General features: G+C 43.0%; 2 protein-coding genes and 3 long non-coding RNA genes across 9 annotated transcripts; 2 read left to right on the top strand and 3 right to left on the bottom strand.

Moving 5' to 3' along the window:
* Window positions 1-789: 789 nt before the first annotated feature.
* Window positions 790-22,058, bottom strand: LOC110491761 (elongin-B). 5 transcript variants are annotated; one of them, XM_090202426.1, is made up of 7 exons: window positions 21,796-21,921; window positions 20,298-20,327; window positions 17,334-17,485; window positions 17,141-17,242; window positions 3,798-3,932; window positions 2,352-2,460; window positions 790-1,697 (listed from the first exon to the last, which is right to left on the bottom strand). In XM_090202426.1, the coding sequence occupies exons 5-7, from the start codon at window positions 3,918-3,920 to the stop codon at window positions 1,585-1,587; spliced, it is 345 nt and encodes a 114-aa protein (XP_090058552.1). In that variant the 5' UTR covers window positions 3,921-3,932; window positions 17,141-17,242; window positions 17,334-17,485; window positions 20,298-20,327; window positions 21,796-21,921; the 3' UTR covers window positions 790-1,584. The 5 variants fall into 5 exon arrangements, with proteins under 5 accessions (XP_090058552.1, XP_090058553.1, XP_021421148.1 ...); XM_090202427.1 differs by having other exon boundaries at window positions 17,409-17,485; XM_021565473.3 differs by lacking the exon at window positions 20,298-20,327 and having other exon boundaries at window positions 21,796-22,058.
* LOC149976629 (uncharacterized) lies at window positions 15,211-16,774 on the bottom strand. The gene is made up of 2 exons (XR_016487203.1): window positions 16,668-16,774; window positions 15,211-15,704 (listed from the first exon to the last, which is right to left on the bottom strand). It is a non-coding gene; the product is annotated as an uncharacterized LOC149976629 (long non-coding RNA).
* On the top strand, window positions 20,343-34,991 carry LOC110491762 (uncharacterized). Its single transcript, XR_002468891.3, has 3 exons — window positions 20,343-20,451; window positions 32,600-32,688; window positions 32,874-34,991. It is a non-coding gene; the product is annotated as an uncharacterized LOC110491762 (long non-coding RNA).
* On the bottom strand, window positions 22,598-25,600 carry LOC149976628 (uncharacterized). Its single transcript, XR_016487204.1, has 2 exons — window positions 25,538-25,600; window positions 22,598-25,307 (listed from the first exon to the last, which is right to left on the bottom strand). It is a non-coding gene; the product is annotated as an uncharacterized LOC149976628 (long non-coding RNA).
* Window positions 34,992-47,377: 12,386 nt separating the features above from the next.
* Window positions 47,378-57,586, top strand: pkmyt1 (protein kinase, membrane associated tyrosine/threonine 1). Its single transcript, XM_021565465.3, has 8 exons — window positions 47,378-47,678; window positions 48,035-48,521; window positions 48,669-48,906; window positions 49,197-49,488; window positions 49,637-49,743; window positions 50,396-50,568; window positions 52,420-52,640; window positions 56,803-57,586. The coding sequence occupies exons 2-8, from the start codon at window positions 48,150-48,152 to the stop codon at window positions 57,206-57,208; spliced, it is 1,809 nt and encodes a 602-aa protein (XP_021421140.3). The 5' UTR covers window positions 47,378-47,678; window positions 48,035-48,149; the 3' UTR covers window positions 57,209-57,586.
* Window positions 57,587-59,050: the final 1,464 nt, after the last annotated feature.

Genomic DNA, 59,050 nt, shown 5'->3' with positions numbered 1-59,050 from the left:
ATAACATCTTTTGCCAAGTTTTGCTTTAAATGTCACAAAAAGATGTCCTCAACCAACCGGTTCTCCTGCTTAGTCCAGGAGTTCCAAGCATTTGGTCTCAGTGCAAACAAACAAGAGTGAAGGGGCTGAAAATGTAAGAATTTCCACATTACATCAAATAAACTATAACGATGCTATAATGAAGTAGAACAGCATTTACCTTACAGTGTAAATGAGTTTTCCTTCCAGGTCTAAGTGTGAAAATAAATCTATTCAGAAAAGCACACTGGAACTGTGTGTTCAGATAAGAATATATGATGTGGAACAAACATGGTGCGAAAACATCTATCATACGTCAGATTTCAATACTTCCCGATGTCATAACACAAGGGGTAGTCTTCTCTTAAATTAACCACTGATAAAAAATTAGCAAAAATCCTACCTCGAGAAATGTGTAATTTCAGAGGGTCCAGCACATTTCTCATATTTGTCTGCCTCTTCAGTCCAGGGAGTATTGCATGGTGCCGTTGCGAATGTCAGACCTCTGTGAGGCACATCGATCTGCATGTTGAACATGGTGATATTGTAGACTCCTAAGTTGATAGTGCAGTTTCTTTAGGCGAATTTACAGATAACTAACTAGCCAGCCCATAGAGACCATTCCATTGGGGGTTTTGTAGTCGACTTGAGCTGCAACAGATTTCCACAACGATTTCCACCTCTTGCTACCAACCTTATTATAACGACAACATTTAAAATATTGTTCTCACATAGTGTTCTTTTAACACTGTAAATTATAAGAATTAGCGGTTTTGGGTAGATTTTTCCTTTAAGAACAGTAATAGTAAGAACAATAATTATCTAACACTTATACAGGGTGGTAAATTAACACCAACCACATGCTGGTAGTTTGGCATTGCCTGGAATAATGTCTATTCTTACCAGACACATTGGCGGGTGGTCATACAGAGCATTTGAGTGCATTTTTCTTTTCTAAATCCAAAGCCCACATGTAAAAAAAAACATTTAAGTGTGAATATGCGTGTCAACTCTGGAAAATAGAATCTCAACGCTACAGTGGTGAAAGCATGATGGGGTACAGTCTTTTCTGTGATTTACATTTTTTCAGGGGGAAATGTGGCTGGTGAAAAATGTGAGTGACTGGTAAAATTCGGGCATCCACCAACCACTACGTCTGGTGGACCAAAAAGTTAATTTCACACCCTGCACACACACACACAGAGTCACACTCAAAACCAACACAGAGTTATTCATTCAAATGAGAGCATTTGAGCCTGACACCCATGTGTCAGACTCATTCCCAAAGTGTTTGAACAGAATGGTACACCTGACAAGAAGGCTGGGGAGCAAGGAAGGGGGGGTTCTTATCATAAAGTAACTGCTGTTTGCAAAGCATTCACAGGGATCCAGGAGTGTTCGGTTAAGGTGAAGGTGGTTGGTAGTAACCTGGTTTGGTTACACATGCCCCATCCCATCTTAACCCAAAATGATGGTACATATCCTCTACCCTGCCACCTATATACCTCCTTGGCTGTTTTTGTAGACAGCCCTCTCCCATCCCCGATCCCTCCATGCCTCCCTCCATCACTGCACAGTCTGTTCGTTGGCAGTGCTGCCAGAGTCTTGGGGTTTCATGACGTCAGGGAGCTCTGGAGGGCTGGAGAATGCCCCCACCTGCAGCTGCTCAAACATCTCATCTGAAGAGGGGAGAAAGAAAGGGGGCTCAATAACACAGCGTACTAACATTACAGCCTACTGAGGACAACAGAGGACAACAGACTGAAACGGTGGTCAGTAGTAGCTGGGCGACAGGGTAGCCTGTGTTGGACTAGCGTTGGACTAGTAACCGGAAGGTTGCAAGTTCAAACCCCCGAGCTGACAAGGTACAAATTTGTTGTTCTGCCCCTGAACAGGCAGTTAACCCACTGTTCCTAGGCCGTCATTGAAAATAAGAATTTGTTCTTAACTGACTTGCCTGGTTAAATAAAGGTTAAAAAAAAAAAAAGTTCATTCACTGGTCAACTGACTAATCAAACAGTCAAAGCACACCTGTCTATATCTAATCTTAGTTTTCAATTGGAAGATCCTTAACGTCCCCAACTTTCCTGAAGGACAGCACAACAAAATCCTAGCCCCTCCCCAAACGTACTGCTCTCATTATAAACAATCGAGTTGCTGTTTTTTAAACGCACCCTGTAAGCCTGTACCTTATTAGATAAGAATATTTAAAAATTAGAGGAGCCTGAAGCTCTCAAATCTTGTATAACTAATCCAAATCCAATAGAGGGGGACTACACTGGGACTGGTGACAGTAAAGTAGCTGGAGGAGTAGTTAGTGTAAATGAATGTACCACCCATTCGGAAAGCCAGTCCAACAGTGCCTGGGGCCTGAGGTCTTGCAGTCTGGTTGGTGAAGCCGCAATCGCCAAGAGTTTTACTGTCTTCTAGCAACTGGTCATCCTGGGGAAAGAAAGAGATGATTATATTTGCTAATGTTACTGAAATTCATGAGACACTAAATTATGTTGTAAAGTGACGACTAAATCTGACACTGTTGGTGGCGGACCCAAAAGCAGATTTTTTTTATTTTTTTTACATTTACTTGACTGTTTAAACTGAGGCTAGCTCACATTTGATATAAGTTAAAGAAGTTAACTTTCTGGTGAGATGGAGATCCCTCTTGAAAAATAATATAGCTAACAAAAACACATTACATGGCCAAAATTTGTGGATTCGACTATTTCAGCCACACCCATTGCTGACATGTGTATAAAATCAAGCACACAGCCATGCAATCTCCATAGACAAACATTGGCAGTAGAATGGACCATACTAAAGAGCTCAGTGACTTTCAACATAGCACCATCATAGGATGCCACCTTTCCAACAAGTCAGTTCGTCAAATTTCTGCCCTGCTGGAGCTGCCCTTGTCAAATGTAAGTGCTGTTATTGTGAAGTGGAAACGTCTAGGAGCAACAACGGCTCAGCCAATAAGTGGTAGGCCACACAAGCTCACAGAACGGTACCGCCGAGTGCTGTAACGTGTAGAGCATAAAAATCGTCTTTCCTTGGTTGCAACACTGACTACCGTGTTCCAAACTGCCTCTGGAAGCAACGTCAGTACAATCATTTTTGCCGGGAGCTTCATGAAATGAAAATGCTTTTCATGAAGCTCCCGACAAACAATTTGTGCGCAATGCCAGATCAGATGCAATAGGGATGACCAGGGATGTTCTCTTGATAAGTATATGAATATGACAATTTTCTTGTCCTGCTAGCCATTCAAAATGGAATGAGTACTTTTGGGTGTCAGGGAAAATGTGTGGAGTATAAAGTACATTATTTTCTTTCAGAATGTAGTGAAGTAAAAGTAGTCAAAAATATAAATAGTGAAGTAAAGTACAGATACCCAAAAAAACTACTTGAGTAGTATTTTAAATAACTTTTACTGAAATACTTTACACCACTGCCTACAGAGCCCTGACCTAAACCCCATTGTACACCTTTGGGATAAATTGGAATGCCAACTGCGAGCCTGGCCTAATCGCCCAACATCAGTGTCCGACCTCACTAATGTTCAAGAGGCTCAATTGAAGCAAGTCCCTGCAGCAATGTTCCAACATCTAGTGGAAAGCCTTCCCAGAAGAGTGGAGGCTGTTATAGCAGTAAAGGGGGGACCAACTCCATATTAATGTCCATGATTTTGGAATGAGATGTTGGACGAGCAGGTGTAGTGTATTAATAATCGCGTAACTCCACCTCAACCCAACTCACTACTAAGGTAGAACCTGTGATACCTTGAAGAGCCTCTGTTCCTCAGGCTCTCTCTTGAGAATTCCCTCTACAATGCGCTTCAGCTCGTAGACGGTGGTGGACTCTTTGGCATCTGTGAAAATGGTGGTCTTCTGACGCCGGATCATAAGGAACACATCCTGAGAGAGAGGAAATAATAGGGGTGTATTAATTAATTATTAATTACATCTTGCAATGCAAACCGTTTACCGTTTACCGTTTACGAGACAAACGGAAGCAAACAGAGCAAACGGAATGAAACTGTGAGGGACCTACCTGAATTTGTCCAATTAAAAAAGAAATGTTTGGAGTAAACGGTTTCTGTTGCAAAACGTTTTGCAACAGACAGCATGTTTTGCAACAGACTCTGAGTAATGAATACACCACAGGAGAAGGTGTTGGTTAAGTATACACACAAATACAGTGCACATCAACAGGTTAGCATTTAGTAAGCCTGGAGAGAGTTATTTCAGCATTATGAGTGACCCAATTATGACTCATGATACATGATACAGCCCATAAAATACATTTTAGGCTGACAAATTAAGTGTTAAGTAGAAAATAGATAAGTAAAAAAAGTGTTAAATCAAAATATATTTTAGATTTTAGATTCTCCAAAGTAGCCACCCTTTGCCTTGACAGCTTTGCACACTCTTTGCATTCTCTCAACAAGCTTCACCTGGAATGTTTTTCCAACAGTCTTGAAGGAGTTCCCACATATGCTGAGCACTTGTTGGCTGCTTTTCCTTCACTTTGAGGTCCCTTGAATGAGTAGGTGTGTCCAAACTTTTGAATGGTACTGTATATACACTACGGTTAAAAGATTTGGGTCACTTAGATATTTCCATGTTTTTGATTAAAAAAAATAATAAATTGTCCATTAAAATAACATAAAATTGGTCAGAAATACAGTGTAGGCATTGTTAATGTTGTAAATGACTATTGTAGCTGGGAACTGATACTTTTTTTATGGAATATCTACATAGGTGTACAGTGGCCCACATCAGCAACCATCACTCTTGTGTTCCAATGGCACGTTGTGTTAGCTAATCCAAGTTTATCATTTTAAAAGGCTAATTGATCATTAGAAAAGCCTTTTGTAATTATGTTAGCACAGCTGAGAACTGTTGTCCTGATTAAAGAAGCAATAAAACTGGTCTTCCTTAGACTAGTTGAGTATCTGGAGCATTAGCATTGGCTGACTGGCGGCACTGGCGGCCCCTGGCTGACTGGCGGCCCCTGGCTGACGGGCGGCACTGGCGGCCCCTGGCTGACGGGCGGCACTGGCGGCCCCTGGCAGACGGGCGGCACTGGCGGCCCCTGGCAGACGGGCGGCACTGGCGGCTCCTGGCAGACGGGCGGCACTGGCGGCTCCTGGCAGACGGGCGGCACTGGCGGCTCCTGGCAGACGGGCGGCACTGGCGGCGCTGGGCAGACGGGCGGCACTGGCGGCGCTGGAGAGGAGGAAGGCTCTGGAAGCGCCGGACTGAGTAGCTCTCGTAGCGCCGAACAGGCGGGAGACTCCGGCAGCGCTGGACAGGAGGAAGGCTCTGGTAGCGCCGGAGAGGCGGGAGACTCCGGCAGCGCTGGAGAGGAGGGAGCCCCTGTAAGGATGGGCCGGAGAGACAGCCTGGTACGGGGGGCTGCCACCGGAGGGCTGGTGCGTGGAGGTGGTGACGGATAGACCGGGCCGTGCAGGCGCACTGGAGCTCTTGAGCACCGAGCCTGCCCAACCTTACCCGGTTGAATGGTCCCGGTCGCCCTGCCAGTGCGGCGAGGTGGAATAGCCCGCACTGGGCTATGCAGGCGAACCGGGGACACCGTGCGCAAGGCTGGTGCCATGTAAGCCGGCCCAAGGAGACGCACTGGAGACCAGATGCGTAGAGCCGGCTTCATGGCACTTGGCTCGATGCCCACTCTAGCCCGGCCGATACGCGGAGCTGGAATGTACTGCACCGGGCTGTGCACCCGCACTGGGGACACCGTGCGCTCCACAGCATAACACAGTGCCTGCCCGGTCTCTCTAGCCCCCCGGTAACCACAGGAAGTTGGCTCAGGTCTCCTACCTGGCGTAGCCATACTCCCTGTTAGCCCCCCCCCAAGAAATTTTTGGGGCTGACTCTCAGGCTTCCATCCACGACGCCGCGCTGCCTCCTCATACCGGCGCCTTTCCGCTTTCGCCGCCTCCCGTTCTTCCTTGGGGCGGCGATATTCTCCTGGCTGAGCCCAGGGTCCTTTACCATCCAAATCTTCCTCCCATGTCCATTTCTCCAAATAGTGCAGCCTCTCCCACTGCTGCTGCTGCTGCTCCTGTTGCTGCTGCCTCTGTTGCTTCTCCTGCTGCTCCTCTTGCCGTTGCCCGTTACCACGCCGCTTGGTCCTGTTGGGGTGGGTGATTCTGTAATGGTTTTCTTCATCTGAACGAGAGGCGGACCAAAGCGCAGCGTGGTGGTTATTCATGTTTTAATAAATCACTTCACATGAACAAACTAACAAAAACAAGAAATGTGAAAACGCAAAACAGTCCTATCTGGTGCAAACACAGAGACAGGAACAATCACCCACAAACACACAGTGACACCCAGGCTACCTAAGTATGATTCTCAATCAGAGACAACTAATGACACCTGCCTCTGATTGAGAACCATACTAGGCCGAAACATAGACATACCCAAATCATAGAAAAACAAACATAGACTGCCCACCCAACTCACGCCCTGACCATACTAACTACATACAAAACAAAGAAAATAGAGGTCAGAACGTGACAACCACACTCCACAGAGCTGGGCTTTACGGAAGAGTGGCCAGGAAAAAGCCACTGCTTAAAGACAAAAATAATCAAACATGTTTGGTGTTCGCCAAAAGGCATGTGAGAGACTCCACAAACACATGGAAGAAGGTACTCTGGTCAGATGAGACTAAAATTGAGCTTTTTGGCCATCAAGGAAAACGCTGTCTGGCACAAACCCAACACCTCTCATCACCCTGAGAACACCATCCCCACAGTGAAGCATGGTGGTGGCAGCATCATGCTGTGGGGGTGTTTTTCATCAAAAGGGACTGGGAAACTGGTCAGAATTGAGGGAGTGATGGATGGTGTTAAATACAGAGAAATTATTGAGGGAAACCTGTTTCAGTCTTCCAGAGATTTGAGACTGGGACAGAGGTTAATCTTCCAACAGGACAATGACCCTAAGCATACTGCTAAAGCAACATTCGAGTGGTTTAAGGGGAAACATTTAAATGTCTTGGAATGGCCTAGTCAAAGCCCAGACCTTAATCCAATTGAGAATCTGTGGTATGACTTAAAGATTGCTGTTACACAAGTGGAACCCATCCAACTTGAAGGAGCTGGAGCAGTTTTGCCTTGAAGAATGGGCAAAAATCCCAATGGCTAGATGTGCCAAGCTTATAGAGACATACCCCAAGAGACTTGCAGCTGTAATTGCTGAAAAAGGTGGCTCTACAAAATATTGACTTTGGGGGGGGGGGGGGTATGCAAATAGTCCGGGTGGCCATTTGATTAGCTGTTCAGCAGTCTTATGGCTTGGGGGGTAGAAGCTGTTAAGGAGCCTTTTGGACCTAGACTTGGCGCTCTGGTACCGCTTGCCATGTGATAGCAGATAGAACAGTTTATGACTTGGGTGACTGGAGTCTTTGACAATTTTTTGGGCCTTCCTCTGACACCGCCTAATAAATAAGCTTGGCCCGAGTGATGTACTGGGCTGTACGCACTTCCCTCTGTTGCGCCTTACGGTCGGATGCTGAGCAGTTGCCATTTCCTTTGTTTACGATGCTCTCATGTCAGGATTACCACTGGCTGAGCTAGATAAACATCTTAGATGGGAAAAGATATGGGTCTTAATCTTGAAGAGGGACTATGGAGTGACCTATGCAGGGAAGGTGTTACATCCACATTGAACTCCAGATACAGACAGATCCAGTTTAATTTCCTCCATCCGCTCTATGTCACCCCATCTAGATTGCACAAGTTCAATCCTGGTATCTCCTCCCTATGTTTTAGATGTGGCTCAGATGAAGGAACATTCCTCCATTCCACTTGGCAGTGTTCAAAACTACACAATTTCTGGCAAGGGGTATGTGATACCATATACTCAATTCATGGGGCTGCATTCCCTTCAGACCCTGAAGTCTGTCTACTGGGTAACTTTACTAATTCCAATCTTAGGCAAAGTCATACTATAAAGCTAACAGAAATTTAGCAAGTGATTGCTGCTAAGAAATGTATTGCCTTGAAATGGATATCAGATACCCCCCTGCCAGTTGCAATGTGCTATCTGAAGTTAATAGTTGTATCCCACTGGAGAAATGTACTTAGTGCTTGAAGAATAAGTCAGAGGCATTTTACAGAATTTGACAACGACCTTTATGGATTTTATGGAGAGCTTCCCTTTACATCACATTGATTGCATCTCTGTATAATCCTCATGTAATGTTTCACACTTAATGTATAATATGTAGCCTACTAAAGGTGAACATGTCTCTTCTTTTAATATATATTTTTTGCATTTAAATTTGTGTTTGTTGTCTTTAATGCTATTATAACGTTGTTATATTGTTGTCTGTCTTCTCATTTTAGTTTTGAATGTTCTTAATTGGAAATTGCAAAAATGTAATATTCAACAACAACAAAAAGAAGCTGATTAAACAGTATGATCATTAAACAGGTGCACCTTGTGCTGGGGACAATAAAAAAGGCTACTATAAAATGTGCAGTTTTGTGACACAACACAATACCACAAATGTCTCAAGTTTTAAGGGTGCGTGCAATTGGCATGCTGACTGCAGAAATGTCCACCAGAGCTGTTGCCAGAGAATTGAATGTTCATTTCTCTACCATAAGCCGCCTCCAACGTCATTTTAGAGAATTTGGCAGTAGGTCCAACCGGCCTCACAACCGCAAACCACATGTAACCATGCCAGCCCAGGACCTCCAAATCTAGCTTCTTCACCTGCGTGAACGTCTGAGACCAGCCACCCGGACTGCTGATGAAACTGTGTGTTTATCGATGGCAATGGAGCTCTGTTTTCCCCCAGTAATTTAATCCTCCCTTGTATGATAGTTTTTGCCTTCCTCACTAACGATGCCTTTTCCCTATTCCCTGCCTGTACATTAGCCTATCAGATTTTCTGTTATCAACCTATTGCCTGATCTCCCGGATGACGTTACTAGCCTTTTCCCTGCCTGTACTGTCGTCTTTTTTGGACCCCTGTGTATGACCTTCTGCCTGCCCCTGGACCCAACTACCTGCCTCCTCCTGTGGTCCTTTACAAATAAACACCTTCTGCGCCCTGCGCTTGAAACCAGCTCTCTGTATACCATCGTGTTCATTACAGTCACCAACCTTTTCTGAGTCAAGATTACTTTAGCAGTCAAAAAGCAAGCCGAGATCTACCAATCAAATAATTTTTTTAACATGACTTAAAAAGATTTATGCCATGCAACATTAACCAAATAAGAACAGTTCTGTAGGAATGAGGTTAGTGCAGTAGGTCTAGGGATGTAATGGATCGCCGAACCCATGGTTCAGTATGTATTGTTGTTTTGGGGTCACGGTTCGGTTTCAGTACAGTGGGAAAAATGAAATGCCAGCAGTTACTGTAGTTCATTTTTATTTTGGCAAAATATATAAACTAACCCAGGAACATATAAAATGGGTTTCATTTTTGGCCTAATTCCATTATAGGTTTCAGATTTGGATTGATTTTCAAGTTTCACACTTTTTTAAATAGAGAAACAACAAAATTGGTTCTAAGTCCACAACAATGCTTAAACCACAGGACGTGTGTAATTCCCCTCCATATAATACAGTATGATACAATACAGTACAGTAATACAGTTCACACTCAAAAAGATTAGCATACTAGAGCAAGTGTAATTTATTTACCCAAGAGATCATACAGCTGGCTACATCTATGGGCTTTTATGTTTTTCTGTCTTGCATAATGTGCAGTAGCAACAAATATTATATATGTAGCCTATTGGATAACGGCACAATCATTTGGGCTTTTTTGGACTTGGGCTCATTAAATGTATTTAATGTATGACTCATCAGGCTCAGGTAGCATCAGGCTTTAATTTTCGATTAAAGCGCTAATCAAATCCAGACATAGGCCTATTTAGATTGCTTTTGAATGACACTTCCGGTTTAGGCCAGAAATACCGGGTTACCAAGGAGAAAAGTGATGTTTTCTACAGATGGAACATTTGTAAAATAGCGGGCACATACTCAACCCTAGTAGGCCTATAGGCCGAGTGTTAGGCTATAGGCCTAGAATATACACTGCTCAAAAAAATAAAGGGAACACTAAAATAACACATCCTAGATCTGAATGAATGAAATATTCTTATTAAATACTTTTTTCTTTACATAGTTGAATGTGCTGACAACAAAACCACACAAAAATTATCAATGGAAATCAAATTTATCAACCCATGGAGGTCTGGATTTGGAGTCACACTCAAAATTAAAGTGGAAAACCACACTACAGGCTGATCTTACTTTGAAGTAATGTCCTTAAAACAATTCAAAATGAGGCTCAGTAGTGTGTGTGGCCTGCACGTCCCTGTATGACCTCCCTACAACGCCTGGGCATGCTCCTGATGAGGTGGCCTGGACTAAAGCATCCGCCAACTCCTGGACAGTCTGTGGTGCAACGTGGCGTTGGTGGATGGAGCGAGACATGATGTCCTAGATGTGCTCAATTGGATTCAGGTCTGGGGAACGGGCGGGCCAGTCCATAGCATCAATGCCTTCCTCTTGAAGGAACTGCTGACACACTCCAGCCACATGAGGTCTAGCATTGTCTTGCATTAGGAGGAACCCAGGGCCAACCGCACCAGCATATGGTCTCACAAGGGGTCTGAGGATCTCATCTCGGTACCTAATGGCAGTCAGGCTACTTCTGGCGAGCACATGGAGGGCTGTGCGGCCCCCCAAAGAAATGCCACCCCACACCATGACTGACCCACCGCCAAACCGGTCATGCTGGAGGATGTTGCAGGCAGCAGAACGTTCTCCACGGCGTCTCCAGACTCTGTCACGTCTGTCACATGTGCTCAGTGTGAACCTGCTTTCATCTGTGAAGAGCACAGGGCGCCAGTGGCGAATTTGCCAATCTTGGTGTTCTCTGGCAAATGCCAAACGTCCTGCACGGTGTTGGGCACAACCCCCACCTGTGGACGTCGGGCCCTCATACCACCCTCATGGAGTCTGTTTCTGACCGTTTGAGCAGACACATGCACATTTGTGGCTGCAGGAGGTCATTTTGCAGGGCTCTGGCAGTGCTCCTCCTTGCACAAAGGTGGAGTTAGCGGTCCTGCTGCTGGGTTGTTGCCCTCCTACGGCCTCCTCCACGTCTCCTGATGTACTGGCCTGTCTCCTGGTAGCGCCTCCATGCTCTGGACACTACACTGACAGACACAGCAAACCTTCTTGCCACAGCTCGCACTGATGTGCCATCCTGGATGAGCTGCACTACCTGAGCCACTTGTGTGGGTTGTAGACTCCGTCTCATGCTACCACTAGAGTGAAAGCACTGCCAGCATTCAAAAGTGACCAAAACATCAGCCAGGAAGCATAGGAACTGAGAAGTGGTCTGTGGTCACCACCTGCAGAACCATTCCTTTATTGGGGGTGTCTTGCTGATTGCCTATAATTTCTACCTGTTGTCTATTCCATTTGCACAACAGCATGTGAAATGTATTGTCAATCAGTGTTGCTTCCTAAGTGGACAGTTTGATTTCACAGAAGTGTGATTGACTTGGAGTTACATTGTGTTGTTTAAGTGTTCCCTTTATTTTTTTGAGCAGTGTATATACACTACCGTTGAAAGGTTTGGGGTCACTTAGAAATGTCCTTGTTTTTTAAAGAAAAGCACATTTTTTTCCCGTTTAAATAACATAAAATTTATCAGAAACACAGTTTAGATATTGTCAATGTTGCAAATGACTATTGTAGCTGGAAACAGTTGATTATTTATGGAATATCTAAATAGACATACAGAGGCCCATTATCAGCAACCATCACTCTTGTGTTCCAGTGGCACTTTGTGTTAGTTAATCCAAGTTCATCATTTTAAAAGGCTAATTGATCATTAGAAAACCCTTTTGCAATTATGTTAGCACAGCTGAAACCGGTTCTGATAGAAAAAGCAATAAAACTGTCCTTCTTTAGACTAGTTGAGTATGTGGAGCATCAGCATTTGTGGGTTCGATTACAGGCTCGAAATGGCCAGAAACAAAGAACTTTGTTCTGAAATTTGTCAGTCTATTCTTGTTCTGAGAAATTAAGGCTATTCCATGCGGGAAATTGCCAAGAAACTGAAGATCTCGTACAACGCTGTGTACTACCCCCTTCACAGAACAGCACAAACTGTCCCTAACCAGAATAGAAAGAGGAGTGTAAGGCCCCGGTGCACAACTGAGCAAGAGGACAAGTACATTAGAGTGTCTAGTTTGAGAAACAAACGTCTCACAAGTCCTCAACTGGCAGCTTCATTAAATGGTACCCGCAAAACACCAGTCTCAAAGTCAACAGTGAAGAGGCGACTCCGGGATGCACACACACAGTGCATTCGGAAAGTATTCATACCCCTTGACTTTTTCCACATTTTGTTACGTTACAACCGTACTCTAAAATGGATTTAATAAAAAATACTCAATCTCCCATAATGACAAAGAGAAAACAGGGTTTTAGATTTGTTTTGCTAAAAACATATATACAAACGTATTCAAAGCCTTTGCTATGAGACTCGAAATTTAGTTCAGGTGCATCCTGTTTTCATTGATCATCCTAGAGTTATTTCTACAACGTGATTGGAGTCCACCTGTGGTAAATTCAATTGATTGGACATGATACAGAAAGGCACACACTTGTCTTTCTAATTGTCCATAGAGCTCCGAAGGTCCCCCACTGTTGTGTTGGGCACCTTCAATGCTGCAGAAATGTTTTGGTACCCTTCCCCAGATATGTGCCTCGACACAATCCTGTCTCGGCGCTCTACAGACAATTCCTTTGATCTCATGGCTTGGTTTTTGCTCTGATATGCACTGTCAGCTGTGGGACCTTACAAAGTGGGACCTTTTATAGACAGGTGTGTGCATTTCCAAATATTTTTTAAATAGGGTTGTAACGTAACAAAATGTGGAAAAGGTCAAGGGGTCTGAATACTTTCAGAATGCACTATCTGTGTAGATACATATTAGTTAATGATTTGGACACTTTAAAACTGTGTTTTGACATTGGGCTATTTTTCAAAATGTCTTGTCAACAGGAAGTAGAAACAGCATCATTTTCAGTTTTTGAAATATAAATTTAACTTTCAACATTAATTTCCAATGGTATAGTAAATCACTTAAATCAGGTGAAAACAGCTGCATCAGTCCAAAAACATGCTGTGATTGATATATTGATATATTTGAATATACCAGAAATCACCAAAACGAGTTTGCTCTGCCTACACTGAAGATGTTTGATCATTCTTTAATAATTGGCAATACTAGCCAAGTGTCAAGTCTATCACGCTGGCTAGCTTGCCACTTAACTCTGTAAAAAATATGGAGGAAGCCATTGATGTCATCACCCCATTGTTTCATGACAATTCTCAGTGGCCCGTTTGAAGATCAGGAAGTGTCATTTCAGCGTGTCACTATCTTGCTACATGGCAGAGCTTTCAAGTATGGGTAGCTGTAGCCCAATATGGCGACCAGAGTATTGGCGTGTCGAACGGAGTGGGTGTATGGAAAGCTTATCAGCTAACTGGGCAGATTTGTTGCCACTCAATGTTTTGCGAGGCTGATTGGTTGCACGACGAGTAGATACGCAGGCGACTTGAGGTGCTTCCTTACCTGTCGGGAAGTCTGCGGCATTTCCCGTATGATCGGTGAGAATTTACATATGGCAAATGGACAGTCCTTTACTACTTGGTATCACGGTCGTGTCGCCGGCAGTAGCTAATGTGGCGATTTTGTTCTCTCACACAATTTTATTTCAAGTAGGAATACCTACACAAGAAATAACTAATAACTAATATTGATTACTATCTAGATGTCACCTTGATAAATAGCCAACATACAGTCCACTACTCAATGGGGAGGTCATGAATACCAACACCGGGACAGTGCCCTTCACTCCCACTTGACAAGCACTACTGTCCTGCAATGGTGTGATCCCAAGAAACCAATATCAGGGTTACAGTCACAGTAAGCACACAAACGGATGAAACAAGAGTACACCAAACATAAATAAAAAATAAAACAATCGTCAGTTTTATAACTATTTACAAATTAGTGTAAAACAGTGAAATATGACTCAAGACATCCTCTGGTTTAAAAGGCCAAACTCTCGTGGTACGGTAGCTCCATGTACTGTAGTTGCGCGCTAAGAAATTGATGATTTAAAAACTTTAAATGAAAACCGTCCTAACCTATTGCAGCAAAGTGCTTCGACACACCCACTTTCAACACGCCAAATACTTTCCTGGACACCCATTCGCCCATACTCGGGTTGCAATATAGTCCAACACACACATAAAACCTAGCGGTAAAACTCGGTAATGGTTCCAATCGTTTATGCGTTTGGGATTTTAGAACTACTTCATATTAAAAAAAAGGTCTATTTCGTGTAGGCTTACCCAAGTGGGACATTTTGATAACCATTAAAATCTCTGACAAGGTGAGTTGTATCAATATATTCGCCTCTTAATTTTTGTAATATGTGTAACGCTAATTACCAAAAGAGAAGACCTGAGCAAGACCACAAATTCCTGCACGTCATCTCTAGCCGACACGTTCAGCTACCGTTCACCAGCAAGATCAGAGACCTGTGTCCAATCCATTAATTTGTCCCCCTTCTGTTTTAGCTAGCCACGGACTACACTTTAGCTAACTAGTTAGCACAGCAGTAGATTACAGGATTATTTTACTTAGCCTAGATAATTGTTTATACAGTATGTCGACTTGTCTATTTCAGCCCTTATAGCATTTTTAAGGATAAGCATAAGAGCATTAAAAGGGGAGAAGACCAATATAAAGGCTTGCCATGTGGAGAAGTGCATTTTAGCCATACAATTTGTTCTATACAGCTTTTAACATAAGGACAGAGCCATTTAATTATATAATCATTAACCAGATTTACCCCAGATACCAGACGAAGTAATAACTCAATATAAATATTTAAAAATCATATTGACATTCAAAATGGGCTGTTTAGACATTAGCCTCTATTTTCATGACCAGAGACAAATCTACAAACGGGCACACTATTGATCTATTAGTAGTGGTACATGCATTAACAATCTTGATTTATAGGATCCTTCCCACTATATGACATGTCAAGTGATAAAATCCCAAGTTATCAATTTTAAAAAATTATCGATAAACTTAACTTGTCCTCATGTGAAAGCTAGTTTATTAAATATTCTACAGCTGTAATGTCAATCAAATCATACTTTATTTATAAAGCACATTCCTTACAACGAATGCATTTCAAGGTGTTCAGTCATTGGATGGGGTGTCGTCTACAATGGGCCACAGATAACGAAGAGCACATCAATGCATTAAAAATGGCCACAGGGATGGATGTGCAGGAGTCAGGGCTATGGGTCACAGGGTCTGGGATCCTCACCGGATGGTCTGGTGGGCACCACAGTAGTGGTATAGGTAAAGTGTCCCAATGGTGCAAGGGACCTTACCATTGAGGCAGTGAAGTTGAAGTATTTCTATATCAAGGAGGATATTTCAGCCTCTGAACACCATCCTTACTAGCATCAGGTCCAAGGTCAAGCTCCACATCACTGGAAGGGACACCTGCTTCATTGTGTGGACCACCAAAGCCTCCATAACATGACAAACTCTGGCAGACTCATATTGCTCCTCCTGCCAGTACCTGTTTTCAGCAAAAATATTTCACATAGTTCATACACACACGGCTCACAAAACAAGTTCCATTACAAGTTTTGCTCAAAGCAGCCAATGAAAGTAATGTAAAATAAAATGTTATTGGTCACATACACATGGTTAGCAGATGTTATTGCGAGTGTAGAGAAATGCTTATGCTTCTTGAGCCGACAGTACAGCAGTATCTAACAGGTTATATCTAACAATTCCACAACAAAACCTAATACAAACAATCTAGTAAAAGAATGGGATGAGAATATGTAAGTATAAAATATGGATGAGCAGTGAGAGCAGCTAAGATGCTGAAAGATACAGTATATACATATGAGATGAGTAATGCGAGATATGTAAACATTTATTTATTTTTAACCTTTATCTAGGCAGGTCAGTTAAGAACAAATTCTTACTTTCAATGACGGCCTAGGAACAGTGGGTTAACTGCCTTGTTCAGGGGCAGAACGGCAGATTTGTACCCTGTCAGCTCGGGGATTTGAACTTGCAACCTTCCGGTTACTAGTCCAACACTAACCACTAGGCTACCCTGCCACATGCTTAAAGTAGCATTATTAAAGTGACTAGTGTTCTATTTATTAAAGCCAATGATATCAAGTCTGAAGGTAGGCAGCCGACCCCCTCTGTGATAGTGGTGGCTGTTGAACAATCTGATGGCCTTGAGATTGAAAAACAGCTTCTATCGCTCTGTCCCAGCTCCTATCGCTCTGTCCCAGCTCCTATCGCTCTGTCCCAGCTCCGATGCACCTGTACTGACCTCGCCTTCTGGATGGAAGCAGGGTGAACAGGTCATGGCCCGGGTGGTTATTGTCCTTGGATCTTTTTTACCTTCCTGTGACATCAGGTGTTGTAGGTGTCTTGGAGGGCAAGTAGTGGTCAACTTTATCATGGGCACAGTGGGAATTTATACTGTTTCTGTGATGTTCAAATGATTTCTTACCCCGTGTCTTACTTGCTGAAGGCCCCGGTCATCCCTGACTATCTGATATTGTTGAAAAAGAAGTGAACAATGAATAAAGATCATTCACAAACTAGAATAGTTTATATTACATTCAAGTTTTCCTCAAAGCAGCCAACTAAAGTAATGTAGTTATCATAAGTTCAAATCACAACGGATGGTCTGAATGCATCTCCATAGTTTCACAACTCGCATTACATTTTATCATGGGCACAGTCGGAATTTTTATCTATGACGTTTAAATTATGTATTACACCCAGAGTGAGAGAGTACATCACTCCCAGCAGATCCCCTTGCAGAGGGTGGCGTTGATCATGCACTGCTTCTCGTGGGGTGAGTCTGACATTCTGCATGCCACGCCTTATGTTTAAAAATGGGTACAAAGTCAACATTCTGATGCATCTACAAATTCAATGTTTCACACAATATTGTATCATATTTGATGCGTTACGGACCTGTCCGGCCACAGGCTCGATTTACTGGAGTCTCCACAACTGGATCACACTGGCACAGGATGTCCATGCACCGGATGGCCTGAGGGATGCACTCCTGTTGGACTGAAAAACAAAGACATTTGTTCAGTGGTAGGTCTTTTTCAATGCTGTATCACCATCTTTATCTGGACAGAAAACATATAGTTTATAATACTCATTCATCATCGTTTGTTCTCGTTTCCCAATCAACAGTCTGAATCTTCCTCTTCTGCCATGGTGGATGTGCTACCTTTTCTGGTAATTACAGGGCCATTTCTTTTTCCCACCAGAAAATGACAGCTGTCACTGGGTTTCCAGTCCATCCATCTGAAAAACACCACAGGTTAAGTTACTTTTACTAGCTAGGTTGATTACTAAAATCATATCTACAGTATATATATACACAAAAGTATGTGGACACCCCTTCAAATGAGTGGATTCCGCTATTTCAGCCAAACCTGTTGCTGACAGGTGTATAAAATCGAGCACACAGCCATGCAATCACCATAGACAACATTGGCAGTAGAATGGCCTTACTGAAGAGCTCAGTGACGTTCAATGTATGCCATTTCTCCAACAGGTCAGTTCACCACATTTCTGCCCTGCTAGAGCTGCCCCAGTTAACTGTAAGTGCTGTTATTTTGAAGTGGAAACCCCTAGGAGCAACCGCTAAGCAGCAAAGTGGTAGGCCACACAAGCTCACAGAACAGGACTGCCGAGTGCTGAAGCGCGTAACAATCTGTCCTTGGTTGCAACACTCACTACCAAGTTCCAAACTGCCTCTGAAAGCAACCTTGAGAGCTTCATGAAATGTGTTTCCATGGCCGAACAGCAGCACACAAGCCTAAGATCACCATGTGCAATGCCAAGTATCAGCTGGGGTGCTGTAAAGCCTTCTCTGAAGTGATGAATCACGCTTCTCCATCTGGCAGTCTGACGGACGAATCTGGAGAACACTACCTGCCCAAATTCATAATCCCAACTGTAAAGTTTAGTGGAGGGAGAATAAAGGCCTGGGACTGTTTATCATGGTTCGGGCTTGGCCCCTTAGTTCCAGTGAAGGGAAATATTAACGCTAGAGCATACAATGACATTCTATACAATTATGTGCTTCCAACTTTATGGCAACAGTTTAAAAAAGGATCTGACCCACCCGCCCTCAACCCTATCAAAGGCCTTTGGAATGAATTGGAACGCTGACTGCGAGCCAGGCCTAATCGCCTAACTAACATCAGTGCAGGACTGCACTAATGCTCATGGCTGAACAGAAGCAAGTCCCTGCAGCAATGTTCCAACATCTAGGGGGAAGCCTTCACAGAAGAGTGGGGGCTGTTATAGTAGCATATTAATGCTGATGACTTTGGAATGAGATGTTCGACGAGTAGGTGTCCACATACTTTTGGTGATGTAGTGTATATTAAAATACCATAACCAAGACTTGACTATAGTTACAGTAAAATAGACTGGGCTTTTGACTATCTGAACATCTAAAATCCTACTATGTGGATGGGACATTTCTACTGGGATGGAGGAATCTGGAATGCTCAACTAGATGATCAGGACAGTCGATGGTATTATTTGCCCAAAGAGGTGAAGTATTGCGATGCGTTATACAGTTGTATGTCTGAGTAATTCTCAAGAGGCAAGTTAAAAAACCTCAGCCATACAGTCACTAAGGAGGACTAAGAGTGATAGGGGGATCATCTGAAAGGGACTGACATTCAGGGATGGAAGATAAGGATTTTGTGCACTGGCCAGCTGGCCGTGATTTCTACATTCAGATCCTAAATCTGTGGCATGTGATGTTTATAAAGGAAAAATGTCACTGCTGTGTCAGGCTAGTTTGGCACATTGTCTATTGCCCAGTCTGAAAAGTAATAGCATCGGGCTAGCTTAAATTCCATCCCTGCTGACATTTCTAACTGACTTCACAGGTACTATGATTAGTCATGTACAGCAGATGCACTCGTTGAACAAAACCGTTTGTGTTTCGTATGGGGAAAACATTGAGGTCACAAGTAATTTGTGAGCCAGCCAGCCAACGTTAGCTAATGGAGCCAACTTGCCTACTAGAGCATAAAATTTAAACTGGCCACCCACCAAATGTGGGTAAAGTTAAGTATTGGCAGGTAAGAATATCTATTTCACCATCCACGTTAGCGGGTGATCAATTTGCAGGTCTCTACAGTGAAAACTTTACATCAGCTGAACCTTTTTTTTTGTCAAGTATGAGCACGTGTGAGTTTTAGGGTTAGAAAAACGCTGAGGTATATGTTTAAATATTTCTGCTGTTTTCTTTAATAGCTAGCTAGCAAGTCGACAAAGTGAGACTTCGTCATGTTTCTTGGTCAATTACATTATTTTTTTGTTCACAAGCCTGGTTGATTGTCAACATTAGTTTGAATCTGTTGCTTCAACAGAGTGAAGAACCCAAAACTCACACGTGACAGGTTGAGTGGCCACGTTACCACGGTGACCCCCCGCCCTTAAGGGTAGCATAACATATTGTCCCATTTTGATTCGTGACAAAATACCACATTAATTCTTACTAATATATATTTTTTAGAAATATTAAATAGCATGGTCATCCTTTTTTAAATGTAATTATGGCAACAAAAATCATTTTTAATCTACCTGCCACAGTGGCTGATGGACCCAAAAGTTACTTTACCCTGTAGCCAACCAATGTGCCTAACTAGCTAGCCCACCAGGCGATATTTAGCTAGATAACTAACAGTTTACTTACTGTTCATGTAGTCAGTGTTTTAAGTGGTGACATGCTAGCTAAGCAACTATTCTTGCCACGGTGCCGGCCTAACATTAACTAGAAAGTCTGACTCCATGAACGGTGAGTTAAACGACTCAGCTAGCTAAATATCCCTTCCCTTGTGGGCTAACGCTAGCTAGCATGTCACCACATGAGAAAAAGTAGCTGGCTAGCTCACTAAAGACATGTCAATAAAAAGGTCACAACAGTCATTATGCTAGCTTTATTTTTAACTTGTAATTAAGGTAACGTGCATTGTACAAGTAACTAACACTAATCGGTGGTTATCTAGCAAATTTTCATAAGCACCTAGCTAAACAGATCTTTGATCTAACCAAAATTGCTTGTTAGCAGCTAGCAAACAGGGCTTACCTTATCACATGGCTCCAGCGACGCCTTTCACTTAGAGGTCGGAAAACGATTTTAAAAAATGCACGTATGCTTATTGGAGTTGTGGTTACAATCGGGTACATAGCACAGATGCTTCTGATCAACGGAGAGACCAAAGGTTCGCTACAAAAAGAGGGTAATTAATAAATTATAGTAATTTTAAAATGCTACGGTAGTTAGCTAGATCATTAAAAAAATACGCACAATAACAATTATTTACACGAGAAACTAAAAATGCTACGATATGTACGTTATTTGTTAGGTTACTTGCTACTTAATGAGTATGTATGGAGAAATGTTCCTTGGGGCTGATGTCAAAGCTTGCGACAAGATTGTGTAGTATGATAACAAAATGCTTGTGGCTTTTTGGGGGGGGTAATTACAGGCGAATATTTGTTTTAATGACCTTGTCTGAGAGATTTGCACGGTTATCAGAGTCACGCCAGGGTAGGCTTACACGAAACACACCGTATATTAACTAGTTCTAAAAACACTTAACGAAAAAAAACTATTGGAACCATTTCCAGGTTTTATGACTCATACTGTGGTATTCAATTAGGATGCACCCTCTTCTCAAGTTCTTGGTCACATCATGCAATTTTGTAAACTATTATAGGAAGTGATGTTGCAAGCTAGCCCAGTGCTGCCCCCTCATTGAGTCACTTTACCCCTACCTACATGTACAAATTACCTCGACTAACCTGCACATTGACTCGGTACCCCCTGTATATAAACTTTATTTTATTTAGTAAATATTTTCTTAACTGCATTGTCGGTTAAGGGTTTGTAAGTAAATATTTAACGGTAAGGTATTCGGAGCATGTGACATAACATTGATTTGATCTCGTTGAAGGCCGAACAAGGTACTACAGGCTGCAATTAGCAACTAAATTATAATTTTAAATCACACAGATAAAGTTAATGAAATACATCTGGTGAAATCCAAGCGATTTTTGGAAAAATGATCATGTTAGATGTTTTTGTATATATCCACGAATACTGACCACGAAGATCGTCATTTCTCCATTCACTATAATGGGGATTCTGTTTTAGGAAAGAATGCGATTAGTTCAACCGTCGGCCTTCAATTTGAAATCCTCAAGGCGAGGGGGCAGTCGTTCTCTAGATGGTTTGTTTGGTCAACAAGCCTGGCAAAAGCCTTGTTTCCCGTCATTTAAAAGCCTGAGCCTGATGCAACTAGCTGGTTAGCATCTCGCCTAGCCACAGACTTGCCATAACCAAGACCACGTATAGTTAACTACGCATTTGTAATATTATTTTCTGTTTGCCACAATACTGACTTAATTTTGGCTAGCTTTAACTAAAAGCGTTAGCTAGCTTTTGCTAGGCTATCAAGTTATTCGGTAAACTAAACCAAAAATAAGGCTGCTGATTCAATAATACCACATTCCCAAAAACGTTACTCCTTAAATACAAAAATGTTCCTAGAAACTACAGGCAAGCTTTCTTGAAAACTCACCATTTCAAGTAGATTGTTGCGACAGCCGCCTCACGGTCAGTTCTATGCAGAATGCTTGAGTCGTCCCTAGCCTTACATTAACCATTTGAAATGTCAACATCAATTAGGTAGGGACGTCCCGAGGATCCCTGATAACACCGCCCGTAGTCCCAGACTGCACTGCGCGGCCGGGGGGTATTCAAACATTAAGGTATAAACAAAGATTTTTTATATACTGACAAGATACTTCTCTCTCCGCCCTAACAATGGGAGTCATTGTCCACAAAGAGGCATGTTGGGCTCCGCCCATTTCTCTCTTTGGATTGGTGGTTGTCTAATTATTTTAATAATATTTAATGAGGGTTGGTGACGTCAACCCCCTGTATAAAATGGCGAGAGACGCTATGCTACCTGCTTTCATATGCATAGCCATCTCGAGACAACTCCGATATTAACCCATTTAATCCCGATTTTTCCCATACATTAAAATATCAAAATCCTGTGTCATTAGTAATCCTTTGAAATAATCTATCATATTTTTATTTTTTTACATTTTCATGGAAAAGTAGGTGAAAAAGTGTGTTTTATGGTCGGTCATGGGATAATGTAATGTATAATGAATTAACATATTTATCCTATGCAGTCATCAAAATTCTTAAATAACCCAGCCCAGTTAACACATGTAAAACTCTCTCACTGGCAGTCCCCAGCATTGCTACTAGAATGCCCCATCACATTCCCCTGTGACTATTTTACATATCAAAAACCCTTATGCAACACCGATAGGAATACTGAGAACAAAGACAAAAAACAACCATCAACATATTTTAACATTGTTACTTTATTGTAACATTGTTACTTTAGTACAACATGTACTGAAACATTAATATTGTAACTTTATCGTAACTTTTGAAGTTGTACTTTAGTGCAATATTCATTATAACATTGTCATTGTGACGTTTTAGTGCAACATTCACTAACAACTGTATAGCAGTCGTGTGATTCATTCACATTGAACATACAGGTAACATTTAGGATCGAGGTAGCCTGTAGAATATGCATTCAAGTAGAGGCCTACACTGAACAAAATAAAATAATATATCAAAGGTAGGCTTCAGAACCAAGTGCATGATTAGTTTGTGCATCACTATTTTGAACTACGATCATTCAGACCTACTGTCAATACAGTACGTCTTGAATCAATTGACCTTTTTTTCCAAAAACATTTCAGTCATTCTGATTTTTTTTTTTTAAACTTTTCTTTTTTTCCTAGAGTCCGTTGTACTGCTTATCCTCACCCTTTGACTTTTCCATTCTTCTTTTATTGGCTTTTTCATTCACTCTTATTTTCTTTTCCACTGTCCGTGGTATATCTTGAAGCACTCAATGTGCAGTGGCGCTTTGCATTTCTGACATGCATAGGTAGTGCGTTTGTCACCATTTGTCACATCTCTGGAACCGGTGCATCGTGTTGATTTGCCAGTGAGAAGCTTTGTCATATCTTGCCTAATCTTCAACACTAGCAGCCAGTAGAGATCTCCTTCCGTGACTCAGTGGTTTTGGACCAAACTTTTGCATAAGAGAATGTGCCCCTATCCGTGAGAAGGTGAGCAGGTCAATGGTCTCTCCCATAATGTGTCTTTAAAATAAATGGCTGTTTATGAGTGCACTGTTGAGAGACCATGCAAAGATGGGCCACCACCACTTCTTAGACCTGATGGAGATATGGTATCTTGAAACCTATAGGTCGTGAAGGTCAACACCACCTATGTGCTCATTGTATCAGTTATTGCATTTTGGTTGTGGGACTTTGTCAAAGGCACGTCGCTCCTTGTTCCATCTCTTGACAGAGGTCTCACTATATTTCTCCTCCATGTTTGTTGCCACTGTGTGACGATCCTCCCACTCTGTCTGCCGTATTCTTTCTCTTTGCTCTTGTATTCCTTATTAGGATGCAGGTGGGTGGAGCTGGGAGGGTCATCAGCGACATGGGACACACCTGGGCCCGGGTGTGTCCCAGGATAGATACACCACTTCCCCATTCATGGAGGAGACTCTCTCCATGCAGACACCTTTATATAGTTTGTTTTGGTGTTTATGTGGCTGTTTGTTTGCTTTGGCACCTTTCAACACCCTGCATCATCACATTTATGCATGCAAACACTGACTTACACAACAGTTAATTGTATTTAGTTTGCTTTATTTAATAAATATATTTTGTTGTTCCTTGTCTCCACGTTGTCTCCCCTTTGTTACAAACTTTGAGCCATTTCGTGACAACTGTGACAATGTTATTGTCTTTCCAACGGACCAGCAACTTGTCTCCTCGGGTTAGAACCTCAGGTTCCCCGGGGTAACTTCATGAAGTCCTTCTGTGGTTTAAATGGGACATCAAACAGACAATTTGGCCTCATCGATCCAGAGCTCCCATATCCTCTTTTTGTAATTTCATCGAGGAGTGCAAGCAAAGTGAAGAGGTTATCATGAAGGAACTTGCAACCTTGAGGCGCCTGAGATTGCTCTGCAAGACCGAGAACAACACTGGATCCCTGAACCAACCCAGTCTCAGGGAGGAGTGTGTGGGATCCATCATATATATGTATATGTGATACATGTAACCACTGGGTGAGGCAAGGCTCCATAGCTTGTAACCAAAACGGATTGGTTTAGTTCTAATGAATTGCTTACATCCATAGTATAGGATCATGCTCATCCACTGACAGCCATTCCTGAAATGGCATGACTTTGTATGACTGATTGAGCTCGGAAAGATGGGCCTAACCTTAAAAAATTGGTCGTCAGTGTTCTTTGTGTTGTCAACCACACGAACTGAGGCCATTATTTAATCAAAGTGATTTATCTGCATTGCATCTGAAATACTTTCATTATGTACATCACTGTCAAGTGACCAGTACATGTGTCATCTTGGAACTGAGCTGTACCCAGATGGTACAAGGATCCCATAGAATGTAAGGAGCTCATCCATACTCAGTTGCTTGTCCTTGGTCTTGGTGGAGTAGAGATTGGACATTTCAATGGTGATCTCTCTTAGGGTGGATGGATACATTAGTAGGAAAACATCCATTGGGTTGGGGCAGCTTTGTTTTACACATTCTGCAGCATTTGGACTGTATACTATGTGTTTTGGAATCACAGCGGTGGTAGGCCTCTTCGATCGTTTGAACACTCAATCTTTATTGTTGGCCACTTGCAGCTTTGCCCTTAGCTCTTCTGACTGGACCCTCTGGCGAGTAGAGGCCGTTGGCTCTTCATTATCAACGGTGGTGAGGGGTAGGTCATCATCACTGATAACGTTGTTCCTGTCATGATCTGTTTGCATACGGTCAGCATATGCATTTAACAGCCTGGCTGGCAAATGGCATGTCTCCCCCTCATAGTCCATATCTGACCCATCGCTATCACAATCACGGAGGACAGCATCTTTCTCATTTTGAGGGATACCTGCAATGTTGCACGCCTTGTCTGGGCGGTCACCTAGATCCAACATATCCAGAACTTGACTCAAAGTCAAACTAAAAGAAAGAACAGGGTAGAAGAACAAGAGCTGTGTATGAGTATGTGTTTACCTAGATGCACTGTTATCTCGCCGGTCACTATTGTTGCCATCAACATGTTTACTCATTCTATGACCACACCGAACAAAGTCGAGTCATTTCAAATGCATATATCAATACTAGACACCTTAAAGATGATTTGTACCAAACATCTTTGTCCTATCTTTATGTTAACATACTTTACTAACCTTTTGTTTGGGAGCTTTGATGCAGCCATCCTCTTCTCATGGTGCAACCAGGAAGTAAACAGCTCTGGTCATGTGACAATTTACACTTAACATGTGACATTGCACATATTTCATTGAGACCCTCTTTTATTTCAATATTTGCTGGAAATGCATTGCTATATCATTCAGTAACATTTTTAGAGCCTTATAACTGAAAACGTTTTTTACGGTCACTATTGTGACTGATGGGATTAAATAGGTTAAGCGTTCTTTCAAAGTTGCCGGAATGTCACGTGTCCTACTTAAGTATTACGAAACGTCTATTATATCAAATAAACCTCACTGGCAAATAAGCCATTACATTTTTTGTTGACCAAATTTGACACTCTCTCAATGACCTCCATACAAAAACTCCTCCTTTGGTGAGTCAAAAAACAACGCTACCAGCTGGAGGGCCTCTCTCTTTGCCTCTTCCTCTCTGGGTATAATAAGAACTGGAGACTGTGTCCAACATCTCCGCCTGTTGTTTTAAAGGTATTTTACTCGCGTTCGCATACGCCAATTATGAACCGTCTAAAAGCCAATTTATGCTTCATCCAAAAATGTGGTCTGAGGCGCCGTATGGATGGTGTGATGCAATTGCGGTGCCTCCAGAGGCATGCAGAGGCCAAATTGAGCTCTGTACCGCATCGCCGTATCCAGAGGGCTCCATATTTATTTTATTTTTTTCCCACCTTTATTTAACCAGGTAGGCTAGTTGAGAACAAGTTCTCATTTACAACTGCGACCTGGCCAAGATAAAGCATAGCAGTGTGAACAGACAACACAGAGTTACACATGGAGTAAACAATTAACAAGTCAATAAGACAGTAGAAAAAAAAAGAAAAAAAAGAGAGTCTATATACATTGTGTGCAAAAGGCATGAGGAGGTAGGCGAATAATTGCAATTTTGCAGATTAACACTGGAGTGATAAATGATCAGATGGTCATGTACAGGTAGAGATACTGGTGTGCAAAAGAGCAGAAAAGTAAGTAAATATAAACAGTATGGGGATGAGGTAGGTAAATTGGGTGGGCTATTTACCGATAGACTATGTACAGCTGCAGCGATCGGTTAGCTGCTCAGATAGCAGATGTATGAAGTTGGTGAGGGAGATAAAAGTCTCCAACTTCAGCGATTTTTGCAATTCATTCCAGTCACAGGCAGCAGAGAACTGGAACGAAAGGCGACCAAATGAGGTGTTGGCTTTAGGGATGATCAGTGAGATACACCTGCTGGAGCGCGTGCTACGGATGGGTGTTGCCATCGTGACCAGTGAACTGAGATAAGGCGGAGCTTTACCTAGCATGGACTTGTAGATGACCTGGAGCCAGTGGGTCTGGCGACGAATATGTAGCGAGGGCCAGCCGAGTAGAGCATACAGGTCGCAGTGGTGGTTGGTATAAGGTGCTTTAGTAACAAAACGGATGGCACTGTGATAAACTGCATCCAGTTTGCTGAGTAGAGTATTGGAAGCTATTTTGTAGATGACATCGCCGAAGTCGAGGATCGGTAGGATAGTCAGTTTTACTAGGGTAAGTTTGGCGGCGTGAGTGAAGGAGGCTTTGTTGCGGAATAGAAAGCTGACTCTAGATTTGATTTTAGATCGGAGATGTTTGATATGAGTCTGGAAGGAGAGTTTACAGTCTAGCCAGACACCTAGGTACTTATAGATGTCCACATATTCTAGGTCGGAACCATCCAGCTCCTCATTGACATGATTGGTTAACGGTAGGTGAGGGCGGGAGGTTCTGTATACAGCTCTGCACTGCTCCACGAAGCGCAAGAAGTATGAATGCCCTGATTTGTGCTGAGGCCATTCTTGCCCGACTTCTACTGAGGCCATACCACCGTAAATGCTGCATGCACATCTCACTTCCTTCACAACAGTTTTGCACTGCACCGTTTGCTCAGACTTCTGCGAAGGCCGCATGGCCATGTAGCGCCTTTAAGGGGCAAGGGTTCTAGTCTAGAAGCACAGTTTCAACTGCTCTTACAGTTTTGCTCCGGTATTGCAGTTTAACTGACGCTTGGCCCAGAAAGACAACTTCCAAAGTCATCAAATTCTCAATGTGACTCCTTTATTCATCACCTTTGTGCACACAACATCCATTGAATTCTTAAAATAATTGTCGCTGAGGACGATTTCTTTTTCATCACTCACAGCCGAAGATATTAACATTTTATATTCAGCCAATGTTTTTGGATGATATGATGACTTCGCTGCTGCTACTGAGTGCTAGTGCGCATGTGATGTTGGTCGCTATAAACCAGATGCAACTTGGATATAGACGGTCCATGAATCGGCGTATATGAACATTCGTTTTTTTGTTTGTTAATTCTTGTTGCTGTTATTGTATTTTATTTTTTTATTGAACTTTTGAAATTGCACAAACATATACGAAACTTGAATTACACATTCAAAATGCATATTTAGCAAAGAACACAACCAAGCACACAGGTTTAAAAAAAGGAAAGGGAAAAAAAGAAAGACAAATAATTATAAAACATAAATATAGTGTATTTTTTAATAGAACACTTAAATGTCAGAGGTTTTATACTGTACATTTAATTATACATATCATATCAGCTTGTATGTATCAAAGGCAACAATGCAATGAGTTTCGGGGCACATTTGTTTTTAACAAATCTTAATGATTGCACAAAAATATCAAGCTCTCTTTCAAAAAAATTGTAATGTTGAGGTAGTTTTCAAAAATCTACATTTGTATATAAAGAATTTGGCTAATACAATTACATTATTGATCATGAAATTGAAATTATTATAATCTTGGAATAAACCAAATTTGATGACATTGTATGTGAAATTGGCAATATTAATATTCTTTGAAAGTACTAAATCATGTAACTCCACTCAGGAAGTGGTAATATAATCACAGCAAAATAGAATATGTTCAATGTCATTCTGACAAAATGTACAGTAATTACGCTCTACACTGAATTTCAATCTTAAAAATTAATTTGACGAATAAATATTATTTATAATTTTTAAATGGTACTCTTTGGCCTTGGGTGGTATAGGGAAAGACAAATATTTTTTTCTTATTTTCTTGGTTACAGATACATAATAATTGTTTAACTGTTCTGGGAAGATTTCTTTCGAAATAACTTGTCTGACATGTTTATTGTTACACTTCTTATACCGCAAACAACAGCCATTGATGTATAAAGATGGTAGGCAAGGAGACACATCTGAATATAATAGGGCTGGCCCCAACTAAATAAAATCTTGGTCAACCGAAAGTTGTATGTTCTTTCGACCACTCGATTACTCTACATTTTTAAATGTGTATTTTTCCATATATAGACACAACCTATGCGTTTTAGTATAATCAACTATATGCATTGAGCTTGTCTGATGCTTTAAGCTTACAGTTTGATGCCAGAGATCTAGATAACCAGAAGAAAAAAAACTTAACCTGACCCAACTGTTCTCCCCCTGCTCCTGCTTGCTTTCAGAGATTCTGCAATTACTCTCCTGAAGTTGCCGGTAATAGGCTACACGAGCAGTCGGCAACCTTTCTCATGTGGAATGTCAATTTATCTTACAATTTCTACCGATCTGTGTGCCAGTTATGGTTTTCAAATACACATTTTTGTGAAACAGTTTCATTTAATTTATAATAACGTCTTCGTATCTCAAAATCATTGTCATGACGTTAATACAATTTTTATCCAAATCTACATGAAAATGATACAACCCTAAAAAGTAACTTCTATTGCTAACTATGTAAAGATAGCCTACATAAAGCCAACAAATTTAAACATTGCAGCCTGCAGGTAGAAAATATCCTGATAAAAATAAATATCCTATAAATCACATTGGCTACACATGGCCTGTCTGCAACGAACTTGAAACATCGTATCAACTATTAACTTGGGTCTAGCTTGCTCTACCAAAACTTGCAACATTGCATAAAATATTCTGTGCTCTCAGAGTTTCCATGCCAGTGAGCTCGGACAGACACAGCTGTAGGCTATTTGCACAAGGGATAAAAAGCTATGCTTGACTTGGGCAGGAGCTTACCATACATTACCAGAGCTGAGTACCGGTACCTCAAATTTTCCACTGCTTGAGCTCCTGTTCCTCTTATAGAATATTAGCTCAAAAGTATTGTGGAGCTCCTGCACCTAAATATAAACAGTACCAGCACCCAAAATGAGTAGCGGAACCTATTTCAGTCCAAGTCTAGCACTGATAAGCCTATTTTATGAAGTTTCCACTGGATCAAAGCATGGCATTTTTCCCTTTCACGCTGAGTGGTTATCAAAAGGGAAACATTACTTTGAGAAGTTCCACATGTGCATTAAGCAAATCAGAAATTTTATCAGATCCCCAACTGGGCACATTTACAATGGCTTTGGAAATTATTCAGACCCTGTAAGTTTTTCCACATTTTGTTATGTTACAGCCTTATTCTAAAATGTAATCAATATTCTTTCCACCCTCATCAATCTACACACGATAATGACAAAGCAAAAACAGGTTTTTAGATTTTTTTTTGCTGATTTTATAATAAAATATTACATTTACATAAATATTCAGACCCTTCACTCAAAGAGGGACTTTGCAATTAATTGCAATTCATCTGATCACTCTTCATAACATTCTGGAGTATATGCAAATTGCCATCAACTGAGGCAGCAGACTTTGTAAAAATTTATATTTGTGTCATTCTCAAAACTTTTGGCCACGACTGTACTACTGGTGATATATGTAATGGGAAATTGATATACACTAAGGAACACAAATCATTTACTCAATAAAGTTATGAAACAATGAACGTGCACAAATTGGGGGGAGAGAGCACATTCTGGAGAGAGATGTGCATTGTGCATCTGGGCGCATGGTCAATCAGAAGTCTGCATTGGCCGTGCAGCATTTATGGTGGTATGGACTCAGTAGAGGTCAGGACAAGAATGGCCTCAGCATAAGTCAGGGCATTCATACTTCTTGCGCTTCACGGAGCAGTGCAGAGCTGTATATAGGATGTACCGCCCCCACCTACCGTCAACCAATCATGTCAATGGATTAGTTTACTGAGATGGGCGTAAATAGTGCAAATGTATATACAGTTGAAGTCGGATGTTTAAAACTCCTGAAGTCATTAAAACTCGTTTTTCAACCACTCTACACATTTCTTGTTAACAAAGATAGTTTTGGCAAGTCAGTTAGGACATCTACTTTGCGCATGACACAAGTAAGTTTTCCAACAATTGTTTACAGACAGATTATTTCACTTATAAATCACTGTATCACAATTCCAGTGGGTCAGAAGTTTACATACACTAAGTTGACTGTGACTTTAAGCAGCTTGGAAAATTCCAGAAAATTATGTCATGGCTTTAGAAGCTTCTGATAGGCTAAATTACATAATTTGAGTCAATTGGAGGTGTACCTGTGGATGTATTTCAAGGCTTAACTTCAAACTCAGTGCCTCTCAGAGACGCGTTCTGTCTCCAAGAGATGAACTTACTTTGGTGCGAAAAGTGCAAATCAATCCCAGAACAACAGCAAAGGACCTTGTGAAGATGCTCTAGGAAACAGGTACAAAAGTATCTATATCCACAGTAAAACGAGTCCTATAACCTGAAAGGCATGCTCAGCAAATAAGATGCCACTGCTCCAAAACCGCCATAAAAAAGCCAGACTACGGTTTGCAACTACACATGGGGACAAAGATCGTACTTTTTTGAGAAATGTCCTCTTGTCTGATGAAACAAAAATATAACTGTTTGGCCATAATGACCATCATTATGCTTGGAGGAAAAAGGGGGAGGCTTGTAAGCCAAAGAACACCACCCCAACTGTGAATCACGGGGGTGGCAGCATCATGTTGTGAGGGTGCTTTGCTGCAGGAGGGACTGGTGCACTTCACAAAATAGATGGCATCATGAGGTAGGAAAATGATGTGGTTATATTGAGGCAACATCTCACGACATCAGTTAAACCTTGGTCGCAAAGGGGTCTTCCAAATGGACAATGACCCCAAGCATACTTCTAAAGTTGTGGCAAAATGGCTTAAGGACAACTAAGTCAAGGTATTGGAGTGGCCATCACAAAGCCCTGACCTCAATCCCATAGAACATTTGTGGGCAGAACTGGAAAAGCGTGTGCAAGCAAGGAGGCCTACAAACCTGACTCAGTTACACCAGCTCTGTCAGGAGGAATTGGCCAAAATTCACCCAACTTATTGTGGGAAGCTTGTGGAAGGCTACCCAAAACGTTTGACCCAAGGTAAACAATTTAAAGACAATGCTACCAAATACTAATTGAGTGTATGTAAACTTCTGGCCCATTGGGAATGTGATGAAAGAAAAAAAGCTGAAATAAATCGTTCTCTCTACTATTATTCTGACATTTGACATTCTTAAAATAAAGTAGTGATCCTAACTGACCTAAAACAGGGAATTGTTACGAGGATTAAATGTCAGTGTCACGACTTCCGCCGAAGTCGGCTCCCCTCCTTGTTCGGGCAGCGTTCAGAGGTCGACGTCACCGGCCTTCTAGCCATCGCCGCTCCACTTTTCATTGTTCTATTTGTTTTGTCTTGTTCCCCGCACACCTGGTTTACATTCCCTAATCACACTGCATATATATATATTCCTCTGTTCCCCCCATGTCTTTGTGTGGAATTGTTCTGTTTTGTGTTTGTTGTATCGCGCCAGTCTGGTTTTCACCCTGGGCATTGCCTGTACCCTATTTGGGGAATTATTGGTGAACCTTATTCTTATATTATTGACAGTATTTTGCGATTGTCACTTTTGCCGGTTGGCTTGAGTTGTAGCTGTTTGCGCCTGTCTGTTTGTTGCTCTTGGCTAATAAAGCCGCCTGATCACCTATTCTCTGCTCTCCTGCACTTGACTCGAATGACCAGCAGCGAAAACCCTGACAGTCAGGAATTGTGAGAAACTGAGTTTAGATGTATTTGTCTAAGGTGTATGTAATCTTCTGACTTCAATTGTGTATATATTTATTTATTTATTTATTATTATTATTATTATTTTTTATAATCTGAAAGCACACCTCAAGGCTACCTACCAAGAGGTAAATGACAAAATAGCAGACGCTGTCAAACATGCACCAGCTCGGCTCAAGAGTAAGAGAAAGGTATGATTAAAAAGAGCACTTTAATATTAATTTTTTTGCTTTGCTTCACTTTAATCCAGTCGGTCAGTATAGCTAAATTGTTGTGCTTGTACATAAGGAATGTAGTAGGGAGACAACGTTAAATCGGCATTTAGATCCTTTGTTTTCTGAAAATAATGACCAATTTGTTTTGTTGTGACTTCCAGGAGCGGATTGAGGAAGCGACAGTGGATGAGGGTGGAGCAGCAGCACCTGAATAAACATAACATAGTTATTCACTTTTAGCTTAAAGCAGTTTTACAGTTCTTGATTGGTGTGCAGGGTTCATGTTTTTACTGACTTGTTATTTTGTGAGCTTATTGCTGTGATTTTGTTTCCGAATCTATTGTGATACAGTTTAAGTTTTAAAAAAATATATGAGAACTTCTTATTTTCTGGATTTTTGCATTTTTCGTCAGTGGACACCTACCGACAGGATACTGTGTATATGTTCAGGGTAGATTAAATGACGTGTCTTATAATGTCATTAGATATTCAGGGGCCCCCTCATTTCAACGTCCTGAAGTGACTTGGGACGTAACTTGTGTCAACTGACACCACAGGTACATCTAGGAGACGTTATATGAAAACATTATTTTAAGGTCAACCTCATAATGTTGCTAAATGTCAGAAAGTACATTGAAAGCCCACAAAATACAGTTTCTGGTAACTACTGGGAACGTAACTTTCGCCAGTGGGTACCTACAGTACCAACAAGGCACGAAGTGTACACGTTCAAGGAAGATTCAGGGACGTCTCTTATAATGTTACTGAATAATGTTATTTAGCTGTTTAAAATCCCCCACATTTCTACGTCCTGAAAAGACTTAAGTCGGACGTAAGTTTTGTCAGTGGACAACACAGCTACGTAGAAGGCACATTTCACAATAACGTTATTATGACTTATGTGGAGAATAAAATAACTTTGTGGTCACGTCCTGGAACGTAATTTTGTTAGCTGGGCTATTAGGCTATTTCTTCACATATAAGTGGAGCAATGTGCACACAGCAGTAGAATATAAGCGCAAATGTTCCATTAGCAGCATAACACCATTCTCAAAAGTGACCACAAATGTGATTATGTATGTAACGTTTTTATTATAAAGGTGCATTTTTAAGGTGAAAATGATCTTCCCCAAACTTGAAACTCACACGCTGTGTATGTATCAAATCAAATTTGATTTGTCACATCCGCCAAATATAACCTTAGAGTGAAATGCTTACTTACAAGCCCTTAACCAACAATGCAGTTTTAAGAAAATCCCTAAAAAAAGTAAGAGATAAGAATAACGAATAATTAAAGAGAAGCAGTAAATAACAATATCAGGGCTATATACAGGGGGTATAGAGTCAATGTGTCAATGTTAGGGGGCATCGGTGTTGAGGTAATTATGTTCATGTAGGTAGAGTTATTAAAGTGGTAATGCATAGATAATAACAGAGAGTAGCAGCAGCGTAGGGGGGTGGGGGGCAATGCAAATTGTCTGGGTAGCCATTTGATTACCTGTTCAGGAGTCTTGTGGCTTGGGGGCAGAAGCTGTTTAGAAGCCTCTTGGACCTAGTCTTGGCGCTCTGGTACTGCTTGCCATGCGGTTGCAGAGAGAACAGTCTATGACTAGGCTGGCTGGAGTCTTTGACAATTTTTAGGGCCTTCCTCTGACAATGCCTAGTATAGAGGTCCTGGATGGCAGGAAGCTTGGCCCCGGTGATGTACTGAGCCGTGTGAGGTTCTGTGTTATACACTATAGCCCTTACCATATCATATGTGATGGAATATTATTTGCTGTTGGCTTGTGTGGGTATATGTGTTATGCAACATAGCTGACTTGAAACATTGTTAACAGTTTCAGGGCCATGGGCCTTTCTCGTGATGGAAAAATACAGAATAACATGAAGACAGGAACTGTGCAATGAGTTGGGGGGGGCACATTCAGAACGTAGTGTTGCGAGAACAAACAGTCTTTTGTTAGATAACAGGAGCCAGGTGCCTAATAACTGTATACTCTATACAACTACAACGACTGACCGCTGGAGCGCCCGGGGGCTGGGACCAGCTCTGCGCCAACAATCAACGATAGGCTGGGTGAGTCTAAACCACGCCCAGTCTCTACTCTGACAGGCCGGCTCGGAAGCAGGAACTACTTCTGTCAAGAGTATATTATAATATCTTTGTCAGGAACAAGTCAGTTCTCTGTTTGCCCTGTGAGGTGGGACAGAGAGCCCGTATTTACGAAAATTGCATTTACCACTTTTTGCTTAGCTAATAAAAAATACATAGCATACAATCGGTGACTCAGTGTCATAGTTATCCTGATAACAGATTCAAATTGACGCAACCCTAACAGCCGTACGCACTACCCTCTCTAGTGCCTTGCGGTCGAAGGCCGGGCAGTAGCCATACCAGGCAGTGATGCAACCCGTCGGCTGCTCTCGATGGTGCAGCTGTAAAACCTTTTGAGGATCTGAGGACCCATGCCAAATCTTTTTAGTCTCCTGAGGGGGAATAGATTTTGTTGTGCCCTCTTCACGACTGTCTTGATGTGCTTGGACCATGTTAGTTTGTTGATGATGTGGACGCCAAGGAGCTTGAAGCTCTCAACCTGCTCCACTACAGCCCCGTCGATGAGAATGGGGGGTGCTCCGTCCTCCTTTTCCTGTAGTCAACAACATCTCATTTGTCTTGATCACAATGAGGGAGAGGTTGTTGTCCTTGCACCACATGGTCAGGTCTCTGATCTCCTCCCTATAGGCTGTCTCATTGTTGTCGGTGATCACTGTTGTGTCATCAGTGAACTTAATGATGGTGTTGGAGTCATGTCTGGCTGTGTAGTAATGAGTGAACAGGGAGTACAGGAGGGGATTGCGCTCGCACCCCTGAGGGGCCCTTGTGTTGAGGATCAGCGTGGCGGATGTGTTGTTACCTACCCTTACCACCTAGGAGTGGCCCGTCAGGAAGTCCAGGATCCAGTTGCAGAGGGAGGTGTTTAGTCTGTGGCAAACCTCTTCAAGGTTAGGAGCGTTTGTCACAAATTAAGTGGTAAACTGTCACCAAATCACCCAAGAATGAGAGTTCTTTCGAACAGGACAGTACCTGTGTGTTTGTTTCTCCGTCCTGGTCCACCCGGGCCGTAGGCGAGGTCAAGGATAGCAGGGTTTGGTACACGAATCGGGTTCTCGGTAGTTCCAGGTCCAAACGCCAACAGGTGTAAGTCCAAAACAATCCAGCTCCTACACGGTAAATCCAGCCAATCTCTATGGTCTCTTTCTCTATTGTTCATAGATCCTTCCAGCACTCTCTCTCCCTCTTCCTGGTTTTTCTTGACCCTTTATCTGTGGGTCGGCTCCACCTTCTGAGGGTTCCCCTTGCTTCTGGGACTTGTAGTTTTGGCGGTCGGTCATTTTGTGATCTGTAGTTCTGACAGTGGTGGCCATTTTACTGATCGGGCAGAGCCCGTTTATTAGTTCTGCTCTCACATATCTGCCATTTATCACTCCCCCTTCTTTGCCACAAGTCCCAGGGTCCTTAGCTTAGTGATGAGCTTAGAGGGCACTATGGTGTTGAACGCTGAGCTTTAGTCAATGAATAGCATTTTTACATAAGTGTTCCTTTTGTCCATGTGGGAAAGGGCAGTGTGGAGAGCAATAGTGATTGCATCATCTGTGGATCTGTTGGTGCGGTACGCAAATTGGAGTGGGTCTAGGGTTTCTGGGATAATGGTGTTGATGTCAGCCATGACCAGCCTTTCAAAGCATTTAATGGCTACAGATGTAGGTGCTACTGGTCGGTAGTCATTTAGGCAGGTTACCTTAGTGTTCTTGGACACAGGGACTATGGTGGTCTGCTTGAAACATGTTGGTATTACAGACTCCGACAGGGAGATGTTGAAAATGTCAGTGAAGACACATGCCAGTTGGTTAGCGCATGCTCGGAGTACAAGTCCTGGTAATCCGTCTGGCCCAGCGGCCTTGTGAATGTTGGCCTGTTTAAAGGTCTTACACACATATGCTGCGGAGAGCGTGATCATGCAGTCGTCCGGAACAGCTGATCCTCTCATGCATGTTTCAGTGTTACTTGCCTCGAAGCGAGCTTAGAAGGTATTTAGCTCGTCTGGTAGGCTCGTGTAACTGAGCAGCTCTCGGCTGTGCTTCCCTTTGTAGTCTGTAATAGTTTGCAAGCCCTGACACATCCAACGAGCTTTGGAGCCGGTGTAGTACGATTCCATATTTATGCTTTGTCTGTTTGATGGTTCGTCGGAGGGCATAGCGGGATTTCTTATAAGCTTCCGGGTTAGAGTCCCACTCCTTGAAAGCGGCAGCTCTACCCTCTAGCTCAGTGCGAATGTTGCCTGTAATCCATGGCTTCTGGTTGGGGTTTGTATGTACAGTCACTGTGGGGACGACAATCTCGATGCACTTATTGATAAAGCCAGTGACTGATGTGGTGTACTCCTCAATGCCATCGGAAGAATCCCGGAATATGTTCTAGTCTGTGCTAGCAAAACAGTCCTGTAGTTTAGCATCTGCTTCTACTGACCACTTTTTTTATAGACCGAGTCACTGGTGCTTCCTGCTTTAATTTTTGCTTGTAAGCAGGAATCGGGAGGATAGAGTTATGGTCAAATTTGCTAAATGGAGCGCGAGGGAGAGCTTTGTAAGCATCTCTGTGTGTGGAAGGAAAGGTAGTCTAGAATGTTTTTCTCCCTCTGGTTGCACATTTAACATGCTGATCGACATTAGGTAAAACTGATTTCAGTTTGCCTGCATTAAACTCCCCAGCCACTAGGAGCGCCACCTCTGGATGAGCATTTTCCTGTTTGCTTATGGCGGAATACAGCTCATTGAGTGCGGTTTTAGTGCCAGCCTCGGTCTGTGGTGGTATGTAAGACAGCTACGAAAAATACATATGAAAACTCTCTAGGTAGATAGAGTATCTCATGAGAAGCTGTAGACCGCACTAACTCAGGCGAGCAAAACCTTGAGACTTCCTTAGATATCGTGCACCAGCTATTGTTTACAAATATGCATAAGCCCCCACCCCGTGTCTTACCAGAGGCAGCTGTCCTACCGATAGTGTATAACCCGCCAGCTGTATGTTCTTCATGTCGTCGTTCAGCCACGACTCGGTGAAACATTAGATATTACAGTTTTTTTTGTCCTGTTGGTAGGATATACATGCTTTCAGTTTGTTACGAAAAAACAAACAAAATTGCATGGTTGGTTAAGAGCCGATAAGTTAGGCTCTACACCGGATTATAGTGCTTCATTTAAATAATTTCTTTGGCCACTTTAGTTGTGATATAAACCTTATCAAAACATATAGGCCTATGCGCTAGGCTACATAAGGTGTGTGTCTATGATTTGAAAAAGTCGCAAAAAAAGCATGGGCTATTTATTTCCTTAAACTGGGCATTATTCAGAAGTGATAATATATAATTCACAAGTGATAGGCTAATATTGTCACACATCACACTATTCTTGATTTAATCTTGTCTTTACATATACTAAATAATATGTGTGAAATTTGTTTTGATTGAGAATGGACCATTATCATGCACCTGTCTCTAAACAGGGGCAGTGGGAAAAAAATACATGTAATCTATGCACTTAAATAGCGAATGGAGGGTGCTTTTCCCGTGGTTCATTTTCATGTCAGTCAGGTAGGGTATACTCCTGTTGTAAAGATCAGCAATGCGCTTAATATTAGGAAAGTTGAGAAATAAATATAGTAGGCCTAGCCTATAGAAAGCTGATGGGATCCTCCTCTTTTTAATAGAGGCCATCATCTCTGTTTTCTCACGCAATTGCATAGCCTATAGAAATGTTGCACAACATGAGCTCATGGGCTCTAATGAAGTGTTTCACTAGATTTTTGATTACATTTGCATTAATGTCAGAGTGATTAGAGGGACAAGGGAGTGCTGAGTACCAGTGAGTTAGCAAGTTTGGTTGGCTGCTAATGACCAGCAGCAGCGCTTGGAGATGCCTAATTACCATGACTAAACGATCATGTGGAATTTGACTGCCATCATGAATCGTGGCCGCTGGTGTGACAGTAATATGGCCACGGTAACAGCCGTACCTAAGGCCCTCACAAAGTTCTAGAGATACACCATTGAGAGCATCCTGTCAGGCTGCATCACCACCTGGTATGGCAACTGCACCATCTGCAACTCAATATTAGGAATATGTTCTTCATATTTTCTACACTCAGTGTGTGTATAAATGTATATAGCTAGCTACCATTGCCACCTCCTCCCCTTCTGTGGGGTTTATCGGCGGCTGGCATCCAACGTTATTGTGAATTTAACGCCACCTACTGTACTGGAGCGATCCCGTCTCCCGCCTGTACTAGCTTAAAAATGTACCAACAGTAGTATAAAAAGGGCTTTCTGCAGATGCAGGAATGCCCACACGCAGGCCGCAATTGCACCCTTCTCACCTAAACAGGAAACTGCATCATCACGTAGCCGAAATCAACAAAGCTAGCTTTTATGCTTGCTAGCTATGTCATTGTACTCAATGTAGCAGCATGATCAACTAGTGCTAGCAATTCAGTGAACAACTATCCCAGAATGTGAATATTTAACACGAATAATAAACAAGTAAATAAGTAACAGAATTGATCAGAATTGATTTTCTCAGTACCTGTTAGTGAATTAAGCTGACACCGACAGAATAATTTTATGTGGGGTCCTCTCGCAAATTGCTTGTCTGCTGCTTCATCGTTGTGGACGCATGACAGGTAAGTTTCATGCATTGTACAGAGGCTGAAACAAAAACGAATAATGAAAATATGAAACGATTTTGCTTACTGCTGAAGAATGATAAATAGCCAAAATAGTGGTGTTTCAATGTCAAGCTAATATTGCATTGCAATAGGACTGCTAGTGTTTCATTTCCAATGAGCAGGCTTGCATTGTGATAAATTCAGACAACTATAACAGCCATGCATATTATTAAATGACACTGATGTTCAAGATAGCTTGGTTTTATATTCACCTTATGCATTGATAACTAATATTGATAGACAAAATTATGCAATACAACTAGATTAGAAGAATACTTCATCCTAATGTAAGCTAAATGCATTGGATACAAAACAGACACTGGCATATTATAAAGGAGAACATGTCCTATTTAATTATTGTATATTCATGCATATCAAACAGGAATATACACTGAACAAAAACATAAATGCAACATGTAAAGTGTTGGTCCCATGTTTCATGAGCTGAAATAAAAGATCCCAAAAATGTTCCATATGCACAAAAAGCTTATTTTTGTACAATTTTGTGCAGAAATGTTTTTACAGCCCTGTTAGTGAGCTTTCCTCCTTTGCCAAGCTATTGCATCCACCTGGCAGGTGTGCCATGTAAAGAAGCTAATTAAAGAGCATGATCACTACACAGGTGCACCTTGTACTGGGGCAATAAAAGGCCACTCTAAAATGTGTTGTTTTGTCACACAACACAATGTCACAGATGTCTCAAGTTGAGGGAGTGTGCAATTCTCTGTTGCCAGTGAATTGAAAGTCAATTACACTACCATAAGCTGCCTCTAACGTTGTTTTAGGGAATTTGGCAGTACGTCCAACCGGCCTTAGAACCCCAGATCACGTGTAACCACGCAAGCCCAGGACCTCCACATCTAGTTTCTTCACCAGCGGGATCGTCTGAGACCATCCACCGGACAGCTGATGAAACTCTAGTTTTGCACTACCTGTCAGAAACTGTCTCAGGGAAGCTCATCTGCATGCTCGTCGTCCTCACCAGGTCTCGACCTGACCTGACGTAACTGACTTCAGTGGGCATATGCTCACCGTCAATGGCCACTGGCATGCTGGAGAAGTGTGCTCTTCATGGATGAATCCTGGTTTCAACTGTAACGGGCAGATTGCAGACAACGTGTATGGCGTCGTGTTGGCGAGCGGTTTGCTGAGATCAACATTGTGAACAGAGTGCCCCATGGTGACGGTGAGCTTATGGTATGGGCAGGCATAAGCTACGGACAACGAATACAATTGCATTTTATCAAGAACCCGAGGCCCATTGTCGCACCATTCATCTGCCGCCATCACCTCATGTTTCATCATGATAATGCACGGCCCCATGTACACAATTTCTGGAAGCTGTCCCGTTCTTCCATGGCCTGCATATTTACCAGACATGTCACCCATTGAGCATATTTGAGATGCTCTGAATCGACAGCGTGTTCCAGTTCCCGCCAATATCCAGCAACTTCGCACAGCCATTGAAAATGAGTAGGACAACATTCCACATGCCACAATCAACAGCCTGGTCAACTCTATGCAAAGGAGATGTCGTGCTGCATGAGGCAAATGGTGGTCACAACAGATACGGTTTTCTGATCCACGCCCCTACCTTTTTATTTTTAAGGTATTTCCAATTATGTGAAATCCATAGATTAGGGCCTAATGAATTCATTTAAATTGACCGATTTCCTTTATATGAACTCTAACTCAGTAAAATCTTTGAAATGTTCCTTTTCTATTTGTTTTCAGTGTGTATTCAATTAAATGAATACACCATTGATATATTATTAATGCCTTTCTCTCTCCTTACAGGGGATAAGACAGATGAACTGCAGCCCCCAGATGCCCAAGCCTCAAAACCAGAACCTTGGGGAGACATCCAACACGTATCTTTTTTAATACATACTAACCCTTTAATTGGTTTTCCTGTATCTGAGCTTGAATCCTTATAACCAATCATTGTACAAAATAAGTAACGTTTCAAGTTCTTTTTGTAGTATGTACAAGATACACATGGTGCAGCAAAATTTGTACTTGCAGGTTCCTTCTCGACAATGATGAGAATACAATTAAAAAGTAAATGGAATTACAATAGAATAAACATTTTAGCATCCTCAAGTGAGGGACATCAAGGAGATTCAAATTCAAAAGCTTGTTCAGTACATGAGGGTAATTTGGTCATGATCGCCACAGATTTTTTATTCACAGGACAGGAGTTTACAGGTTCTTGTTCCAGCCTTTCACTAACACCCCATTCAAATAATTGTGGTCTAAATTGTAGACAAGGAATAGTTGAACATGGTGTTAGTGCAGGGCAGGAATAAACACTTGCGCAACGTGCAGTGCCTGGGGAAGAAATCACCCACGTCTGTATTTTAAAATGAGCTTCATATGTTACAATGAGCTGCCAATTCTGCATGATAGAGAATAAATGTGTGGATCCACTTCCAACATAGTGATGTGGCACACTGCTAAATAAACTCCTGACTAAACTCCCAAGTTCTTTACATGTCTGGGTGATTGGGTGGGATGTGCTTCAACCTGAAGAGAACAGAGCATAAACATAAGGCCAAGGGAGGAGAAGTTACCTTCACTGCTCACATTTCAGTGCTGGTTTAAGTTGCTGAGAACCACAACAACCTTTATTAATGTGCAATGGTTTTGTAAACAGTTTCATATGCATAAGCTTGATCAAGTTGTCACTGATTTATTGAAAATGAAAGTCATTTGTTGAATATTTTAACATAATTTGGTGAATAAATCAATGTAATACTTAATACTTACAAAGTTATTCATTATTCCTCTGTGTAATATTTGTCAGGACTTCTAGAAGTAGTGGGTGGAGGAGTCAGGCGCAGAGAGCAGGGTAGTTAGATACGTGGCTATATTTATTCCCAAAGCAACAGAGTATCGGTCAACGCCACACACACGGGCGCTAAAAGACCCAGTCCAAAACAAACAGGACGAAACGGTTCGGGAAATAAAAATCACACATACCAATAACAGAAAAACAAGCCCGCACAAAAGCCGGCAGGCCTACCGGGTTTAAATAGCCCAAAACAAGAAACAGGTGCAACTAATCAGACAACACTAAATGAAACAGAAAAGGGGATCGGTGGCAGCTAGTAGGCCGGCGTTCGCCCGAACAGGAAGGGGTACCATCTTCGGCGGAATTCGTGACAGTACCACCCCCCCCCCCCCCCCCCCCCCCGACGCGCGGCTCCTACAGCGCCCCGACCCCGGGGGCGGAGTGGAGGCGTTGGAAGTCCTTCAGGAGGGAAGGATCCAAAATGTCCCCCACCGGTACCCAGCACCTCTCCTCCGGATCGTACCCCTCCCAGTCCACGAGGTACTGCAGACCCCTCACCCGGCGTCTCGAGTCCAGAATAGCTCGTACCGTGTACGCCGGGGACCCCTCAATGTCCAGAGGGGGCGGAGGGACCTCCGGCACCTCACCTTCTTTTAGGGGACCAGCTACCACCGGCCTGAGGAGAGACACATGAAACCAGGGGTTAATGCGATAGTAAGAGGGAAGGTGTAATCTATAACACACCTCGTTTATCCTCCTCAGGACTTTAAATGACCCCACACACTGCGGCCCCAGCTTCCCGGCAGGGCAGGCGGAGGGGCAGGTTTTGGGTCGAGAGCGAGACGCTGTCCCCTGGTGCGAACACAGGGGCCTCACTGCGGTGGCGGTCAGCGCTCTTCTTCTGCCGTCCACCGGCCTGCTTGAGAGCATCCTGGACTGCCCTCCAGGTCTCCCTAGAGCGCTGTACCCACTCCTCCACCGCAGGAGCTTCAGTCTGACTCTGATGCCACAGAGCCAGGACCAGCTGGGCTACCAGCACGCATTCCGTCACTCCTCCACAAACATGTTGCCATTCCAATAAATTGCAGGCTTCTCTGACTGGCTATTCACAATCCCCTCATTTCCTGGAAACCGGGGGCTCTTCAGGGGTGGTCAGAGGAGTGTTCAGGTAGGTGTATAGGAGTTTCCATCGGTGCCACGTCGGTGGAGAGTCCAGACCAGGTTTCCACTGTGCGCATTCCCCCAGAATATGCCGATTTGGCTATCGCTTTTTGTATTTAAAAAAAGGCGACCAAATTACCACCCCATCGACGGGGGGATTGTGTGATAAACCTCCAGGAGAATGCTGCACTTCCCAGGAGTCACGTGTACCCATTGTCACAGGAGGAGACGTTGGCCATGGAGACATATGTCACGGAATCTCTGAGACGGGTACATTCGGCCCTCCACGTCACCCGTCTCCTCGAGTTTCTTTTTTTGTGAAAAAAAGGAGGGAGGACTGCGTCCGTGCATTGATTATCAAGGTCTAAATTCGAACACAGTGAGATTTAGTTATCCGCCACCTCTCATCGCTACGGTGGTGGAATCATTCCACGGAGAGCGTTTTTTCACGAAACTGGACCAAAGGAGCGCGTTTAATCTGGTGCGTATTCGGGATGGAGACGAGTGGAAAACCGCGTTCAGTACACATCAGGCCACTATGAGTACCTCGTCACGGCCGTATGGGTTAAAGAATGCTCCAGCCGTCTTTCAATCCTTTGTAGATGAGATTCTCAGGGACCTGCACAGGCAGGGTGTGGTGGTATACATGGATGACATCCTGATCTATTCTGCCACACGCGACGCGCATGTCTACGTGGTGCGCAAGGTACTTGGGCGACTGCTGGAACATGACCTATACGTCAAGGCTGAGACATGTGTGTTCTACAAACGAGCCGTTAACTTCTTGGGTTATCGCATTTCCACCTCGGGGGTGGTGATGGAGTGTGACCGCATTAACGCCGTGTGTATTTGGCCGACTCCGACCACGGTAAAGGAGGTGCAGCGGTTTTTAGGGTTTGCCAATTACTACCGGAGGTTTATCCAGGGTTTTGGGCAAGTGGCAGCTCCTATTACCTCACTGCTGAAGTGGGGGCCGGTGCGTTTACAGTGATTGGCCGAGGCGGACGGAGCTTTCAAGCGGTTGAAGGCGCTGTTTACTTACGCGCCCGTGTTAGCGCATCCGGACCCCTCGTTAGCGTTCATAGTGGATGTGTCCGAGGCTGGGGTTGGAGCCGTGCTGTCACAGCGCTCGGGCACGCCACCGAAGCTCCGCCCCTGCGCTTTCTGGCTGTTGGTGTGCTGTCACTTCTGTATAAGAAGGGGGAATCAACAGACCTTGGCAACTGGCGGCCGTTGACCATGCTGTGCGTAGATTACAAGCTACTTGCAAAGGTTTTAGCAGACCGGTTGCGCACAGCCCTTCTCTACGTCGCCCATGAGGATCAGACGTGCGGGGTAGAGGGCCGCTCTATTAGATGGAACCTACAGTTAATCAGGGACATCGCTTGGGTTGAAGATAGAGGCCTGCCTTTAATGGTAGCAGCGCTAGATCAGGCAAAAGCCTTTGATCGGTGAATAGATATTTTCTATCCAGAGTGTTAGGTCGATTAGGATTTGGGGAGAAGTTCATAGGATGGATCCATACATTATATGTCGGAGCGGGGTGCCGAGTTAGTGTAAATAGTCACTTGGGTGACGTTTTTGACCTCTCGTCTGGGGTCAGGCAGGGGTGCCCACTCTCGGCTCTCCTCTTCGTTCTGTACATGGAGCCTCTGGGGGCTGCCATTAGGGCAGACACAGGGGTGGAAGGCTTGTTGATCCCTGGAAGTGGTGGGCTGTGTGTTAAGATGACGCAGTACGCTGACAACACTTCCTTGCTGCTGTGCAAGGACTCGTGCCTGACAAGGTCCCTTGCCATCATTGGGAATTTCACCCGAGCGTCGGGAGCGGTTCTGAACCATGCAAAGTCTTCCGTTAAGTTTTTCAGGAAGATGGCGCGGTAGGACGGATGTGCCCGGGGGGTTATCTCTCTGTGAGGGGGCCCTGAGGATTCTCGGGGTCCATTTTGAGACCTCCGGCTCAGCGACGCTGAACTGGAACATGGGTATCGCAGTGGTACAGAGGAAGCTAGCGATGTGGAAGGCTAGGTCTTTGTCTTTTATGGGCAAGGTCCTGGTCCTAAAGGTGGATGTGTTGTCATCTATTTTGTACTTGGCGTACATCTACCCATTGCCGGCTTGTCTGAGGAGGCCTCTAGTGAGGCTTGTGTTTCAGTTCATGTGGGGTGGCAGGTACGAGTGGGTCGCCAGGGCATGCATGCTCTGTCCCATCGGGGAGGGAGGTAGGGGGGTACCACATCTCCCCCTCAAGCTGGATGCAAGTTTTGTTTCTTTCTTGTTAACGGAGCTTGCTCATCCAGTGATACACCCGTCCGGTTACCTCCTGCGGGTGTTCTTCTCGTATCAGGCGAGAAGCGTAATGGTGTGGTCTAACACGGGTCCTCGGGCGGAACAGCTGCCGTGGCACTTTGGCCATGCGGCCAAGTGGCTGCGTGCGCACCCTGAGGTTGAAGTTGCCCGAGTAGGTTTAAATCACAGGCACCTGTACGAGGAGGTCAGACAGGCAGGGAGTCCGGCGCCTGTAGTGGGCATCTCGGAAGTGGTCTGGGAGGGAGTGCAGGCGCGGGGTCTGGACAACAGGCTCAATGACCTGAATTGGTTGAGCCTCCACAAGTGCTTGCCGGTACGTTCCATCATGTACCGGCATAGTTTGGCGCAATCCCCCACCTGTCCAAGATCCTCTTGTGGCAGGGAGGAGACTGTGCGCCATGCCTTTTGGGACTGTGCCTTTGCCGGAGTAGTATGGGCTAGGGCACGGGTGTTGTTAGGTTTGGTAAGAGGGGATTTTGTATTGACGTGGTCCAGGGTAGAGAGAGGTTATGGGAGAGCGAGAGTGTCGGATAGGGACAGGTTTCTGCTCTGGCTTCTCATGAGTCTCTTTAAACGGGAGCTGTGGGAAGCCAGGCAGAACATGGTGAAGACAGGGAGAGATTGGGGGGTGGAAGGGATAGTGAGGAGGGTGGAAGGAGATTTGAGGGGGAGAATGAAGAGGGAGGAGAGGAAGTGGGGGCAGCATGCTGCCCGGGAGAGGTGGAAGGGGGGTTTAGGGCTGGGTGTCATTTAGATTTGTAAGGGGATAGATTAGGGACGGGGAGATAGGGAAAGGTAGTTTGTAGGATGACGGGGAGGGAAGATGCTCCCCTGAGATTTTGTTTGGGGTTTTTGTTTCGTTAAATTAAAATACCATTATTGGAGTATGAATGAAAATGATGAGTTGTAAAGAATGAATGGTATTGAACGTAATAAATTATAAAAAATAAAAAATAAAAAAAATGTGTTAATTGTAGGGATGCCCATGGAGCTGGGGATAAGAAATATCCCATGCGAGAGAGGCAGGTTGAGGTTTCCAAGGTTAGAGTAATGCAGAAGTTGTCATATGCTGAAGCAAATGAAGAAAGTAGAGGAAGATGGGTCAAGGGGGAGGAATCCTGAGAGGGGTGTGAGTAGTAGATCTGTACCAGTACAGAGGGATAGGCTGGCAAGTGACAAGTTTCAGTCAAATTAGATTTTTAGCATTTTATAGCAATGGTTGTTAACGTTACTGCAGGGATGGAACGTGAGTCGCAGAAAATTGAGGTGGTGGCAGCTGCATATTCTACAGAGTATGGGTGCAGAATTGCTTTAAAGGCATTGCATGGTCAATCTGATGTCTGAATTGGCCGTGCAGTATTTACAGTGCGAGACTTGACATCAGAAGAGTTACAGGGTGTGTTACGTGACGGTGTCACATACTTTCAAGTTGTTGGCATGAGGTAGGACTAAATAGTGGAGTATGGTGTGTTTTTAAATTTTATGTTTTTATTTTTTTAAATGTGTGAGTGTAGTGTTCGATGGTAGGGTATTTGTTTTTTTCAAGCAAAGCATAAGGGAGTTGTACTCCAGTCTAGTAGGTGGCGGTAATGCAACATATATTGGATGCCAACCGCCGTTAAACCTCATCGAAGAAGAAGTCCTCCGGTCGCCATATTGGGCTGCAGCTAACCGTACTTGGTTGAGGCGGGGAAAGTCCTTCTCCTTTGGTTCAGGAACATATATTTCCCATGAAATACAATGTGCTTGACTTGGATAGGAGCTAGCCAGCTCTATTTGCCAACTATCGAACGTTAACCAGTATATTTTAATCTAAAGATGACTTTCGTGTTTCTCTGGTCATAAGAATGCTACTATTAGCTACGTTGATGACTGCCACTTGGAATTAAGCTGTTCATTTTGATAGAATTCGTCCAGTCTGGTAAGTAAACTCCTTTTGGAGAGCTGGCTAGCTGTTGTTTACATTGAATAATGCAATGTCCATGTAATGTTAACGTTAAGATTACCCAAATCGATGGCAAGGCTACAGTTATTAGCTGACAAAGTTAATTTATTTACCAGAAACAAAATCAATGACATTTGTGCCAGCTTAGTTGGTCAAGGGGTATTTGACTGACACGTCACCCATGTGGTTCAGGCTATTATTGTTAGCTACCTAAAGTGGCTTTGATTAGGTTGTCTTTTACAGATTTGTTATCCGTTTTGCACCCAATGTCAACATCATCTTGTCTTGACTATGTTGAAAGCACACTAATGTTGACCTTTCTATTTTCTCAGCTCTGAATCTCAGAACTTGTGCTCAGAAACTCAGGATCCTACGGTCGGTCACCTTACCTTCCCTGTCACTTCCCAGGCCAATGCTCCTTTATTGATCCCTCAACTTCTCCAAGCCATGTCTGTGTACTTGGAAACCAAAGTTGCCACCACACCTCTCCCCCTCCCCACCCACTTCTCCAAGGCTGAGCAGTCCTTCTCCCTTAAGAAACGCCGCCTCCCCTTCTCTTCATCCTCCACCTCATCTCTCTCAACTCCCGCCCATATCTCGCACTCACTACCCCCGCGCCCCCCGTCCAAGGGCTGCCCCCCTCTGAGCCGGGTCTTCCCCCAGCGCCCCCCGTCCCCCTGGTCTCCCCTCTCCCACTCCCTCATCAAATCTCCCCCTCCGCTGTCGCTGTACGACCCCAGCAGACAGCAGTCCTACTTCAACCAGTGCTTCACCAACCTGGGCCTGCTGGGGAGAGGGTCCTTCGGTGAGGTGTACAAGGTGAGTGGGAACTGTCCAAAACGGATGCACGGGAAATTCAAATATCATAGATAAAATAAAATGTATCATGTCAATCAACATCTTTAATGTGGAGAGCCTAAATAACACAAGAACAAGATCTCAGAGCTCCACTTGACCGCTTCCCAGGTGCTGAGCCACCAGGACGGGCACCACTACGCTGTCAAGCGTTCAGTCCAGCGCTTCAGGGGCAACAGTGAGCGCAACAGGAGCATGCGGGAGGCCCAGAACCACGAGCGCCTGTGCCCCCACCCACACATCCTGGGCTTTGTGGCAGCCTGGGAGGAGGGGTGCCGCTTGTACATCCAGATGGAGCTGTGCTGCACCAGCCTGCTGCTGCACGCCGAGGCCCAACATTCCAGCCCAGGTCAGTCAGTAAAAATTGGAAAGGTGCACTGTGTGACACAACATATGTTGCATACTACTGTTCCATGGATGTGATTTGTGAATGGCAGTGAAATTAAATGTAGTTAATGTGAGTTTCTTTGTATTTGTTTATAGTTCTTGTTACCTATTTCTATGACATTTGGGGTGTGATGATTTCTGTTGATACACTTTGTCTGACCGCCACTGATACACAATACGGCTGTGCTAACAATACCTGAGGAATGTAACCCTGTGTGTCCATAATTACATTTTTCTCCCATTACTCTACAGATGAACCTGCGGCGTGGGCATACTTGTGCGACCTCCTTTCGGCGCTGCACCACCTTCATGCCCGTGACTTCGCCCACCTGGACCTCAAGCCGGCTAACGTGTTCCTGACGCGCTCTGGCCGCCTCAAACTAGGAGACTTTGGGCTGGCCCTGGAGCTCAGAGGGGAGGGAGTCGCCGCTGGCCTGCCGGAGGGGAAGGGGAGGGAGAAGGAGGATATCCAGGAGGGTGATCCCCGATACATGGCCCCAGAGCTGCTGAGGGGCGAGTATGGTCCTGCTGCTGATGTTTTCAGGTGATGATGCCGGTGCTCCCTATACTCCTTAATAATGGAGGAAGTGATTCCCCTTTATGATGTGAAGTGCTTTGAGCACCTGGTGGGGAAAAAAACATGATTTATATCTAATCAATTAGTAATAATGAGACTTTCCTGTTTTTCTCAGTCTTGGCGTGTCCATCTTGGAGCTGGCTTGCAATATGGAGGTGCCAAAAGGGGGAGAGGGATGGCAGCAGCTCAGACAAGGCCGTCTACCTGCAGAGTTTACCAATGGTAATGGCAGGTTGTTGTTTTTTTGTACAATATATTTATGGGCTTTTTTTTTTTTTTTTTTACAATTTAACAATCTTCTAAATATGACACAGATAATGCGTAATGGCAGCTTTTACACATCTGGGACCGTATCCACAAAGCATCTCAGAGAAGGTACTTGGAATCCTGTTAACCTGTTTTTAAGACAAAAAAACTCAACTCGGAGTAGGTTTTAGGATGATGTTCAGACTGAGCCAAGAGTAAAACTCCTCATAAAAGTTTCTCAGGTGCTAATCACGACAGTTTGAGGTACCGCAAAGGAAAGATGCTGATGACTCTCATTGATATTCTAACAAATGATGGGAAATACCCACTTGCGGTAAGGCATCGCCAGCTGTGAACACGTTTCGGACAACCACGTTGAATGTAACTGTACATCAAATGTTGCAATGATAAAACGCAGTGAAATTAACCTGCACACTGTCATGTCCTTCCATGTGTTTGTCTAATATTGAAAAGCAATCGGGAGCATCAGTGTAAGGGAATCATTTTTTTCATATGGTTTGCACCTGGCAAATTTGTCTCGAGTCTGGACATTCACATTTTATGCCTATTAGGGTCATCCTTTTTATCTTCAATTTTCTGTTTCCCGTTATTGTCTGTGTACTTCCAGGCCTGTCAGTGGAGCTGCAGACTGTGCTGCGGATGATGCTGGCCCCGGAGCTGTCTGTGAGGGCCACCGTGCCCGAGCTCCTCACCCTGCCAGTGGTCAGGAGACACAGGTGGAGGCGCCATGTCTCCCTCTTCCTCCGCGAAACCCTGCTCACACTAGTCGCCTTTTGCCAGGTTGGTAAACCCAGCCGCCATAACTTTCCGCCTCCCTCTAAACTGCGATTTAACTATTTTAATAATACATTTTGTTCAAACTCAACTGCTAACCAGCATAAGAAAATATATTCTAAAGTAGCTATGATACACATGTTGGATACAGGGATGCAAACTAGTCACCTTTCGGCAAAATTTGCCGTTTTGAATCCAAAATAGGTGACCTACATGATTCGTGTAGATCCATTGAGAAAATTTTGGTTGGGGGGTGGCTTTGGATCATTACTGGCTGTAAGCGAACGAGTGATGTGCTTTTGGAGCAGTAGTGGCTGTATCCAAGGCTCAGCTAATTGTTCACATAATAATTCACACAACATAATGCAGCAATAATACACAACATAATGCAGCACGTGACTGAAGAGAGAAGGAACAACCAATTTGCTAGTTACAGTATCAGCGTGCACTCTGGAAAGACAGCAGAGAGTAGAAACGCAGTTTGCCGGTTACAAGAGGTAGGTGAGAAGATTAACCACGGGGACAGGTGTGAGAAGATGATGGAGCGTACTTGAAAAACAACTGGCATTTGGAAAGTTTGAGGTGAGGGAGAAAGTGTGGTGGAACAGGTATTGTTAGCATTGTTAAGTATCTTGCTAGCTGGATCAAATTCTCCATTAGCTAGCCAGAGAAATGTTGAGCAACATTAGCCAACTTAACTGATCAAATTGAGTTTATGGTGTGAAAATTAGTTGGTTAATGAAGTCAGACAGCTAACGTTGTCTAGCTAATGTTACAACATCAGATGAGCTAACGTTAGTAACCTAACCAATTCGCTATAGTATTAACTGGTATTTGACTCCTTTCCGTTCCTCAATTTATAACGCTTTAGTTGCTTACTAGGACCCTGGCAATCTGTGAAATTTTAACTAACTACTAGCTGTGAAATAATGTTTTCCATCTACAGTATGTGGTTAATTTTCAGAATGAGAGAATTAGTTGAAAATGAGGCATTGCTTGTTAAACAAGTGGATTCAGGGATCAAGTGTAGCTGAAGCTGGGCCTGGCTTAAGCTGGATGCCACTCTGGAGGTGAAAGGAACACCACACACTTTCCCTCTTTCTCACTTTTTCAATACAGTGGATTAAAAGGGGTATGCCAGGTGTACTCTCTGCCTGAAAGATATCAATTATGCCAACAAAGGGTATCATGCTCTGCTGGCACATTGTAGAACACATGTCCACAGGCAGAAAGTGTATAATGTAGTAATGTGCAGTGTAGTCCAAAAATATTGCTTTTGTTGTTGAACTTGACAGTATCACTTGTGTGTGAGTGAGGGGGATTATGTTTATTTTACTCAGTGAACATTATTTTTGCACATGTAGCCTTGTGCACTTGATCGATATCTTCTATAGTGGCCACTATAATAGAGCAAAAAGAGTGCCAGTTAGAATGAAACTATTTCTACTTTTAAGATGTTTTTCCCCAAGTGCAATGTTCTATTATAAAGGCTGTCATGGCTAACTGCAATATTGGTGTATTTTTCTTCTTCTCAAGACTTCAGTGTCGTTTGCTGTAAAGTCTAGGCATAAAATAGCATTGGATTGCTTGTTTAATTTTTTAGATGAGTTAGGTTCACATTAACCCCTTTTTATTTTACACACAGACTGATCATGTAAATCATATTATTTGTTGTTTAATTAACCTGCATTTCACGCTAAGCAGGGAATTTATTTTTTCACAAAATAAGTGTCTCCTTTTTGGGACCTCACCAGTTTGCATCCCTGTGGATAGACTCTCAATGTTGTTCAAGATGGACCTGTTTGATTTGTACTTCTATTCAAATAAACTTGTGTATCTTCTACCTTTCTCTCTTAGTCTATTTTATACTCTGGTTGGGGGCTCTTCTCCTCTCTCAACCTCCCGTTCCTTCCACGCTGGACGCCCCCTTCACCGTGCACCCCTCCAAAGGAGAGTTCGGAGCTGGAGTTCATGCTGCCCCCCAGTGCCATGATGCACACTGACTCAGGCATCCTCGAGGACGTGGTGTTTCTGCCCGACGCCCTGGGCCCGGAGCACTCCCCCACCTTCTCTCACAGGTAAATGACAAACTCTGAACTGACACGAGACCAGATAACATCCAAATGAGAGTGAGCATTTGAGATATTGATTGGGAGGGAGTTCTCCATTTAATGCAACCTCATTGTCCCTTTTTCTGCATATTCATATACACTGAGTGTACAAAACATTAGGACACCTGCTTTTTCCATGAGACTGACCAAGTGAAAGCTATGATCCCTTATTGTTAAATACTCTTCAATTGGTGTAGATGAAGGGGTTAAAAAGTATTTGAGACATTGATGTATGTTTGCCATTCAGAGTGTGAATGGGCAAGACAAAATATTTTACTGTCTTTGAACGGGGTATGGTAGTAGATGCAATGCGCACCGGTTTGAGTCTGTCAAGAACCACAACACTGCTGGACCTTAGAGTTCCACTTCTTTCAGCAAAAAAACAAGAAACTGCGATTGCAGTGGGCTAAGGAATGAAAACGGTAGCCCCTGGAGAATTGGAAAAACATTGCCTGGTCGGAATATGGGTTCCTGCTGATGGGTGGACTAGGGTATGGAGAAAAGCATTTACTCAAGTGGTTATCAACATTGCAGGCTGGTGATGTGGGATGTTTTCATGGCACACTTTGGGCCCCTTGATGAAAGTGGAGCAACGTTTGAATGCCACAGGATATCTGAACATCATTGCTAATCAGGTGCATCCCTTCATGGCGGTAGTGTATCCATCTGCAACTCAGTTTTTTTCATCAGGATTATGCCACAAGGCTAGGATTGTCCAGGAATGGTTCCATGAACATGTCTGTGAATTCAGCTTACTGCATTGGCCTGCCCAGTCACAAGATCTCAATCCAGTCGAGCATCTGTGGGATGAGATGGAACGAGCTATTTAGAGTAGTGATCCACTACCAGCCAACTTGACACAACTGTGGGATGCATTGGAGTCAACATTGGCTAGCATCTGTGGGGAACGCTTTCGACACCATTTTAGAATCCATGCCCAATGAAGTGAGGCTGTTCTGAGGAAAAAGTGGGTGCAAGTCAATATTAGGAAGGTGTTCCTAATGTTTTGTACACTCTGACTACTTTACTGTCGCTGGATAATGTACAGTACCAGTCAAAAGTTTGGACACGTGTTCATTCAATGGTTTTTCTTTATTTTGTATTATTTTCTATGTTGTAGAATAATAGTGAAGACATCAATATGACCCCATAGACACTGTATATTCGATAGGCAATGACTTGTAAAAACTACAAACCTCAGATTTCCCACTTCCTGGTTGGATTTTTTTCTCAGGTTTTTGCCTGCCATATGAGTTCTGTTATACTCAGACATCATTCAAACAGTTTTAGAAACTTCAGTGTTTTCTATCCAAATCTACTAATTATATGCATATTCTAGCTTTTGGGCCTGAGTAGCAGGCAGTTTACTCTGGGCACCTTATTATCCAAGCTACTCAATACTGCCCCCCCCCAGTCCCAAAAGTTAGGAACAAATTCTTATTTACAATGACGGCCTACCAAAGGGGGGGCTGAAGAAAAAAAAATATATATATATATATATAAATAAAAAAGGCATGCTCAAAACTAAAAGAGAACACAGAGTTAAGACAGGCATATACCGTAACGCCTGGCTGACTTCCCAGTTGGTGGTTCCTTCGCATGTCACACAGTGGCATGGAGTGTAGTAACATTTTGTGGAATCACGCTGACTCAGCACTTGATTTTGTGATTCTGTGAACTTTGTGTTGCTTTGTCGAGGCACATTAAAAAAGTATATTTTATATATATATATATATATATATACATCACGACAAGAGACAGCACTACATAAAGAGAGACCTAAGACACAACAGCATGGCAGCAGCACAAACATGGTACAAACATTATTGGGCACAGACAACAGCACAAATGGCAAGACGGTAGACACAACAATACATCACGCGAAGCAGCCACAACTGTCAGTAAGAGTGTCCATGATTGAGTCTTTGAATGAAGAGATTGAGAAAACGGTCCAGTTTGAGTGTTTGTTGCAGCTCGTTCCAGTCGCTAGCTGAAGCAAACTGTTAGGCCTAAGAGGGTTTTTATAAATAAGCATCAACCAGTGGGTCTTGCAAAGGGTATACAGAGATGACCAGTTTACTGAGTAGTATAGAGTGCCGTGATCTGTCCTGTAAGGAGCATTGGTGGCAAATCTGATGGCCGAATGGTAAAGAACATCTAGCCACTCGAGAGCACCCTTACCTGCCCATCTATACATTTAGTCTCCGTAGTCTAGCATGGGTAGGATGGTCATCTGAATCGGGGTTAGTTTGTCAGCTGGTGGAAGGGGCCAGAAGAGAACTTAGGGCATTTAGAGTACAGGCCGGTGTTGGTGGTGGCTGATAACACCCAGACACAGTCAACAAATAGTTATTTGAACGTTTTTAATGTGTAAAACCAGTAAATCAAATTGTTTAGGGACAGACTTGGTGGGGACAACCGAGCACTGAAGGTGCGTTTCAATTAACAGAGGTTTTAACTTAAGGCACACCTAACTACCCATCCCGGATCCGGGAGCGTTGTCATCGACTGACACTAATTAGCATAATGCAACGGACATAAATATTACTAGAAAATATTCATGAAGTCACAAGTGAAATATATTGAAACACAGCTTAGCCTTTTGATAATCACCCTGTCATCTCAGATTTTGAAAATATGCTTTACAGCCAAAGCAAGACAAGCATTTGTGTAAGTTCATCGATAGCCTAGCATAGCATTATGCCTAGCTAGCAGCAGGCAACCTGGTCACGAAAATCAGAAAAGCAATCAAATTAAATCGTTTACCTTTGAGCTTCGGATGTTTTCACTCACAAGACTCCCAGTTAGATAGCAAATGTTCCTTTTTTCCAAAAATATTATTTTTGTAGCCGAAATAACTCCCGTTTAGTTCTTCACGTTTGGCTGAGAATTCGACTGGAAATTGCGGTCACGACAACGCCGAAAAATATTCAAAATTAGCTCCATAATATCGACAGAAACATGGCAAACGTTTTTTATAATCAATCCTCAAGGTGTTTTTCAAATATCTATTCGATAATATATCAACCGGGACAGGTGGCTTCTTAGTAGGAAAGAGAGAAACAATGGCCGCCTTTGTCTATTACGCACAAATCACTCAGAGCCCTCAGCTGGCCACTTACGCAATGTTGTCCACGCTAATTTTTCAAAATAAAAGCCTGAAACTGTCTAGTGGCTGTAGACACATTAGGGAAGCCATAGAAAAAGGAATCTGGTTGATATCCCTTTCAATGGGCAATAGGGATGCATAGGAACACAGGGGTTTCAAAATAAGAGTCACTTCCTGATTGGATTTTTCTCAGGCTTTTGCCTGCAATATCAGTTCTGTTATACTCACAGACAATATTTTTACAGTTTTGGAAACTTTAGTGTTTTCTATCCTAAGCTGTCAATTATATGCATATTCTAGCATCTGGTCCTGAGAAATAGCCCGTTTACTTTGGGAACGTTATTTTTCCAAAAATGAAAATATTGCCTCCTAGTTTCAAGAGGTTGAGAAAAGTGCAAGGGTGACAATATATTTGTCCGCAACTGTACCTGTTAAGCTAAAAGAGTCAACAATAAAAATATATTGAAGGAAAAAGGAAACCGCACACTGCTCTTGATAGTGTCACCGATCTTTAATAAGCTTACGTATCGGCCACATGGCCTTCGTCAGAGCTTTTGGGATTTTTTGAAAGTTGCACCATTATGTGGACCTGGCTCCACCCACATCCGTTCTACACATCGAAGGGGGTTGGAGGCAAAGGAAAAATAAATAAGTGCTACCAAATATAACAATATACATTTCATAAATATTACAAAAGTGTATAAATAAGGCGTATTAAACACGTCTGTAAAATCTCAATGACATAGCAAGTTTTCATTAGTCATAGGGTACATCATACGAAAAACGTCAGAATAATCTACAAGAGACACATATTTCATGTTCAAATTCACAACATAACATACATAGGCATAATAAAAATATATTAAAATAAAATGCAATGTTAGCACTGCTGCTGAAAAAGTATGGTGAGATCAATCTTTTGTCCATCCTTTCAGCCACAGTTACTCAATAGAAAAAGGCTTAACTTATATTTCACTTATTATTGCCCTTTGACATTCTCACAATTTTCTCATTCAACAGAATCAAATCCCGGCTATCGATGGGAAGCACCTCCACCCCTCTGCCGAACTCACCTCCAGTATTCCATCAACTCAGTCCTGCCCACACCCCTACACACTCTGGTCACATCCACACACCTTCACGTAGCCTCAACCTCGCACACACACCCTCCAGCATCCACTCAGACAGATCCCGCCACACAATGACAGCACTCACAGGGTCCCCTAAAGGCACAAGCTCTCACAGACTCAGCCAGATAGACCGGTCCATGGACGCACACAATCAGCACAACACATCTACACACACTTCCCAATGGCCCGTCCGGAACTGGGTCCGCTCAGAGCCCCTCCCTCGACCCAGCTTTGAACCAAAGAACCTGCTCAGTCTGTTTGATGAGACGACTTCTACGTTGGAAGGACAACCCTGAGAACGAGACTGTAAATTGTGTTGAATGACGACGTACTAACTCCGGCTTTACATTGTAATAGATGGAGAACCACTGGACTGAATTGCCATGTGTATTATATAGTTCTCGGTTTCTGTTTTAAAATGCCTGTTTCAAACAATTGTTTTGCTTGAAATGTGTCAATTTTGTTCCCCTTTTATGAGTTAACAAGTTCTTACTTCAATTTGTAATTGATTGCATTAAAAGAATGGGTCAAGTGATATACAGTATTCCGTTATGAACTTTTCATGTCTTTGTATATTCACAACTATTTTGGTGATGGCAAGAAAATGTTTAATAGCTCATATTTACTGCTATAATCCATGACTCAAAGCCAATTAAAGAGATGTTGGAAGCTTATCCTGTCTTCATACTCAATTGATTACATGTGATCCATAGATGGATCATCCCAAAGATTGACTGAAAATAATATAATTGCAATTCACACACATCTAGACATAAGGTTAGTGTTCCCACATGGCCATATCTCCATGTTACAGCACTTGTTTACGGAAGACAAAGGCGGCCACCTGTGCTAATTAGCATGCTCTGAACACCTGCGTGTAAGCTTAACCCTTGTGTGGTGTTCATGTTTTTGTTATTCACCCAATGAACGTGGGTCTGATGGACCTACGGCATTATTGGGTTTTTAAAACAGTACCGCTGTAACAATTTACGTAAAAATACTTAATGTTGACTTATATCAATTACAAGAGCTATAGACAGCGTACATGGTTAATATTTGCCATTTACCTCTGCTAGATTACATTTATCATTGAAAGCACTTTTATTTTTTAGAGAATGCGATTTTTGTAAACCAATCAATTTAAATTAAGACATGGGTGGAATTATTGTTTATCTTGAACAAATATAAATGAAACAAGGTTTTCATCACTATTGATGTTTATTGCTTTGAACTGAACAAATTGGAAGGACAAATTTTACATACAGTATTTAATGGAAACGATAAATGAGCCCCGTTGAACACAAATTAAGGCTGGCCTACAAACCACATGAGGAACTGTATTTCTTGCACTTGATGCATGTGTACTGTGTCTTCCTGTCCTTGGGTCGACACACATCGCAGTGCTTCTTGTTGCTTCCGGCTGCAATCTTGAATGATGAAAACACTTTATTCAGGAATTTGTCTAACAACTCACTCACTCACGTAAAATAGTTACAGCAGACCCAGGTAGGAGAGTCAGATACACACACATGCGAAAACATCACTCACACTTACTTGTTGGTTCTGTGGGTCGGACGGTTTAATCGATTTGTAACAGGGAACAACAGTCGAGCTTATTATATGGCCGACTGACCTTCAGTTAGGCCTGCGCAATATAGGCCTATGCAATAATAAATGCATCTTCATATGGGATTTTATTATAGGCATAATAGGATAGGAGTAGCTATAGATTGAAGTTATAGGGCTATGTATACCATGCTATTATGCTTATTACCTTACCTGCATTCTTTCTGTAGGCTACCTCTGTATCATTGACATCCAAAAATGTTTTGCGCATGGAGACAGCAGGTGTGTTTTTCTGCATGGGTTCTGTTGGCTACTATATATTTTTGGCTGCATATATTTTCAGAAGGTGAATGCCAAATCATGGCACAGCTGCTCTATTTGGATAGGGCGGTGAGAAATGCAGTGCATCGTTGTCTTGCTTATCAGAAACATGCTGTGCCGGACACCATGGCATTCCAGGTGCGGTTATGGCCTTTAGGCCATAATTGGTATTGGGGTTGAATTGCCACATCAAACGTTTAGAATGTTTAAATAGTATATGATATTATCAATGCTCCAATATTGATATAACA

The sequence above is a fragment of the Oncorhynchus mykiss genome, chromosome 16 (assembly GCF_057628025.1).
Source record: "Oncorhynchus mykiss isolate SJ-2025 chromosome 16, ASM5762802v1, whole genome shotgun sequence".
Lineage (NCBI taxonomy): Eukaryota > Metazoa > Chordata > Actinopteri > Salmoniformes > Salmonidae > Oncorhynchus > Oncorhynchus mykiss.
This window is presented reverse-complemented; position numbering and strand designations above follow the sequence as displayed.

Coding starts and splice junctions, on each gene's coding strand:
- LOC110491761 (XM_021565472.3), bottom strand. Junction 2,461..3,797: donor AGGAACAGAGGCTCTTCAAG/GTATCACAGGTT, acceptor TTCTTTCCCCAG/GATGACCAGTTGCTAGAAGA. Junction 1,698..2,351: donor ACTGGCTTTCCGAATGGGTG/GTACATTCATTT, acceptor TCCCCTCTTCAG/ATGAGATGTTTGAGCAGCTG.
- pkmyt1 (XM_021565465.3), top strand. CDS start 48,150: ATGTCTGTGTACTTGGAAACCAAAGTTGCCACCACACCTCTCCCCCTC. Junction 48,522..48,668: donor CCTTCGGTGAGGTGTACAAG/GTGAGTGGGAAC, acceptor ACCGCTTCCCAG/GTGCTGAGCCACCAGGACGG. Junction 52,641..56,802: donor TCCCCCACCTTCTCTCACAG/GTAAATGACAAA, acceptor CTCATTCAACAG/AATCAAATCCCGGCTATCGA.